At 36.9% G+C, this 72,089-nt stretch overlaps 4 protein-coding genes across 9 annotated transcripts in view; 1 reads left to right on the forward strand and 3 right to left on the reverse strand.

Moving 5' to 3' along the window:
- Positions 1–559: 559 nt before the first annotated feature.
- Positions 560–4,958, reverse strand: LOC133533649 (uncharacterized). The gene is made up of 6 exons (XM_061872678.1): positions 4,434–4,958; positions 3,953–4,078; positions 3,369–3,530; positions 3,062–3,161; positions 2,547–2,795; positions 560–2,140 (listed from the first exon to the last, which is right to left on the reverse strand). Exons 1-6 carry the CDS (start codon positions 4,578–4,580, stop codon positions 1,701–1,703), a joined length of 1,224 nt encoding a protein of 407 aa, XP_061728662.1. The 5' UTR covers positions 4,581–4,958; the 3' UTR covers positions 560–1,700.
- Positions 4,959–5,220: 262 nt separating this feature from the next.
- Positions 5,221–15,472, reverse strand: LOC133533640 (probable methylthioribulose-1-phosphate dehydratase). The gene is made up of 6 exons (XM_061872669.1): positions 15,318–15,472; positions 15,060–15,154; positions 14,299–14,412; positions 13,601–13,751; positions 12,424–12,626; positions 5,221–7,341 (listed from the first exon to the last, which is right to left on the reverse strand). The coding sequence occupies exons 1-6, from the start codon at positions 15,333–15,335 to the stop codon at positions 7,239–7,241; spliced, it is 684 nt and encodes a 227-aa protein (XP_061728653.1). The 5' UTR covers positions 15,336–15,472; the 3' UTR covers positions 5,221–7,238.
- Positions 15,473–16,168: 696 nt separating this feature from the next.
- Positions 16,169–35,725, forward strand: LOC133533639 (uncharacterized). Of its 6 annotated transcripts, XR_009801909.1 has the most exons (15): positions 16,172–16,846; positions 18,943–19,140; positions 19,608–19,702; positions 20,391–20,565; positions 21,126–21,338; positions 22,113–22,349; positions 22,420–22,605; positions 24,098–24,616; positions 24,705–24,800; positions 25,374–25,514; positions 26,343–26,597; positions 27,107–27,155; positions 29,675–29,726; positions 30,191–30,348; positions 35,014–35,110. XR_009801909.1 is itself a non-coding variant. In XM_061872665.1 (14 exons), the coding sequence occupies exons 3-14, from the start codon at positions 18,949–18,951 to the stop codon at positions 31,423–31,425; spliced, it is 3,393 nt and encodes a 1,130-aa protein (XP_061728649.1). In that variant the 5' UTR covers positions 16,169–16,846; positions 16,951–17,013; positions 18,943–18,948; the 3' UTR covers positions 31,426–31,862. The 6 variants fall into 6 exon arrangements, 5 of the variants coding, with proteins under 5 accessions (XP_061728649.1, XP_061728648.1, XP_061728650.1 ...); XM_061872665.1 differs by lacking the exons at positions 29,675–29,726; positions 35,014–35,110 and adding an exon at positions 16,951–17,013 and having other exon boundaries at positions 16,169–16,846; positions 30,191–31,862; XM_061872666.1 differs by lacking the exon at positions 29,675–29,726 and having other exon boundaries at positions 16,171–16,846; positions 35,014–35,725.
- A 22,515-nt stretch (positions 35,726–58,240) lies between these two features.
- LOC133533652 (spondin-1-like) overlaps positions 58,241–72,089 on the reverse strand; it is an 18,025-nt gene continuing 4,176 nt past the window's right edge. Inside the window, exons 2-7 of the mRNA XM_061872680.1 lie at positions 64,763–64,974; positions 61,192–61,296; positions 60,676–60,855; positions 59,934–60,175; positions 59,366–59,517; positions 58,241–58,521 (exon numbers count right to left, since the gene is read on the reverse strand). Of these exons, the coding sequence (XP_061728664.1) occupies positions 58,319–58,521; positions 59,366–59,517; positions 59,934–60,175; positions 60,676–60,855; positions 61,192–61,296; positions 64,763–64,974 (1,094 nt within the window). The 3' untranslated portion in view covers positions 58,241–58,318. The remainder of the gene's footprint in view (positions 58,522–59,365; positions 59,518–59,933; positions 60,176–60,675; positions 60,856–61,191; positions 61,297–64,762; positions 64,975–72,089) is intronic.

Raw genomic sequence — 72,089 nt, forward strand, 5'->3', positions numbered from 1 at the left:
TTCTATGAACCGCATTAAGATTTTTACACAAAAATAGAAAAAAAAAACAATAAATTTTGGGGGTTCCCCATACTTAGAACTGAACTTAGACTCAAAAAATCTTTTTTCATTAAACCCATACGTGTGGGGTATCTATGGATAGGTCTTTAAAAATGATATTGAGGATTCTAATATCATTTTTTTCTAAACTGAATAGTTTGCGCGAGAGACACTTCCAAAGTGGTAAAATGTGTCCCCCCCCCCCACTGTAACTTCTAAAATAACAGAATGAAAAATCTAAAAAAAAATGTATGATATATATTGCCATGCAAACTTCCACCGAAAATTGGTTTGAACGAGATCTAGTAAGTAGTTTTTTTTAATACGTCATAAATGGTACGGAACCCTTCATGGGCGAGTCCGACTCGCACTTGGCCGCTTTTTATGTTATTTTAAATATTTATTTTTTAAGGTGTAGTTATGTCGTGTGGTTTAATCGGAGTTCGAGTCGCTATAATCAATATGTAAATCGGACTTAAGGGCATATTTGTGACTACGGAACGTAATAAAAATGCAAGAATGGTTTTTAGCTTATGTATTTTTAATTTATTAATACGATGTAACTAAACTTCTGACAAATATGTACAACAGGTTATAATTGGTAACGAACAATATTTTTTTATGGAATCTTAGTTTCAGTAGTTGCATTGAGCTAAAGTGGTCAAAATGATCTCTATCGATCAATTTTATTCTTAAGAATAAGAACGTGTGTAGACTGCTGCTGACAAATCATTTTATTACTTACAGAAGTAGGTGGCGCTGTATGGCGTCATATTACGTTTACTGGTAATTCTAATTTGGTTGTCTAGTACTAACACTTAATCATCCAGTTATTTACCTACTTACAGCAAAGGTATGACGCCAAAGAGCGTCATCTACTTTAGCCATTCTTTGTCTATGCAGGAATCGGAACCGGTTTTTTGCAAAAACATCGAAATAACCATATATTTCGGTTTATTTTATACTCTAAATGTAGGACTCAGTTGTGTTTTCAGATAACGACTTTGTATTATTAGATTGCCTAATTAGAAATGAAGTAGGTAATTAACAAAGAACGAAAAAATACCGTTTTCGTTCCCATACAAAAATACCGGTTTCCGATCCCTGGTCTATGTCTATGGTACAATTAACTGAGACATTAATGTATAAGGCCGCAATTAGACTATCATATAAATATTGACATATATATCTAAGGACGGGCCTTACGGACAATAAGAATGGGGCCAGTACAGCGGTGTCACGCACACGAATTCGAGCCAATCGTGCAGTCTAACGCCGCAACGCGATTGGTTGATGAGTTCGCACCACGCGCGCGATTGGTCGCTACTAGTTTCGTTAGACTGCACGATTGGCTCGAATTCGTGAGTGACACCACTGAACTAGCACCAGTCTTAGGGCCCGTAAGGCCCGTTCTTAGATATATATGTCAATGCATATAAATGATCATATATATGGGATCCTATTTACTTATAATCATATACGCCTAATTTGTTAAAATTGTTGTTACTCAATTAACCTATGATGGTGAAATAATAAAAAAATTAACAAATTACGCGTATATCATGCTTTCCAATAGGATCCCATATATGTATATGATAATTCCTATTGTAGTCTAACTGTGGCCTTAGTTGTAGGTGGTAAAACTGAACTTTCATTTATTTTCAAACTTCAGCCTCCCGCATCAACTCGTTTATCAAACTGTTCGACAGCACACACTTAGCATCATTCACTTCATCTCTACATTTCACCGTTCTTCTATTAATCCCGTAAACACTCGACTCGCATTTTTTCAGAATCAAATCTTTAATTTCTTGTAGTTCCGCTTTCGATAAGAGATTGGTGTTCGAATAGTCGTAGTTGACAGGTGGGCTCTCTCGTTTAGCCATCTCGTACAAACACATGAGGTCCAATGTTGGTCGTCTCTTTTTGTTTTCGAGTGCCTGCTTCCGTCTCAGCACTCGCTTGAGGTCCTCGAGTAAGGACCGGTTTTCAGGTATCTCATTGTCTATGATTTCTATTTCTTTCTTGTTCAGTTTCTGAAGGTCTCCGTCGTCTAAGTTGAAGTTGCGTTTTACACCAGATGGGATCGAAGGTATATTTTCTGTAAAAGATAATCACGGTAGGAATCAAACAGAAGTGATCAAGAGACAACACAGAATTCTAGAAAAGTCTCGAGGAAAAACCTGATCAGTAATTTAGTAAGGTTCGCTAAGTTATCTCGTCTCGTCAGAATGTTAGATGTATTTCACTGGTTCCTATCATTTCCCCAAATGTCCCTTTCTGCTAAAAGCACTAGGTTGGCTGTAAGAATTGTAAGATGCCCATGTACGTCATGTTACCCACTATTGTCAACTGAGCAAAGTGAACACACTGCGGATTCTAGGAAACTGAAACTCACTAACCGTCAGAATTTAAGTACTTGTCTTACTTAGATTTGCCAAGATGAAGATTCGTAAAATATACCTATCAATTTTTTTGCACAAATCTTTATAAATAAATAGGTATACCTTTGTTGTTATCGCTTCCAAAATCTTTCATTTTTATGGAGAAAAATGCCCTCATTTTCTGCGTCGGCACCGCAGGGTCGGCCGCGTTCAAGTCGAAAATATCGTACTCCAGGCAAACCACTCTCTCTTCAAGTTTGCGGACCTCAACGTTGTTCTTTTTGAACTTCGCGAACTTCTCCGCGATCCGTTTTACGTGAGGTGTTTCCGATATACGAATATTACTACGAACCGATGGGGTACGCTTTTTATCTGAAAACCGCAAATACCTATAGCGGTTTTGTTTTATAATTTATAGTTATAATCATCATGTACCTAACCGTATGTGACTTGATCTGCGGGATAATATAACGACCAATGAAATATCTATATACTTATTACCTATTCGATTTAAGGCACGATTCACAAAACTGGATACTAATGGTTGAATTTAAACTCTCTCACCAAGTTTTATATTGGTAAGTAACGAAGTAATTGGTCTGTCTCTAGACTATCAATAGTTCAATACACAAACACACCTTTCGGCACCTCCTCGATCTGCTCTGGGCTCGGCACTCTCGACAGAAACAAGTCCGCGTCGCTGACGCTGTCGATGGTTTGCCACTGCACGTCGTCCATCTAATAACAAAGGGTTCAACATTATAGATGCTGCAGACGTATGATGGATAACGTTGTCTACGTGATAAAAAAAATGTTTTACACAACAGTGCAATTGAAAGTGACATAGGTACACTGTCATTATCATTTTGTCGCGTAGGTAGACAACTACGACCATCAGATGAGGCAAATAGTAGGTACCTACTTTTAGACGAAAATTAAACCAACCAGGTCCGCCATCACGTGTTCGTCTAGTTTGAGAACGCTGGCCGGCTCCACGAATGCCGAACAGGTCTGGACCATGGATCCTTCGCAGGCATTCTTCATCTCCGCTTTTATCGTGTCTGGCGTGGACTCGTTGCAGATTTCTTGAAGAAGGTTCTTGTAATACTGATGAATAGTATGTCTTATTTAGTAATGCTACAATGCTACCTACCTTTCATATGAATAGGGAAATGGGAAGGAACATTTTTCCTAGTAAATAAAACAAAATATGTTTGCAGATGGTTTGTCCCATTTAAGACCGATAGAAGGGAAAGTGATTTGCGCGCTTTGGGTAGCCTCAACAGTGCCTGCCAATCCTACCATGTCAAATATTTTACTTTACTGCTTGCTTGCTTAGCCTTAGAAAATATTTTTTATCAAACTAGGTGGAGAATTACTGTTTTTATTAAGGTTCTTTATATGGTTCATTAGGCAAAATGACAATAAATTGAACTATATCCATTCAAACCACTTTGTCAGTAGAAAAAGGCGCGAGATTAATATTTTCTATGGGATGATAACCCTTCACGTCTACATTTTTGACTCACATCATTCGGAGGCAAAGCCATGTCCGTCAGCTGCCCGAAGTCTTCATTGCTGGGTCTGTAGAAAGTGCAACGATGTGATTTGCTTCTTGCAAAGGGATTTTCGCGCCCAATAGCAGCAACTTCCACCTTTGTTAGAACAAACATAAAACCGTATAGCTCATGGCACCGCGATGTAATCTGGTTTCAGGTGCTTTTAATGCACCCATAAACAAGGGCATCGCCAGGCGGCGTTCTGGCACTTCTGGCTGGCAGGGAGCTGCTGCCCTGATTAAAATTTGTAACTAAAAGCGAGATGATGCACTTAGCGGGGACATGTAGTTAGGTACTAAAATATAAAACGGGTGGACGGTTAGTACTGTTAGCTGGGCCGGATTAGGTTTCTAACCATAATAGGGGAATTGTGAGCACGCGGGGCACCTATGTATAGGCCTAGGCCTACTCTGTCCAATGGTTAATCCGGCCCTGACGATTACGTACGTACATCTTCGTCGCATCTTTCCTTAGGAGGTGGAAACACCTCCTCAACCTCGGGCGAGAGAAGTGCTATCTTATTGATGTTTCGATTGATCTCATATTTCTCAAACTTCTTAGGGGGACTGCGACCCGGCCTCCGTTTAACCCTCTTCATCTTTGATATCACCGGAACATTTCAATTACATCGTATTGTGCTTTTTATAAAAATCTACTAGAATTTTGCGCTATTCTTTTAGTTGGGCCAGACACGACTGATTTTTATTCTATTTGACAGTTGACAATTCCATTTTTTTGCAACGCAACGTACGGCCTGTGTTTTGAACTAGCGTTTTATTTAACCGAACTTTATTGCGAACCTGCGAAACAGCGTTGTCTGCTGTCCTGTTCAGCTGCTGTCGTCAAGCGTGCACCAAGCGTGCACTCAGTGCGCGAGCGATTCGCATCTTTGTGCGCTAGCGACACATTTACCAGACGTTGCGAAATTAACTTTTAGAAGAGTTGCTATAAACTCTGTAGAATCTGCCTAAGTTAATTCTGCTGCTAAAGCTGGTGCAATGTTAGCTCGTTCCAACTCTACCCACTTTGGAACGAATATTTCATGTACTCGTGCTACCTAAGCTTGATATGTAATCTCCATTGATACTTCGATACATAGAAAAGATGGTCCTACAATGCTGGTAATACTGTAATACATAAGCAGTCTTTAATACTTGACACCTATATACTTACTTTACTCTTTGCTGACACCTTAATGACACCAAAGAGATCGATTATTTCTTAGAAATAAAAGGCAATTTCGCAAAAAATATATTTATTTCAACTTTATTAGTGGAGTGTTGCGATATGAGTAGTTAGGCCAAGATAAATCTGCAACGATTTTGAAAGTACACGCAGTGCAAGTGTTATTTATACGTCATAATTTCGTAGAAGCACAGATCATATAGGGACCGAGCGCGTTGGAGGGTCTGCCATCTTGTGTCCTGAATCGGAACCATAAACGTGTACATTTACACGTCACGTGTTTTCTTGTGCATAGTAGGTTCTGCCATCTTGTAGGCTACATCAGAACAATAAACATCACATTTACGCCTCGCGCCAAAAATCTGACGGCTCCAGTGCTGCCTCCTATAGTTCATGCACGCTCCCTATAATACTAGTGTAGAAGTTTGACGTTTAAAATAATACTTGCGCTGCGTGTGCTATCAAAATCGTTGCAGGCTTACCTTGGTCTCACTCTATAAACTTTATTCATTATAAGTAATACTAATGACTAAACAAAACTAATTAACTTAACACGTATGGATCCTAAAGAGTTGCCACTCTTGTTGGCAGTATATAAAGAAGAATGACGTAGGTAAACTTGGACTATAACACAATGGTCAATAAAAAACTCTACTGTATAAAATTTCATAGACAATTGTTAGACCTTATTTCGTTGAAACAAGGTTCACTTTGGTTAGTTTGCACTTTACAGTCAATGATGTCTTGATGCTTGAAAATGATTGCCATTTGAACAGTATTGCCATTGAAGCATTCAGCAAAGCATTTAATAGATGGCTTGCGTGCAAAGGATGACAGACACATTTTTATAGAAAATAAGGCTGAAAACAACGTACGGCGTTAACCGGAGACCAAGGCTTAGCCAATAGAACATTTCTTCTATTGCTATGTACAATTAGTATCAATATATTTTTGAGCGTTTAAATAGTCCATCTAAGCTGACTTTTCGCCGATTTCAATACAAAGTGAGGTAGTGTCAATTATACAAGGCATATTTTTTAAAATTAAATTTTCGTGATACATTAATGATGACATCCACACTTTGGGCTTGTGCACAAATCACGCGAGATTCGATGGGGGGGGGGGGGGGGTGTCACGATAGATCACGTTGGGGGGGGGGGGGGGGGTTGTATATGGAGACCTCACGTGCATTTTTCTACAGTGAACGAAACTAAGAAAAAATATTTACCACATACTTTTTCTCGGTTTCGTTAAACATAAATCTTCTCTTGGCACTTCAAAATAGCGAGTATAAACAAGAGTAACTCTATACAATAGTATTTATCTTAAAATTTGATCGAATGAAAAAATAAAATAAAAAGCACGTGAGGAAGGGTGTGGGGAAGGGGGGGGGGGGGGGGGGGGGGTAGCCAATAACCTCACCAAGGGGGAGGCGGGGTCAAAAAAGTAGCCGAAAAAAGCAGTAACGTGATTTGTGCACAAGCCCTTTGTCAGTGCAAATGCCATGCAGAGATATCTTGGTCCGACTCTAGTGCAGATCAGATATTTTTGCTGTTTGTATCACGCTATTGCTTGCGAGCATGATAGTGGCGCCGCCAGCCTAAAAAAGGCAATCATTAATTTTGAACAGTTTTCGGAATACAGGTGACCAGCACCTATGTAATGCTAAGAAGGTCCATCCAGATATGGTGAACCCGCACAATCTTACTAAGAAATACACGCAGGTGATCATACGTCAGACCTGACCTTTAGACCTTTGGATTGATATGAATGATACACTATTTTTCAAACACGATGAGTCATGTCCATACAATTTATAACTTTAAAACGCCAAATCTCGCAAAATTGTAATAAGATGAAGATGATGTGATAAGTTCGCCTTTGTACATAACATTTTTTTTGTCTGTTTTATGTTAACCTGTTTATGTGAAATAAAGTGACATACATACATACATACATGAAGTCTGTTAGCGTACTCTTCCTGTTTGAAAAATACTATAGCCGGATGCTGTTACACAGTTCTTTCACCAACGAACATTTCGCACATACTAGTAACCAATCAATAGTTTCTTTAGTTAGCAGGTTTGTTCTGGGCTTCAGGGTTGAACGCAGGATCCAGGCCGAGTTTCTTCATCTCCACCGCCATCTCGAACAAGTAGTCGTAGCACTCTGTCCTGGAATCCGGAAAAGACTACTTAGCAACGGTCTTGTCCCAAGGCACCCCAGAGGTGCAGAGGGCCTTCACAAGCTCGCGCCACGCCTTCCTGTCTATACTAGCGACGGACTGCTGCAAATTAATTTTTACGTTAAGGTGGTTCGATTTTCATACAAAAAACAATCGCTATTTATTAATTCATTACACAATATTATTACATAAATAGTTGCGCATCTATCTACTTTCGAATATTCATTTGCGCTAAATTAATAGAAAACCTTTGTTTCATACAGAAATCATGCAATAATCAACGTTATATTTTTATAAATTTTACTCATGTGTGTGTGACAAATGGCGTGTGCAAATACATTGCGGCGTTGCCACTCCATGCCTCGGATGGCCATCGGCGCGACGTTGCGATGTTTGACGCGTTTTTAGCAGACTCTGTCGACACTGACACTCAGTGTGACCAGGCGTACGATAATTGTCGTACATGTACGATAATTTGGGCCCCGGTATGACGTAATTTTCCAAAGAGCATTATCGTACACTAAAGTACTATAATTTCAGCCCTTGGATGATGCCACCTTAAAAGTCTAGTAATTTGAAGCAAAATATGACACTTTCTCTCAGAAATAGGCTAAAATTAGTATCTTTGGGTGTTCGGCTCCTTGGTGTAAGTTTAAAGTTTAAAATGTCTCAATTTCCTGTATACCGTTTGAGTCTATCCCAAAAATACACAAACATAAACAGATTTTTTGCGCAATTTAGACGAAAATTGTCTTTTTTTTATTATTAATTGGAAATTTAAGCTTATTTCGCTAGACATTTTTAGGGGCTGCCTTTTTGATTGGCGTACGATATTTTTTCCAACGGTACAATAATATTGACACTCAAATACGATAATTCTCTTCCGCTCACCTGGCAACACTGCTGAAACTTGACAGGACCTGGGGGCCAACCGCGAAAACCGAAATTCGCAAATTGCCGGGATCTTTCTCTTTTACTCTCACTAAGACGTAATTAGAGTGACAGAGAAAAATGCCCGAAATTGACGAATTTCGATTTTCCCGGTAGCCGCCCTGGTGCTTGAGGTACTTGATAGAAAACAACGCTGCCGCATGTTCTGAATTGTGATTTTATGTGTTTTTGGATTGAAAATGATAGCAACGTCTAAATCAAGTTACAAAAATCATCGATATTCTAAAAACCAGGAAAAGTGTAACTGTAATTGGAGTCTACCAAAATGACCAATTCATAGAAAATATGACCTAGAAACTAGTTCACTTTTATAAAACTCAATTTTGCCCGAGATTGTACTTAGGTGAATACCTAAGGGAGCTAAGTGTATTGATCTTGAATAATTAGTTGGCTAATATATGACTCCAACATGATATGGACATTTACATCATAACTATTATACCTAGTTGGTTACTAAGTTCTGTTACTCGATTTCTTTCTTTCTTCCTAGCGTTGTCCCAGCATATTTCCACGGCTCAATGGAGCCTGGGGTCCGCTTTGACAACTAATCCCAAGATTTGGCGTAGGCACTAGTTTTTACGAAAGCCACTGCCATCTGACCTTCCAACCCAGAGGGTAAAACTAAGCCTTGTTGGGATTAGTCCAGTTTCCTCACGATGTTTTCCTTCACCGAAAAGCGACTGGTAAATATCAAATGATATCTGTTCTGAAGTTCTGTTACTCGATTTGCAACCTCTTTATTTCCGTTAAAACAAATGTTACCGAAAAAATAAAAGATGACATAATGTGGTGGATTTGTGAGCTTATCTCGTCGTATCTATAATGAATTGGGGCCTAAAAGAGAATCGTATTCCAATATTTTGAAACGCTTGTATTACTTTCTATATTAACTAAAAGTTGCCTTAAAATTCAGCTTTTATACTAAAAACGGCTATAAATATGTTAAATTAACAAAATATATTTTGACAGATGCTTTCGCGCCCAAAACGCTCTTTGAAAATTGTGTGACGTCACAGTTTATGGTTTGACACATAACTACATACACACGTAGAAGATACGAACTTTCAACTGATATTTGTCATTTGTTGTTAATCGCCTAACTGTCAATAGTGTCAATCCGATAGTTGTGACGTCATCAGAATCTTCAATGACGTTTCGAGTTTGGTCACGTGACGTGTGCCAAAAGATATTTTAAATTCAATATTTACAAAAATATGGTCATTACAGGTCCCCTAAAAGTAGTTTAACATGTTTTTATAATCCAAAAGAATTCATTGTGATACAATTATGCCCTAAGATTTGTAGATGGAAACAACCCTATTGCGTTGCACAAATGTGGGCACCCGCGGAATATGATTTTGGGTGTGTCATACTCAGGGCTAACACAGATTCATTTCTGTGAAAAAGGTGTGAAAACCGGAAACTGGAAACCGTTCTCGAACCAATAGTGAAGCCCTTAAGCCACACCCTATTTCAAAACCAGCCATGGATCTTTGAACAGGACTGCACATAAGGCGAAAACAACTCAAGCCTGGTTTCGAAGGAACAAAATTGACTTTATTGCCCACAAAGACTGGCCGTCCTCCAGCCCGGACCTTAACCCCCTGGATTATGCCATATAGCAGGTTATTGAGGAGAAAGCCTGTGCTAAACCCCACACAAATCTTAACTCCCTCAAGCGGGCCATAGTTAAGACAGTGACGGAATTAGACATGACAATCGTGCGTGCCGCTATTGATGACTGGCCTCGTCGTTTGAGGGCATGTGTCAAAGCCAGAGGAGGCGATTTTGAATGATATTGTCATATGTAATTCCTGATTTTGTGTACTTCATTTTAATATATACTTTATTAAACTTTCGTTGGTATATTTTATGTAGATAAAGATTATTGCAGTAACAGAATTTAATAACCAACTAGGTAGAAAACAATACAATACATAAACACATAAATTGGATATGATGTGATCCGTTGAATGAAATTGACAATAAATAAAATAAATAAATAATTTTCTATCTCTTGGCATTGTGTGAAACTTCTAGTTGTGTCAAAATATCGGGAAATCAATAATATAAACAAACATGGTAAATATCTCATTTCTTTTTATAATGGTTATAAATAGACGGCCATGCAATTTTGTAACTCACTGTAATTTAATTAAATGTATCGTAAAAAATGTTTTAATTCTACTGTAAATTAGTACCTACTTTTTTAAAGGCTGGGCAGTAAGGGATTGCTTTAATTTAAAAAAAAACAGCGTTTTTTTTTTGAAAAAAATACCGGAAAATCTGACTTACAAATTTGGACTTTCTTAGGTTCATTCTACTTAGAATCTTCTCCACCCTAGCATTAAAAAAAAAAACCTAAAATATCCATACCATTACGTCACATTTTAGTGTGAAAGAAATTTCAGCGTAAAACTAAAATTTCAATACAAATTTTCGGGTTTTTTTAGCACGAGGATTGATTATGCTAGTGATTCTGAGTTGGAAGAACCCAAAAATATCATGATGTGTGAGAATCAGATTTTTAATATTTTTATGGAAAAACGCTCATATTTCTCATAAAATAATTTATTAATAATAGGTACTTGATAATACTGATAACAAAAAAAAATTATGAGTCTCGAACCCACATCCTCTTGCATGTATTTCCACGTACATACCGCAACGCTATTGAAGCCTACTCACGCTGTGCCAAATTGTCTACTACAAGGATCCCAGTACGACTGTTTGAATGTGTGAGTGATACTTAGAAATAGAGTCAAGAAACATTCTGTCGACATTAAGGGGTAGTTTTTGTACAATGAAGTGTTCAATGTTTGTTTTAATAGTTCAATATTTATTTAAAGAGTGCGCTAAACATAATTTACAGTATAGAATTACCAAGACTACTCCACAAAAAATTAAAACTCAAAATTTGCAATTGTGGCGTCATCTAGTGAGGTTTAAGCTTTGGGTAACCTAGTCGAACCACCTTAATGTCTAATTTAGATGAAGTTCTGGCTCATACCTCGTCCAGCAAATATTGCTAACAGTTCAGCGCGAAAATGCGGCAAATTCATTTGAATCTTTTGCACCGGGTACGTGTCGCGTCGGGGATGAACGTGAAGGCGTAGGTAGTGTTAGGTTGTTGGACAAAGCTCGTTGCGGATTTTATCTTGTACATTTTCGATGAAACCTGTGGCGGATTATCACTGATGTAAATTGGGGGAAGTTTTGAGGATGCGCCGTTTACGTTTTGTTGCGGATTACACTTTGGCTTGTATTTTAGTTATGTTTATGTTTTCGTTTATTAAAAATAGTTGAGGTTACGTTAAGTTGAAGTGCTTCGACTGGTACTCGTATTTAAGAATGACACTAGTAGCAGAACGGAAAGCCGTGCGGCTTTTAAAGCTTGACCTTTTTTTGACGACCGGTTTGGCCTAGTGGGTATAGTGACCCTGCCTACGAAGCTGATGGTCCCGGGTTCAAATCCTGGTAAGGGCATTTATTTGTGTGATGAGCATGATATGTGTTCCTGAGTCATGGGTGTTTTCTATGTATTTAAGTATTTATAAATATTTATATATTATATATATCGTTGTCTAAGTACCCTTAACACAAGCCTTATTGAGCTTACTTTGGGTAGCGAGTAAAAGAGCATCTGTGTGTGGTAGCCTTGAGAGTAAAGTTCGTCGTTAATGCTGCAAGAGCAATTTGTGAGAGAAAATCTACGAGATACTAAAATATACACTCCAGTCTTGCCAAACGTGCCCCCACAGATAGATTCCATACCTCCGAACTAACACTATTATTTTTACTGGCTCTAGGGCACTGCCTCAGAACCTCGTAATATGTGAATTATAAGAAAGAGACATCTCACCTCACGACTTGATATCCCTACCTACATATACCTATGCGTGCGGTGGTGTGTCACGTGTCCTACTTGACGGTAGTCACATTAAACCAACAGTAGGTAGGACAAGTTAAAAAACGCAGGGAACGAGATAACGATTTTCACGTTTCACGATCTGCGTGATCATACGATCGGCCGCCGACATATGCCAATGCATCCAGTGTAAAGAATGTGATGTTGAATAAATATATTTTCTCCCTAAATCGACCTTGAAATGATACTTACATAGTCTTTGCTTGCTGCCAAGTATCCCCCCACACATAGACTCCATGTCTCCGAACCAGCACAGCACTGGTTCCAGGGTACTGCCTCAGAGCCTCGCCGAGACTGCCGGCCAGGTCTCGCTCGAAAGGCGTGTTCTCAATGATGGGGACGATTAACTTTTCATCGTAGCGCAAAAACCGACCTAGTTTGGAGTCTTTTATTCCCTGAAATAAAGAAATTGTTTCTTAAATATGTGTTTCCATATCTGAATTGCAGCAAAAATATCAGATATACCAAACTTGAAATTTAAGTATGTAGTTAGTTGTTTTTGACCCTTTCAGCAATGGTGTGCTTCGTTTCATCGAATTGACAGGATGAAGCATTTTACAACAGATAATCTAATGAACATACATTGTTTTACGCGGTAAACGCAGCGGTAATAAGCGCAATGTCATTTTTCCTACATCCGTATTCCGTTGATCGCATGCGTTCAACACTACGTTTATCGCATGAAACAACCATGCGCTTAACTGCGCTCGATGGTATATCATTAGCGGATATGTATATCGCAGTAGTTGTTTATAGTCAACAACAGCAAACACGGCAGAAGATAATGCTGACTATAAATCATACTTCTACTTTCTTGGCCAGTCAATCGTGTGAGATGTTTGTACGTATTAGCAAAAACAAGTTATAGGTAGTTAACCTTATTACGTTGGCATAAGGTACACGAGAGGTCATGCTACTGTGTTTTAATGATGGCACGTACTTTCAGCGCAACAGGTGTGTATGTCCCGTCACTATTTAAGAGATTTTGATGGTTGGCTTGTAATTATAATAGTAATTTCGCACATGTATCTCCTCTGGAGTTGTAGGCGTACATAGGCTACGGAGACTGCTTACCATTGATTGTTTGTCACCGACGTAGTCATGTGATTCTGGAATGACAGAAGGTGGCCATGTGATTCTGTGATGAAACAATTCAGCCTTATTGAGCTTTGGTGCCTTAGGATCGTAGTTGGGCTGATTATAGAGAAGTACCATAGACGAAAAAATAACTTTTTCTCCACAGTAAAATGTGAACTGATTCAATTAACTGATCTGATCATCTCCTGGTGGGTGATCGTGAACTCCTTATCATACAGCAGCGTGCAGCGACGGCGTGCAACGAGTGCCTGTGTTTGTATGACTGTCATACCTTAATCATCTCCTGGTGGGTGATGGTGAACTCCTTGTCATAGAGTAGCGTGCAGCGAACGGCATGTGGCGAGTGCGTGTGAATGACGGCGCCTGCGCCGCGCTCCTTATACGCCAGCATGAATAGAGGCGTGCACTGACTCTTCTTCAACCTGTAAAGATTATGTCTTTTATATAACTTTTAAGCCACGGCTAGACTAGGGACAATTGTCCCACGATGCGTGTCGTAGGCCAAATTTCACCCGACGTCGCTGGGTGAAATTTGGCCTACGCTGTAAAAAAATACTGTTTAGAAGTTAATTTGAAAGAAGCTATAAGTTTACTTTTAGTGTAGGTATGCGAGTACATTTATTGCGTTGAAGACGTTTTTGACTGTGGGTTTTCTCTTATTTTGGATATTGGATATACATGGTACAGTTGCCATCAGATATATCAGAGAGGCCAAGAGTGTGTACTTCAGATATTTGTGAACACCTAGGCTGCTCCAATATATCTGTTGGATGGTGACTGTAGCATTTATTGCAATAACTTTTATTATATGAAAACTTAAGTATTATGAACTTTATTGCACTCCCATAACTATCTTCTTCTAGCAAGACACTGCACAGAAGCGGGATCAGTGGCCAGCAGTCGAGTTGGAGGCCAAGACACACTTTGGGTCGCTGTGCCAGAGGAGTAAGTAAGTATAGGTTCACTTACTGTTTCTCTGGAGGGGGGAGTTCCAGATCTTCATCATTGATTGTCTGCACAAACAGGTCATCTGACTTCATCCGTTCCTTTTGTACCCCTGATGGTGCTATGTAGATCTTTTCCCTGAAACCGATTAAACATAAAGTTAAATTGTGGGCATGAAAATAATTTTAACTTTTTGACTTATCCTCTTAAGGCTACCGGTCCTATATATAGGACTACTTCTGTTCAATTTTAAAAGAAAACAAAATCAACTTTTTTTCTTAGACTGTAGATTCAAATTTCCCTGTCAAATGTTTGGTTTTTCCTTGTATGGCTGGGTCTTAGGAGGTTAACAACTTCTGTGTAAGTAATGAAGACAAGACTTTATCTTTGAGCTTACAAGTATTATGCAGTATTATGTTATTAAATTAAATATGTATATTAATTTATATGCAATCGGTTTTCATGGGCTAATGGCCAACAACAGACAAAGTGAACCATAGATCATACAAAATCAAGACAAATGGGGGGACTCATTTGAAAACACTTATAACTACATAATCATATACGGAAACAGCTACTAAATATAAAAATGAAATCACTATTTTAATCTGTTGTTAAATTTGTAATTGCTTTTCATTTGATACTTGTCCACTCTCAACAGCCTTAAGTTGTTTGGACTTGGAATGTTTGGTTTAAAGTAGTTATTATTCTTTAAACAAGAATTTCACTGTTTTAACATGAAAATCTTATTTAATAATTTCATATCTAGTAATAAGTTAACTTACCCATCTTTAATGGAGATGCCACCGCCAGTTCCCGTCACCCATCCTAAATGATAGAACTGATTGCACAGCTCTGGGATAAGGTTACGAGGATGCTCCTGGAACATATTATATTAAAACGTTAAGTTTATTAGAACCGCAGGCTCCAAAACCTATATGCCATTTAGCTGAGATGTTCTTAGATTATCAGAGAAAATCTGTGTCTTATCAGTTAGGTATCTCCAAAGTAACAATTTGCATTCTAATAAGGAATAAACTTACTGGTCCGTACGCTGACATTGTTACCGAGGTACTGAACTAAACGTTATCTTATCTCTTATTTTATTTAACAATGTAGACTAAACATTACGAACGGTCAGATACAGCAAATAAAACAAATAGATACAGTGAAATATACAATGCGATGAGGTTATATCAATCAAAACGTCAACGTCAGTGTCAAAATTATCAAAATTCAAACGTCAGAAAAGGCACGTTCGAAATCCACGTAATTTGCAACAGTGTGTTCTAAATGTTATTATTCCTATATACTTACTTTACTCTTTGTTTGCACCCCACGCCACTTCGACCAAAGAATATAATACTCACTAGGATAATAATAATATAATATAATACTTCGACTCAACACGACTGTAAATATAATTACTTGGTGAAGTTGTTCTTTGTACTGGCCACTAAGATCTGCTTGGAACCTGACTATGGAAGGTAGAGGCAAGGAATAGAAACTCCATAGGCAGAACTGTTGCAAAGGTGTCCAGCTGTCAGCTATAAATAATAGTTCCAAATCTCTCTAGAGTAGCGCTAGAGTAGCTAAGAACCTAGGCGTTATTGACGGAGTGAAGTGCGCTGTCTATGATTAGAATTTTTCATCACACTTGCTCGAAAAAGATCTTATTTCATGCAGGTGTGCTGAAGGACAAAGGCCTATTTTGTTCCCGCGGGAGTTATGGATTGTGAAAAAAAGTTATAACCCCCTGGGGAGTTATGGCTTTTTTTTTAATTATGTCACTTATGCATACAAACCAAGTGGTATAAATGAGTTTTACGTTTAAAATACTGACGTTTATAATTGAATATTTTTGTTTTTGTTTAAAATCATTGAATTTGATTAATTTAACAGCCGATTAAAATATTTTTACACAATTTTCAATCTTGGCTGAATGCCGAGTAGGTCTGTGCTTTCGATGCCTCACCTGCTAAGAAATTACAAAATGGCGGACAAATATTTGATATGCCACCATATTTAAGAATTATTTCGCTTAAAATTTTGTTTTTTTCATTGTGTGTAACTCCGGCGGTAAGAATATTGCAAACTCGGGTCTTTAATTCCCTCGTATCCAAAATTTCACTTACCCCCCTTGTTGCATAATGTACTATTTCTCAAGTAGGTATTCTAAGTGTTGTATCGCCACCTATTTATGGTTTTTTGTCGGACACTTTTTGGTATATGGAGATTCTATTCCTTAACTCTACCTTCCATAAACCTGACGATGGGGAGACAAATGGTGTCACTCTTGTGTCACCTTTTATTAAGCAATTTTGGCAACCAAAGTAAAAATTATTTCAAGTGTTTAAAGAGCATGACAACAAATTAAAAACTTTAAGTATTTTTTGCACTCTAGACTTCGCTATATTTTTTAAGTTGCACATAAGTTTTAAATGCAAAGACGTGTTCAAACCTAAAATACCTACACAATTAAAAGTTTTGTATGTAATCATAAAATTTCGCATTATATTTCATCGTCTCTTCTCTTTATCAGTATTTCAAGCCTTGAAAAAATAATTTGAAAGTAAGAAAACTTTAGATAACATAACTTCTGTATCTTATTAAATATGGTGTACCTACCTACTTGACCGCTCGTCAATAAGACCCTTGTCCGCTTGATTGTTGTAGGTACGGAGCAACGGAGCTGTTAAGCTGATTTGTTTCTTAGGCTATAATAAGTATAATATATAGGTAACCTATATTTTCATAATTATATATAATATTTTCATTTCTAAATTACAGCGTAAATTCGAACCAATACAATTAGGGTTCGGGACAAGAGGGGGGTGCGAAGCAGCAGTTCATGCGCTTCGTACCTTCCTTAGCAATAACGATTGCCAAGTTCTTATAAAAATCGATGTAAAAAACGCTTTAAATTCCGTAAACAGAGATACCCTGCTGGCTGAAATTCGAAATAATACTCCGGAGCTTTACAATTACCTACTACATTGCTACGCAGACCCCTCCAAATTTGGTTGCCAGCAGGGTGATCCCCTCGGGCCGGCTATTTTCAGCCTAGCAATAAACCCTATCATACAAAATTTACGATCAAAATTTAACGTTTGGTATTTGGACGACGGCACCCTAGGAGGAAACATAGACACTGTACTTTAAAACAAAATTTAGACCCTGAAAACAAAATTTGAATCCATTGGCCTAGATCTAAATTATAACAAATGTGAACTTTATATTCACGATACATCCATTAACCATTTAGATATTACCAATAAATTTAATCTCTTAGCACCAAATATAAAACATGTTACAAAAGAGATTCTTAGCCTCCTAGGGACACCAATTTTTGATGATTCTTTTCCTGACTTTATTAACAATATCATAGCTAAATTCGAAAATTGCGCCGATCGTCTACTAGAAATTAGCCCCCATTCGGCCTTTTTTTATCCTTAAGTTCTGTCTTTTCGTGCCAAAATTAACATACAAGCTTCGGTGCAGCCCCTTCTGGAAACATCCAAATTTACTGACGCCTATCGACTCCTTAGTTCAAACCCACTTGGAAATTATATTAAATTTAAAGCTCACCGAACAATCTTGGCTCCAAGCATCCCTGCCCGTCCGATACGGCGGGCTCGGAGTGCGCAAAATTTCGAGTGTTTCGCTGCCCGCATTTCTATCGTCTGTCCACACCTCTACTGGTCTCGTAGGAAGAATCATAAGGGCTCCGCCCACAAACTACGAGATCTCAGGCTTGGCTGACGCTAGAAATGTCTGGCTGTCTGCCTGCCCGGGGCAAAACATTCCACACAACCCATGTTCATAAAGGGGGTGGGACGATGTTGTAAACAAATTAACATATACCTCCCTCCTAAATAGCAGTGCAGGAGCTGAACGAGCCCGGTTGTTGGCTGTCGGCTGCAGAGAGGCAGGCCACTGGCTGAATGCCTACCCATCGCCCAATATTGGTACCCACCTAGACTCCGAAACACTCCGATTGGCAATGGGGCTACGCTTAGGGGCCCCAATCTGCGCACCGCACAAATGCTCCTGTGGCTTTGAGGTGGACCCACTGGGACGCCACGGACTTGCTTGCCAACGTAGCGCGGGTCACTTGCCACCGTCAACGTTCCGGCTATACTGGAGCCTGCCGGTATTGCCAGAGACGATGGCAAGAAACCAGACGGGATGTCTTTGATTCCGTGGAGGATGGGACGTGTGCTCGTGTGGGACGCAACTTGTGTTGACACGCTGGCACCTTCCCACCTCCACGGTACTACACACAAAGCCGGCGGGGTGGCGGAAGCGGCAGAGACCCTCAAAAAGCGCAAATACGGGAGTCTCGACACCAACTACAACTTTGTTGCATTTGGAGTCGAGACTCTTGGTCCGTGGGGCCCCGCAGCACAGGGCCTATACCGGCAATTGGCGAAACGGCTGGTGGATGGGACCGGGGATAAGAGCAGCATAAGCATAGCGATCCAGCGAGGAAATGCTGCCAGCATCCTCGGTACCTTGCCACGGGGGCCCATTTTAGATTTAGATTTTTAGTTTTATATAGTAGTTTAGTTAATTGTATTACTTATATAATTTTTTTTATTAACTTGTCTATAAAATTGTATATGTTATTCCAATAAAAAATCTCATATATAATATTGAACGTATCAGGTAATCATGCGGCAAGTCCCAGAGTGTTTCGAGCGTCGCTACCAAGCCATGGATGCGCTGGTTAAAGACCTGAGTTCGGTGACAAACCAGTCCAACGAGACAAACGAGGGCGACCCTGACGCCAAAGACGACTACGGTTTCAAACTCATGTGCAAGTTTTGGAATATTCTGAAAGAAGATCCCGTCTGTGATTTGCAGGTAAACTTTATAAGAGGTCCAATTGCTATTTCTTTTTAAGTTGTAGTAGGTTCAGAAAACGACAAATGATGAATGAGACTAAAGAAGACTATGACGTCTATGACGAAAAAATAGTAAGATATATTATGAGAAAGATTACTTAAAGAATATTAATAAAGAATATGGTGACAAAGAGCGAACAAGACGATTAAAGAACGAGTGACGATTACAGAATGATACGAAATAATAAAATCAACGAGAATCGAATGAGACAAGTGATGCTGATACCATTTATTTTATATTAATACTTATTTTGGTTGAATTTAAAACAGTTGATAATTTTATACGAGAATATTTAAAATTACCTGTAAACGTTAACCATTTCAGAAAAAATACAGAGAAAAAGTCCAACAGTTAACCACCTTTTTATGCATATCTTTCTTTTTTACACCCTCAAATTTCTGATAACCAATCAACTTTCTTTTTAGAATATAATTCAGCAAAGGACGTATCTATCAACAAGAAATAGTGGCATATTTGGGTCACAGAAGATCTCGTGCTACCAAATGGGTAATGACCCAAGGTAAGGTTTGTGATTTTGCGTTACATTCCAATTATGTCAATGTAAGATCGCAAGCATATGTATACGTTTCCATGCGTTGGCCACATAGGTACATTGTCATCTTATAGAGGCAGCATCAAATATATAGTAATGTTAATCTATTTGATGCTTACTGAACAACCGATCGCATTTTGTTGAAGGCCAAAATTGTAGAAAACCGGAGAAGTCTCAATATGGTAATAGTCCCCTAGTTTCTCCTCAGGGTAGAAGGTCAGATGGCAGTCGCTTTCGTAAAAATTAGTGTTTATGTCTATTCTTGGGATAAGGTCACTGAGCGCACTCCAGGTTCCTTAACCTTTTGAACAACAAGAACACCTAAAGGCGTCGTAACTAGTCGTGCCCACAGCGCCAAGGACAACTATAGGTGTTATAGCGGACGCTGTCAAAGTAACTTTCACAGTTTCGAGTAAGGTTTACATTAGCTCCCTTGCGCTTGAAATATTGGCGTTTGAATGATGTTTATGTTTATGACATAAAGCGTTCAAAGGGTTAAGTGAACCGTGGCAAAATTCCGGGACATCGCTACCAATAATACCTATCTGCTACAAAAAAATTAAAGGTTTTATTTCGAACTTTTGCTCGCACAGAGATGAGATTTTGGTCCCGTTTTATAAAACTAAAATTTGCAATTTCGCTGACATACTTACAGACAATGTGGTAAAGGTTCCTGTGCAAAAACCATCGATCTTGAATCTAAAGCATCAGGCAGTTCGTGTTGTGATAGACAACCTAAGCCGCAGAGATCGCCTCAAGGGACGTGTTGTTCCAAACATGGCACTGAGCCAGTGACGCCTCTTTCGCAGGCGCTTGAGAACATGAAGCGGGTAAACGATGTATTCAATATATGTATATCTTTTATGTTGCTAGAAGCTTCTCTATACCGTGTTAACGAAACCAATGGCATTGCTAGCTAGGGCAAATGGTTTCTATTTCACCTACTTGACAATTATCATTGCTAACAAGTAAAGAAAGATGCCCGGTGGCAAACATCAGTCGATAACAGGGAACACAACACACAACAGGGAACAGGGGAAACGGAGCCGGAGAACGGCCGCCCTGTAATGATATGTACGTTGGACAGCTGATAGAACGTCTAGTTAGAAGCGCCTGAATGCCACTGGATTGCTTAATCCTTAAAAAACGTCACCGTCCGTGGAATACATATCTAATAGGGAAAGCTAGCCTGGCTGGTCGACAAATTGAACGAAATATCTTATCCTAGATGCTTTTTCTCGTGGAAGTTTTCCCCTTGCATATGTTTTTCATTGGAAAAAGTATAAAGGTTATCGAAAAATGGAATCATAGTTTTAGCATGGCAGACTAAAATCAACCCGTATATTGGCGTAATTATTTAAATTTATATGATGTTATTAATTTAAATTAGGCTGCTTCAACTGAGAAAAAGTGTTACGAGAAAGCAACAGAGCTTTTGACAGTTCAAGAACAATTGAAGGAGCAAATCGCTCAGTTAGAACAAAGAGAACAGGATGAAATTAAACTATTGAAAGAGGCCGATTCCATTTGGAAGGCGATGGAGAACGAATACAAGCAAAAGCTGGAAGAGTCAAAGAGAAGACAAGAGGAACTTCTAAGAGAGGTAGGTAATCTATTAATGTAATATGAAAAAAATTAAACATGCATTGTAAGTATTAATTTAGTTATTTAGTTATAGGACTTATAGGTTAGTTATAATTATATTGTACGTCCATGGATAAACTGTTGGTTCTTAATTGTATTATTGTCAACATTTTTGTACACAGTTAAACAATAAATCTTAAAAAAAATTGCAACAGAATGGTAAAATAAAAACTAATTTTTTTTCACCCTACCTCCCGTCGAAAAAGAAATTATTTTTTAAGTTTTATTCATTGCTTTGACCCAATAGTGTGGGATATCGTTAGGTCTTCAAAAACAAAAAAAATAATGTTTTCGGAAATAATCGCTCCGAGAGAAAAAAAATGTGTCCTCCCCTCTAACACTTTTGAACGACGGATTCGAAAAATATGAAAAAAATCGTGAAACAAAAGCTTGATAAATATTTTCACTGAAAACTATAGCGAACATGATGGGTCTAGTCGTTTTTGAGTTATTGCAAAAAATCTTCTCTTTTTAGTAAAAAGACGTAAAAAGCGCTGCAAAGCTAATAGCCCCCGTTTGGCCTATTTTGACAGAATAGTAAATACGAATACCATACACATGGCTCGACATGCTCTTGGCCGATTTTTATAATTTTGATACTAGTGAAGTCCACAAGCTTAGTTAGGCTCAGTTTTTGAGTTATGTATTTGATTCTTTTAAATCATATTTTAATGGAAACATCAGCCTTAAAATAGTATTTTATTTCAAACAAATTTATTGTCTAACGTCCCAGCTAACCGAAGTCGAATTGAGTGCAAGTAAGTGGAAGAAAAATAAAAAAAATCTTGAAGAGCAGATGTCAACAGTCGATAAATGTATACTAGAAATGAGAGAAATATGCAGAAAGAAAACAAATGACCTTAAAACCATACAAGCCGAGACGGCTGATTTAGAAAAAAAACTTGCGTGCAATACGAATGACATAATGAACACATCGGAAACTCTTGAAGCCAAAAGAAAGTGTCATGATGTAAGTTGTTGTATAATTTTTGTTATTAAGTACCTAGAAAAACGAATAAACGAGTATTGTTTGCTTTTAGGATTGCATGAAGAAATTGTCAGAAGAGTCAAAAAAGTTGCAACTTTGCAAAAAACATGAAGAGCAACTAAAAAAAGAAAAAATTGAGAAAGGTGGCGAATGTGTTAAAGAAGCGAGAGAAGAATTGGCTCTAATTTGCAGAGTTTTATTGAAAAAGAAGCTGGAGAATGAAGATATTCGAGCAGAGGTTTGTAGAGTGTACCTTTAGTTGTAGTTTTAGATATAATATTATGTAAAAGCTATGTCAGCATTTAGGGATCCTGCTATTTTACCGAAATATTTTGAACGAAATTTCATTTTCCAACGTATATTTTCCAACTGTACATTTGTCAATCAGAGATTTCCTATATCATTATTTGCCAGATTTGAATTTAGCCTTTGCCACTATGATATTTATGTATTGTGATACTTATGATATTTACTTATTTTTTAAGATACTTTTATCATTTCCCAAACAATAATTCACACAAACTTCATTAGACCAACTGTTTTTTGCCAATGTCAAGCATATTACTTTACAAACGATTTTTTATCCATACCACAGATCATATAATACTAGTCCATACTAAGTAATGTTTTTCTTGCTAGAAACGTTGGTTAGATTAGAACCGTGATCCCCAGAAAGTAAAACCGCTAGAAAAGTAGGTTAGGTTAGATTAGATATGGTTAAAACTAGCAACCCCCCACAACAACAGATTGATACTAGAAAAGCAGGTTAGATTAGGTAAGAACTGCGACCCTCACAATAACGAACTCTTGCTAGAAAAGCAGGTTAGGTTAGAACTGAGACCTCCTGAAAGTCGGATCGCTAGAAAAATATATATATAGTCCTCCTCCTCATCGATTTCGATGACGGCGACCTCAGCAATTACGGATTACGCCGATTATGGGCCCTAATGTGGCTGGCCAGGCCGAACTTGGTCTTAAAGACTCTTTTACAGGTGTTACAATATAGTTGACCAGACGCGTTGTATGTATACGTGTAAGAGGGCTTCGGTCTCTCTTTATGTTGTTGGCGTTTGGTATCTAAGGCATTGAGGCGGTTTTCCTCAAACGATTTGATGTGGTTAAAAATGGTGGACCGCCAAGATGCTCTGTCTGCAGCAAGCTCCTCCCAGCGCTCAGGGTTGATGTTGCTAGCATTCAGGTGTCGTTTGAGTACGTCCTTGTAACGCAGATGCTGACCGCCGTGCTTGCGTTTGCCTTCCACCAATTCAGAGTAGAATACGGTTTTGGGCAACCGGCGGTCATCCATACGGAGGACATGTCCACACCACCTTAGCTGTCGCTGCATTAGTAGAGCCTTCATACCATAGAGGCATAGAGGCTAGAAAAATAGATTAGGTTCTAACTGTGATCCCACAAAAACGGATTGATGCTAGAGAAGCAGGTTAGGTTAGATTAGAACTGCGATGCCCACAAAGACAAACTGTTGCCAGAAATGCCGGTTAGGTTATGTTAGAACGGCGACCCCTATAAAATAATTACTTGGCATTTATGTTTTTGGTATAAATTGTTTGGAAAATCGAAGTGCCAAAAAATCTTTCGGTAATCCATTAGTAATACAAATACATATGCTATTAATTGCCATTAGATTCACTTAGACAGGTCTCTAAGACACTAACTAGGTCAGGATTTAATCAGGATTCTATACTGTATTTTTCGCTTAATATTTGCAGGCAAAAGCCCTTGCGGAAGAAATAGATTTACTTCAAACATCATGCGACACCTGTGGCGAAAAATGCAAAAACAAGGAGCAGTCTTTGAAATCGGAACTCGAAGAGTGTGAATGTGAAATAAAAAAATTTAAATTGAAGTGTACCAAGTGTAACGTATCATGTGATACAGATAATTTAAGAAAACACTGTACTGATTGCCCTAGGTGTAAAGAAGAAATGGAATCTTGTGTATACAGTGCTGACACATGTGAAGGACCTGCAAAACCATGTGTCTGCGTGAAGATTAAGACCCAGTTTATGAACAATGTGTTTGACAATATGCAGACAGTATTAGAAAGGCAAATTAATACGAGACCTGGTAAAGTTGTGGCAGCACAAGTCTTGCAATGTTTGAAAAATAGCACTAATGGAAAGTTGGATTGCGTAACTAGGAAAAAATTGCAGGAATTCATTTTAGCAACAGTGAAAACTAATTTGAATCTCACTATTATTGGCGGTGCTGTCAAAACGCGATGCGAAGTGAGTACAGTATATTTGGATTTTCATAAATATCATAATACATTATTCTAATTTACACCATAACCTATGAATGGATATACTTTTATAGATGGATCCTGCCACATACAAAGAGCTGTTGAAGTGTTTAACCACAGTCAAGGCTAAAAAACCAGAAAAAGCTGATAAAGGAACTGATTCAAGAAAGGTATTTTTTGACAAATATTACTTTTATCAAAATATGAGTTATACAGCGTGCAGCGCGTCTCCCACCAATCCTACTGGCTACGGGGCTTTTTAAATACATAGTTCATTTCTATTCACTAAACTGAGCTCCTTTTAATATGGAACGATGTTTTCTATGGAAAAGCACTCCAGAAAACATCGCTATTTCGGGGTTGGTCCCATCGTAGAAGTATCTTGGTTTAGAGAGTAGAATCGGAGCCTGCATGATAGGAGACACACTGTTTGGATAGGGTTAAGCCCATTCCCATAGGCATGGGGAAAAGTTTTTTAGCTTCATATCAAATTGGTATAAACAATCGTTCTTTATAAATTCTTGAAGCAGGCTTAAAGTATGTGACACCAAGGAAAATTTGCTATTTAGAGTAATTGCATTTAAAGATATAGTTGCCATACAAATAATTGTCCATTCATATGTAATAAATTGATTGGTACATATTTTTCCACTTTGGGAGTAATAAAACTTATCTCGTGTGTTTTTTCATTATTTCACCCCTTTGTCAGCTTGTCCATTAGCTTCTTTTCTTTAATTTTGTAGGAGCCCTGTGCCCGGTGGGGTGGTCCTAACGAATGCAATTGCCCGAAAGGACCTAAGAACTGTATATGTCTGAAAAAGGCTCCAAAGCCTGCTTCTGATCCAGAGCCTTGTGGGCAACTTGAAGAAGATAAAAAAGATATTGTAAGTTCATATTATTTATAAGAAATGAACCTCCTCCTTGAAATTGGAGTCGGTTAAAAATGGCTTTAGTGACTGAACGCAGCATATTATTATGTTCCGAGTAAACTTTATTCATAAGAAGGCAGTAGTTACATTTAATATAAGTAGTAAATTTTATGCTAGAAGCGCTGGTAGCCCAGTGGTGAGCACGTGCAACTTTCAATAGAGGTCGACGGTTCAAAATGTTCAAATACCGACTTGTACCAATGAGTTTTTCGGAACTTATGTCCGAAATACCATTTAATATTTACCAGTCGCTTTTTGGTGAAAGAAAACATCGTGAGGAAACCAGACTAATCCCAATAAGGCCTAGTTTATTTCCTGGGTTGGAAGGTCAGATGGCAGTCGCTTTCGTAAAAACTAGAGCATACGCTAATTCTAGGGATTATTTGCCAATCGGACCCCAGGCTCCCATGAGCCGTGGCAAAATTGCCGGGACAACGCGAGGAAGTACATTTTATTCTAGTATGCTTTAAATTAGCAAAAAATATTTAAAATCTAAATTTGTAATCATAATTAATGCTGAACAGCAGCAGCAGTAGAATATAACTTTATCTTCTATGTATAGGTAATTTTTGTTGTTATGTTTAATTGTAATTTTCGTTCGTTGTACTGCCAAAAGTGGACAAGACATATACACACTGGAGCTTTTTTCATGTAACCATTGCTTTGCCTCACAAATGATGGATTTAATGTCTTTGGTAAGAGGACACAGCTTAAACCACACGAGTCATGACCTTTTGTGGCTTGAAATTTATTCATCTTGACGACATAACCTGTTTTTCCCAGGGCCAGCTGTCAATTTGTCCTCACAAGGATAATACCCCGTGCGGTCCCTTGTGTGGCAACTCTCCGGACATAGCCAAAACGCTGGCGAAGTCTTACAAACCCAAACCTTGCTGCGGCGAAAAATGCACGTTTAATAGTAATATGAGAGCAGCTCAGTGTACGCTGGGTAGCGATTGTATCGACAACAAAGTAATTGGTACCAAAGGATGCAAGACTAATACTCCTATAATTCAAGTTCCTTTTGAACAAGATCAGGTTGGTTGAAGCTTGATTGAGTAAGATTTTATAATATTATGTTTAGGGCCTATTTTGATTTTGCTAGATTTTGTTAAACATTTCACGATAATGTCCTAAAAAATCTTACTCTGAGTCAAAACAACGTATGTTTTATTTGTAGCTCAACCTTAGAGCATTTAACAACTGGAGACGCCTTATCTGTAATTTTCTGTACAAAACAGTCTGATAATTTTTGCAGCGGAGGGGCACGTCAAATGTATGGCTATTAACATTATTATAAATATGACCATTGGACGAGGTTTTCGACAGAAGGGTAAGCTCTTAAAGGCAACTCCGGTTGTTAAATACTCTAAGAGCTCAACTTAAAATTACATAATTATTTATTCGGGATAAGTTTTGATTTCATGTACTAGAATACTCCTTTTAGACCTCCTAGTACTTCAAACTAGCTAAATTTCATCCACATGTAACCAAATAAATCGGACAAAAATTGCATCGTTATTTATAATAATATCGTTAATTTACAGATGCAGTGCGATTGCAGTACTGTATATAAAACCTGCCATTGTTGCGAAAGTAAGTAGTACCTAATACACGTAAGATCGAGCGCAGACATTCATATCATAATTCGCGCCAAAACATGTACTTAAAGTGAAGTTCAATATAAATTGCGAATAATGTTTTCCTACATTTACCAAGAATTAATAAAATAGTGGATATGAAATGACAGTTTTTTTAGTATGTAATGTAAACCAGTGTCGCCAAACTAAAGGGGCACTCTGATTAACAGTCCGCTGGACGGTATTATCTACTTGTCAGTTAGAACATGAAGTTGACAGTTCCGAACTATTACTGTCAGGCCGATAGCGTCCGGCGGACACACATTCATAGTTAAGTTACTTACACGACATACATTAGTGGTAACTTTCCATTTACGGAAGGTAAAGGCAAGGAATAGAATCTCCATATACCAAAAAGTGTCCGACAAAAAAACATAAATAGGTGGCGCTACAATACCTAGAATACTTGAGAAAAAAATCTAATCATAGACAGCGTACTTCACTTCGTCAATAACGCCTCGGTTGTTAGCTACTCTAGCGCTACTCTGGAACTATTATTTATAGCTGACAGCTGGACTCTTTTGCAACAATTCTGACTAAGGAGTTTCTGTTCCTTGCCTCTACCTTCCGTATTTCCATTCCAATAGGGTACATACCAGTTGACATTTCTAGAATAAATATCAACTGTATGTACGGTCACGTCTGAAAATATCTTTAAGAAAAAAAGTGCCAAAAATATCTATACACGACTTTATTGCCCATATATTAAGGCAAATGTATACATCTTTTTTACAACACATTAACATGTACCACGATCTGAAATATAATGTCAAATTTATGAGAATATTCTAGATAAACTTATCCCTTCAAGTGGTATACGTCACTTTTCAGTAGTATTTATTTTATATTAATTATAATTAGTCAAATTTCAAATTTAAATAACGTAAACTACGAGCCGGCGTCCTGCCACTTGAACGGATAAAGGATGCTAACAAAAGACAATGAACTCTAAGTACTAAGAAATAAAATTGAATTCTACTAACGTACATACGTAAATAATGCCAAATAAATTGGTTTTCTTTGTATATTGCAGATTAAATTAAAAAATATTATTTTCTGGTTATTGGAATTACCTCCACGTGAAAGATTTTGTATAGGTAAGTACAAATATTATTTTTGTAGCTTAAGGCGAAGGGTAGGGTAAGCTCTTTCCATACAAACTTTGTGTGCGTTTTTCTTCGTTTGTGTTTGCGCTACAGTTATTACTTTTGGTAAATATGCTTATTTTTCTGTTAGCTAGGGCTTGATGTATTTTTTTTTTGTATTTTAGTATTTTTATTTTTTTAAATAAAGAAAAATTTCTACATCAAGTTCTGCGTATATCCAAAATATACAAGCAAAAATTAAATTAAATGCTATAGTGCCAAAACGAACGAATAAAACTTATGTATGGAGAATGCCTTGCCCTACCCTGCGCCTTAAAAGTGCACAATACAGCAATTTTAATTTAATAAACAATATTTGTTACACGAGCATTCGAGCCACATAAACGTTATTACTAGGTATATGTAGTTTATAAAACAACTGTTCATAGTGTGTGCATAAAGTGAGTCGGCCGCTACTGAACTTCCACTTGCCATCTCCATCCTACTCCGTGATAAAATATTTACCAACACATTTTTACCTCCATTTATAATTATACATACTAACTATACTTATACATACTTTTTTATTTACAATAACAATATGCATAAATTGATATATATAGAGTATTACTATAACTAGCTTAAATCTAAAATAGGCCCTTGAGGCATTGTTCCAAGGATGCTGGTGGCATTTCCTCGTGGTATCGCAATGCTGATACTTTGTGCGAGGAAACCGCCAGCTCTTTGGTCACTGTTGGTCTAGCTACTGGAGAGAAATAAGCGGACTGTATAACTTATGTAAAAATATATTAAAACTATAAATCGACCGTTACAATAAAACAGAGCGCGGCGCGTACAGCATAATCGCGAGCGGGACGGACGCGAGCCGTCGTGTTTCGTGTGTCGCGGTTGGTGGGAGAATGTCGCGCGCGGTGCGCGGGGCGCGGGCGCGGGCGCGGGCGCGGCGGCCGGTGGACGACCGGTTCTGCAGGTTCTGCTCCGTGTGTCCAGCAGGGCCTAAGATGATGCGTTGGTGCTATCACCACCAGTCACCAGTTACGTCAACCAGACGTTACGTGATTACTGCAGAAAACTTGTGTGCGCTGGGACCCCATGGACCTAGAGTTTCAATTTCATACTTAATTCCTACTTAAATTATTTCAGTGAAAACAAAAGTTTGTCAAATTTTAACAAAACCTTACATAGTTGTTTACATTTATTGCATTTTCTATTGAACTCCACTTTAAACAATAATAATAAGACAGTTTAAGTTCATATATTTTTGACCCCATTTTTGCTTAGAAAATTGTAACGTTGTAGACAAAAAATACGTGGGAGTACAAGTAAATTTTAGTTGTTACGTGTTGTGAACGATCTTTGGTTATTTTAGGTGTCCATCCTCTTCGTAATGAATTGATCGAAGCAGTGTATCGACCCATGAGGTAAAAGCATGAGGTAATTGTAATTTCTTCACGCCTTGCAGCTCCTTAATTCGTCAATAAGAAACATATAATTATACCTATAGTAAAAAATAACAACGTGTGTAGTAAAAAATAACGTCTATAATTTTAAACTTGTTAAAAATCCATATTAAGGTTATACGAATTGGCATATTTTTTAAATATGGCGCCTTGATCTTAATTTGCCATAATATATTATTTTATTAAATGATATTTCGCCAAAATTATGCGCAGCGAGATATTCAAAATAATAAAGTATCATTATCAAAAGTATGTTGATATAATTTTTTACTTCATATTGCACGTGTAAAATCTAGATAATTAAAGGATTAACTAATTTGATGTTAGTAAGTTTTACGATTATATTGAATTCTTCTTCTGTACTCCCACGTTTAACTACATTTTTTTATATTAGGCCCAGTAATTTACTAAAAGTGTACCTACAGTTACAGACAGAAAAATGAACAGAAAACGGGGATTCCAACAAGAAGTCACATTGCCATCCGAAGCAGAATTTAAGGAAATGTTCTATCATAACAATACGACTCTTCCGGTAACAATTTTGGGTCAAAATGGAACATCAGCAGATTTTAACGCAGAACTGGTAAGAACATATTCTGGACACATGACTTTGGATGTTAGAAGATTGTCCGATTATGGTGAAATTGCAAGCCCATTTACAGAATATCCCGTATCATTATACAAAACTAGTTCAAGTTTCAAGTTGTTGATTAATCAAAATAATAAACATTCGAATGCAGTATTAAAGAGAGGTTCTGCAGGGGAAATGAACGTGGTATTCAAAGACGTTCATGTGTGTTCAAATAATAATTTTAGAACATTAAAACAACAAGAAAAACTGTTCCATGTAACAGTAAAAAATAAGGAAGCAATATATTCTAAAAATACTTTTTTAAGAGTAACTCCTTCTGGAAACTATGAATTTGTTTTAGAAAAGGAATTTGAAAAATTGCAAAAAGAAATAGTAAATGATTTTCTGGGTGACATAAACGAATGCCCCGCTAACTTGTCTAGAACCATGTCTGGAACCTTCGTTATATATTTTGATGAAGATAGTAACTGTAACCCAAATGATTATAAAGCATTATTAAAGAAGTCGGATTCAGGAAGTGTGAAGTTATTAGTCAACGTTCCTGACACAAAAAGTAGTAAAAAACATAAATTATTAACTAACATAAATCGTACACTATTTGAAAGTTTATATGAAAAATTATTATCTTTCTCGACAGACCTTGTTAAGGAATCTCCTGAACAAAAAGATTTGGGTAGAAATCTAGAATGTGGTTTAAAATTAGATACAACTATAAGAATTAACATCCAAGATGAGAGCCATTTTGTAGCTAAGCTTTTTGTCTGCCTAAATAAAATGTCTCCAGGACAGTACTTTGTTATTTTCGAGAATAAAACTGAAGAATTGTTTATTGGTAATTTGTTGACCACATGGCTCGGTCGCTTGCCTATTCAGAAGTCGACGGCGAAAGAACTCACCGTATACTTAAATCACTCCGGTGAAGTTAAAAATCAATATGGTTGGTTAAAGATGTCTTCGAACGGTAAAATACTTGTGGTGGTTGACAAACCTTCAGAAAGTGTCCAAACTGATTCCGCAGGGTGTGAAAAAGGGATGACCACTACTTGCTATCTCAATAACGATTGTTGAGACTGTATACGTCTACCTATATATGTATCGCTTAACTTCAAACTCAGATAAATCCATTCGACCCTCTCAGCAAATATCTACCTTATTACCTTTTCATAATACCAAAATCGCATAATCTGACAAATGGATTTACCTGAGTTTGAAGCTAAGCGACTCATATTATTGTGATACAATGAAGTAAATGAAGACTTGATCTATAAGATAAAGAACACAAGAAATTAGGTCATAAAATGTGAATTTCGTTTACGACATTATTATGTACTTAGATTAAATTGTCTTTGTAGTTAAACTTAATAATATATTTCGCGACTGTGTCTTTGTTGATGTTGTTTATTGGAAGAGGTCATTTAAATAAACTAAAATAAACTGTTTTGAATGTAATAGAAATAAATAGTCTGTTCTTGATATTGCAATTTAATATAGCGATAACGGCTTGATTTTATTCATAAACTTACTTCTTTCCAAGGAAAATTTTAGTGCCTAACAAGTTTATCATAAAATATAAGAATCATGTTCCCAAGTTCAAAACTAGTAGGGTGCACATTCAGTTCAAACTTGTCTTGATGAATGCTCCTACATATCTCCACAATTTTTGACAGTTGCTATATTTTGCACAAGTAACAAACTAGAAGTTGAAGCTGGATAAATGGGCAAAGTTGTCACAATAACAATCGTATCTGAAACATTTATTATAATAAATTGGCTCAGTAGTCGTGGTGGTTCTATTGTCTTAGATTATTTACATCGAGATAAAAAAAATATATTAAAAAAAAGGAAGATGATAAAACGGTGTAACTTCGCATACAGGTATTGCAATATGATATAGAATTCACCCACACACGGTGTTTTTTTTAAAACTCCGTTAACTTAGTTGTATGGCATTTAAGGAAACTGAATGGAATAGATTTTTTTATCGTAAAAAGTAATTAATAGCCTTGTTGTAACACGGACATTATATCCATCAAACAACTAAAAACTGACATTTCGAATATCGATCGTCTGCGATAGTACTTGCGTTTAGTAGCAAATGTATAAACTCATACTAAAAACTAATAAATATGTAAACAACCCCTAAGGCAAGTGTACATCCTCGTAGGGGCCTCATCCGATAAAAATAATAATGGATTATCTCCAAAATCGAGTTAATTAGAATACCGGTTTCTTTGAGAAAGTTACTTAAATTAAGCTCAGGAATACATCCTTGAAATTAACGAACTTTAAAGGCTACTCGTGAGATCCAGAAGCATTGTTTCGTTTTTAGGGTTCCGTAGCCAAATGGCAAAAAACGGAACCCTTATAGATTCGTCATGTCCGTCTGTCTATCCGATTATGTCACAGCCACTTTTTTCCGAAACTATAAGAGCTATACTGTTCAAACTTGGTAAGTAGATGTAATCTATGAATCGCATTAAGATTTTCACACAAAAATATAAAAAAAAAACAACTAATTTTGGGGGTTCCCCATACTTAGAAGTGAAACTAAAAAAAATTTTTTCATCAAACCCATACGTGTGGGGTATCTCCCCCCCCGTAACTTCTAAAATAACAGAATGAAAAATCTAAAAAATATATATGATGTACATTATTTAGTAAGTAGTTTTTTTTAATACGTCATCAAATTAAAAAAAAAATTGTCATCAGACCCATACGTGTGGGGTATCTATGGATAGGTCTTCAAAAATGATATTTAGGTTCCTAATATCATTTTTTTCTAAACTGAATAGTTTGCGCGACAGACACTTCCAAAGTGAAAAAATGTGTCCCCCCCCCGTAACTTCTAAAATAACAGAATGAAAAGTCTAAAAAAATATATGATATACATTACTATGCAAACTTCGACCGAAAATTGGTTTGAACGAGATCTAGTGAGTAGTTTTTTTTAATACGTCATAAATGGTACGGAACCCTTCATGGGCGAGTCCGACTCGCACTTGGCCGCTTTTTTTTTGGTTGGTTGACTAATAAAGTTTGTGATACTTATCTGAAAATGTAAAAAAGAAAAAAAAACATTTTTACATTTGTTTAACTGCCTAATGAAATACACTATAGATACGTCACGTGTTATACGCGTGTGTTCTTTTTACTTATCAAGAGATTTATTTCTCGAGTTCTCGAGGCATTGAGGTTTTTTCTCGCCTCGACGAAAGACAAATTTCTCAAGCTTTCTCGCCTCAAAAATTCTCGAGCAGAAACCCTAGCAATATCTCGTTAAGCTTTGTGAATAATGGCGCAGTAGTGCACGTAAGCGAGTGCAGGATGAATGCGTAATGCCTGTCGCATTAGTTCAAACAACTCATTTTTATTCACCAAGGCAGCCGATTGCACACGGTGTGCCAAACTTAAATGTCTTTTTAATGTTTCCTAAATTGCAGTTCGGGCTGGGTCATGAGTAACTAATACTTGGTACCTACTGTAAGTTTTCTAACTGCAGGGCCCCAGTTCTCGAACCATATAGTCTAATATTATAAGTGTGTTGTCATGGAAACCCATACGATTTCATCGACAGTCTCTGGACTAATAATATTAGTCTAATACCGTTCGAGAAATGGGCTCCAACTAGATGACTGGGGCCCTTGCTAAGGCATTGTTTTGAAACCGTTGCATTTTATATTATGGACATATATTTTCCTTTAGTGGACTACAAATATATTCATTCAGACGTATCCATTTGGATATAATTATGCCTGTAAATAGACATATGTCTACAATACATATATATTACATCTGGGGGAATCTTATGAAGTTATGACCTTATGACATACCTATATATTTATTCGTTCAATTTTGTAAGTTACCCAATTAGGTGATCTTAGTGGATGTTGTGAAATAATTGAATGAAATTTTATATCGAAGATGGTAAAATAACGATATTTAATTAAACTTTTAAAAACCGGTCAAGACCATGTTAGACCATGCTCGGTGTAGGGTTCGGTAGTTACCCGTCCGTCAAAATAGACTCAAAACCGGCAGCACCGATCAGGTTCGCTATAGTTTTCTTTGAAAGTCTTTACTAAGCTTTACTTGCATTATTTTTTTCATAAAATTCAAAATTCAAAAATTTATTCTGCAAGTAGGCCTCAAGGGCTCTTTTACAAGTCAATACAACATTTATAGTAAAATCATATAGTGACATGAAAAATACATAACAACATTTATAATTACAACAGTCAATACCTGGGTAAACATTACATTATAATAATCTTAAAATAAATAATTACTACAATACAATAGAGATGTATTGTCTCTATGGTTAAAAACACATTAAATCAGGAGATGTAAAAGGTCCCCAATGTCAGAGTACTAATACTAATAAAATTTGGATGTGTAAAGTCTCCAAGTGTCAAAATAAAATGTATACTAAATAAATAAACCGCGTCTGGACATATTTTTTGGACCCATGGTTCAAAAGTAAAAGGAATTTATTTCTGACCCATATTCATTCGTCGACCTATCCAACGACATCCCACACTATAGGGTTGAAGCGAAAATCATCCCCTCTGTCGGTGTATCTTAAAAAAACAGTTTTCTAGTTTTTTTTTATACGACTTTGTTGGCGTAACTAATTTATATATTCGTGCCATATTTCAGCGGGTTAGCACTAACAATCACGGAGCAAAGCCGCGGACGGACAGATAGACGGGCAGACAGACATGGACATGGCGAAACTATAAGGGTGCCTAGTTAATAGCGATAAAAATTACACAAAAAATACATGTATCTTTCAAACGCCCTTGTATTTGCGGATCTTCGGTTGAATGTTGCGCATATTTAAATTTTTTACGTGTAAAATACAATGTATTTTTCGCATTTTATTAAAGTTACATGTAATTTATAGGAATGATACAAAGTTTCGAAAGAAACAACATGAATCTTTCGCCATTTTCATCGCTACTAGTTGACTACGGAACCCTAAAAAAGTACCAGAAACATTTTTGTTTTTTAAACAACGACCTATGTTTTCTTTTTATTCAAAAGCCGCCTACAAATTGCTAGTTTCTTTGCAACGGAACACTGACAAGGGCTCTCATCTGTAGTCGGGCTGTAGTCCGTGTCCGATTACTCGTTTGATACACCTTCATAATCGGCATCGCGTTCGATTCGCAGCCAACAAAGCCCTTTGGAAGAGTCGGGTTTCTTTGATATTCCTTTTGCTAAGGCTAGAAATTGGGTGGATCGGGTTCGAGATTGCTTGGAAAATCCTGTCTCTCTTTATTTAAGTTAAAGGCAATATTATTTCATAAGAAAAGCCTACATAACTTTGTTGCAGGTCATTGAGTTATTTGGAGTATTACTGTAGAGAAGCCATACCAAACAATGAAATTGTCATAATATGTCTACCACGCGAACAAAACGTCGTAAGTGCAGTGGATGGCGCTTACACGTTTAGGTCGCGTGATTCACGCTCCGCTCCTATCGTTTGTTGTCAAAACAACAACTCATGGCGAAAAATACTGGTTCTCTGTGCCGGTTCTATACGTAGTAATAAGTGTTTAATATTGCAGCTAGGAAACACTCAATACGGATGTAATGGAGTAAGGAGGATGGCATTTTGTGTTGGTTATTTTTGGTTCTTAACCTAAGTCCCAGAACCATTCTTGCAGTTTTGAATTGCAAATTTAGAAACTTTTATTGCATATTAATTAATTTTAGTTGACACCGCCTGCGCTGGCAGCTGGAACCATTCTTGTTGCCCGTAAGTCCCTTCTTTAAAGTCAATATGTCTAGATGTTTGTTTCTCAACATGCGAAAAAACAGCTCAATTTACACGAAAGTAGCGAGAGGGTAGATAAATGGAGAAATTTGTTAAGGCTATTAAATGATTCTACGCAGTCGAAGACGCGGGTCGAGGCTAGAGTCAAATACTTAAATTATTTATTAAGCGCGCGCACGGCGCGCAGTTGTTTTATATGATAAACGCAGCGTTAGGTGCGATGCGTTCGCGGCACACCCATTTTATATCAGACGGCCTACCGCGAAAATTCGCAAATTGCGGGGATCTTTCTCTTTTACTCCAGTGAAAGCGACATAATTAAACTTCGATTGTCGCTGTTAATATAGCCCACATAATCTAATGATACTTCCTACGAGTACATTGTTTTACGCGGTAAACGCAGCGGTAAGCGCATTGCCTTTTTAGGGTTCCGTAGCCAAATGGCATAAAACGGAACCCTTATAGTTTCGCCATGTCCGTCTGTCTGTCTGTCTGTCTGTCTGTCTGTCTGTCTGTCCGAGGCTTTGCTCCGTGGTCGTTAGTGCTAGAAAGCTGAAATTTGGCATGGATATATAAATAAATAAAGCCGACAAAGTCGTACAATAAAATCTAATAATTAAATTTTTTTAGGGTACCTCCCCTACACGTAAAGTGGGGGTGAAATTTTTTTTTCACTTCAACCCTAGAGTGTGGGATATCGTTGGAAAGGTCTTTCAAAATTAATAGGGGTTTTCAAGAAACATTTTTTGATAAAGTGAATATATTCGGAGATAATCGCTCCAAAAGAAAAAAAAAATGTGTCCCCCCCCCTCTAACTTTTGAACCATAGGTCCAAAAAATATGAAAAAAATCTTGGAAGTAGATCTTAAGAAAGACATTAAATGAAAACTATAGCAGACATGATCAGTTTAGCTGTTTTTGAGTTATCGCAAAAAGTTTCCCCTTCATAGTAAAAAGACTTACTTTAATTAGGTTCTGATTATGCAAATTTGCCTATTTGTTTAACTCGCGTGAAAGGTACCGTTTCATCCCTTGGTTAACAATTTACTATACTTTAAGCTCCAGTTTAGCTTATTGTGACGGAAGAGTAACTACGGAACCCTACACTGAGCGTGGCCCGACATGCTCTTGGCCGGTTTTTATACACTCCGGTGACCCATGCGTTCAACGCGGCGTTTATGGCATAAAACGACCGCGTGGTTTAGTCATTAGTCATTACATTAAGTATGGTACAAATTTTTTGCAGTACAACCTAATTGCAAAATAAATTCAAAGCGAACTTTTTATTCTACTGTCGTTATAATATCGACTTATTTAGACACTTAATCCATATAACTATAAACCGGTAGGTAAAGCTCCAGTAAAGGTGGATGGGTTCATTCCCGTCTCTCAATACGTTGTACATAAAATTGGCAACGCAGCAATATCTCCCGCCTTCGCCCGCGAGTTTGCGGGTCGTGGGTTGCGAATGTTAGCTAAAAACGAGTGCTTCTACCATAGTCGCGATAGACACGTATCAAAACTATAAATCCTGCTAAAATATACATAATCATTAATTATGATGTATGCGATCATCGCACTCGAGAAGCATTTTGCGGGCACGTCAGTTAGTACTCGTAATGTTTGCAAATAAGTCAATACATTTCCGAGATATCATAATGATGCATGTTGTAGACAGTCGCAGACTCACGCAGTCGGGTAAAAATATATCTTTGGAACTTTTGCTCACGTTACGTTGTAAACGAACGTTATATCCATGTGAAAATCTGGTTTTGTATAATTTCAATTGGGTTAATATAGATCAAATTGCGTAAAAATTACTTTCTATAATGTTAATATCCAGAGAGGAAAATGGGGAGTACGTTTGTATGGAGACGCGGACACGTGACGTCGTCTCTTTTCATCTTAAAAAGAAAATTGCAATAAAAGCTATAAATACCAACAAATATTTTATTATTCCCTATTCTCCTTAATCCGAGCTTAGAAAACATCGCCAAGAAATCCGCCATCCAAACAATCGGACTGAGGTCCTCTCGGCCGCAATTTTTCGGCCTAGTATCGGGGGATGTTTTTATAACCCCCCCGATGCCTTGTCTGATTGATTTATGAGCAACGGCTATCTCTCAGATGTTTTCTGACCCGGAATGTACGTGATCATAATGTGTTTAAAGTTGTTCCTGATTTGTTCACCATGTTCATACTACACATCAGTTCAGTATGATCATGTGCGATAGCTGAATAAAGTCAGACCAAGCTAACTCTACAGCGATTTTGATAGCACAAACAGTGCAAGAGTTCAGTAGGTATTTTTAACGTCAAACTTACGTTTACGTCAAACTTAAATTATGACGTATAAATAACACTTGCACAATCTGTGCTATCAAAATTTGACTCTAAGTAATTATACAATAGGGTGGATTTTTTTAATGGGGCACTGATGCCACTGATGAAAGCAACCAGATCCGATCAGGATTGAGTTCAATACTATAATATGGAGACATTACAATTAGAACATTAGAAATGTCAAAAAACGGAAAAGATAGAATTGGAAGAAGAAAAGTGTGGAAAATAAATAATTGTTTGATTTTTGATATTATGCTATCACTAGATAGCGTTATTGACGTGAGAAAGAACATGTGTTTTTTTTGTTTCACACTAGGTAAATGTATGAAAAACAATTTTCTTCTTTTGTGGCCTTCCTAGTGCTCTAAACAAGGTTGGTCTCTAGGAAGTTCATGATCATAATTTTTTTTTTCCACAATTTGTAAATGCCAATTATTTTTGATGAAAAGGTTAGAGAAGGTCTTCTTAGACCATTTTGGCGTAGCAGCACGAAATCTGGTATCTGCCTTAAGATCCCATTTAATAAATTCACCTGTATTAATATATTCAGCAATCTAAGCGCGTGTGGTGGGGGAACTAGAAGCGACAATGATGGCACGACATGATAATAATGCAAAATTGGTAAGGCAGAGTAATGAATGATCTTGCAAAATAACAACAAGGTGCCTACGAGGATTTAAACAACGAATTTCTAACCCCAACAGAAGGAAAAAATATTATATGACTATAGGTAAATTTTTACAAAAACGGTTATTTATAGGACATTTTTAAACATGATCAGGAATAATACACTGAGCACGTTGTATATGTATAATTATACATGCAGTGTCTTAAAGTGTAGGTAAACTTTCGAGACTCAAGAAAAAGTTATCGTCTATAAAACCGGTACGGTCCACTGCCCTTAGAGCACCAGGACTTGGTTCTTCGATTGCAAAAACTGAGTCAATTTGTCAATCCATCCTCCCGAACTCTTAAAATGGGCTGTAAAACTTTTAACATCCGACCTTAGACGGTTCCCAGCAGTAAAATGGAATGGCTGAATATAAAAGGAAAGGTTGGGACAGTAAAACTAGCCTGTACGGAAAAAAAGCGTTTCCTGGCGCGTCCGGTCCGCATGTCGACTAGTTTCGATACATGTTCCGGGAAAGTAAGGGTGATGTAATACAAGGACTGGTCCGGACAAATTGTGGATTTGAAAATTGTTTTATACCCCTGATACGTTTGTGAATGTGTCATTATAGTATTTTATACAATCGTGATAGAATAATAAAGCGCTTTTCAGTCGAGTATTGTGGAATGGTATTTTTTTCATATTTTTCTTCATAAATATTTTTTTTCACTATGATAAAGAAATAAAAAAAAATGTTGGAATGAATGAACAATTTAAGCTCAAAATTCAAATTCATAATTAATAGAAAAAATAAATAACTTTCAAATTTAATTAATAGAAAAAAAATAACAACAACTAACGTGTCCGGGTTAGCGTTGTTCTTAACTATTCCAAATTTCAAATCGATAGCTTAAGTGGTTCTCGAGATATTCAGAGATGTGACAGACAGACAGACAGACAGGCGGACAGATTCGTACCATAAGGGTTCCTTTATACCTTTTAAATACGGAACCCTAAAAAGAAATGGCCAACTGTAGGGTGAGCAGGTAGCACTCTAACCCAATATCAACAATACTTTTTATTGACTAAGATACTTAATTAGGTGCATACCAAAGAGCATAAATATAATCACTACGTTGTGCATACATTTATCGAGTTCATACGAAACTGGTTACTTCCTAGCTAAATTTATAACGAGAAGTAGACGGTAAGGTTGGGCACGCCTACTCCCGTCGGAGCAATGAGCCAAGGGAATCGAGAACCTATCGCCAAGGCACTAGCTAATACGGGACGTTAGGGAGAAGACAAATGTCAATGTGCTGGCAAAATGGGCATTTTGACAGAGAAGTCCTAAAAAAAAACACGTCATCCGCTTAGCTATTTCTGCTGCTGACTGTACACATAATGTCAACTTCATGAGAATTCGAACAAGTAAATAATAATTGGAAAAGCATAATTTCCATTTCGACTAAATAAGTATCGCAGACACAAAAGGACAAAGTTATCGATCCATCACTTAAGCATAAATTTCGTTACCGCAGCAAGTCTATTGGACGGATTTGTATTCAATCGCAGTACATTCAAATCAGTCATTGTTATTTGGTAAAGGGCCCGTGACTGAATATTTTCGTGAGGGATGGAGATCGTGCTGTACCTAACTCGTCATGCTACTACTACTTTGGTAAAAGTAAAATTTCGTCGCGTTTATGCAACGAGGATAAACATGTAGATTTGAAAAAAAAAACAGGATGCCTAGTTGATACTTCTCATTTAAGCGGTTCACCGGTTCCAATTTAATGGACCCTGCGTGATTTTCTTTCCTTTACAGTATAATATAAAACGTTTAATATACATATATGAAAGCCGTTTAGTTTCAGCCATAGACCTACCTATATAAGACTGGCTTTACGAGCACTACGAATGGGGCCAATACATGGGTGTCAAAATCGCATTTAGTTACACCGCTGCGCTCAGTCGTCTGGCGAATTGCGCAGTGGAAGCGCGTCAGGTAATGCCATTGCCAATTTTTTTAAATGCCTAATTGTGTTGTGAAATTGTGTAAAAACTATTACAGAAAAATCAAATACACTTATGAGATTTCATATCATCGGTAAATTATTTCTAATTACATTAATTTCTTGCTTAAAACACATTTTAAACGATAATTTTGTTTCATATTGACCTTGCACGGCGCGAGACGCGGTGAGGCAGTACACAGACACATATTAAAGTAGACTTCACTCTCGCCTCCAAAAATCGTGCCGAGCGAGATAGTTCGAGGGAGATCTCTGCTATTACCATATTTATTAAAATAAATGTCATTTTTATTGGTTAGGGAGGTTAGGCTACTTTATTGACTCGCTTAAGAATAGTCCTTGTAAATGTTAACATTTAGTGAAAATCAAGCTTCTTTGGTTATGAACTTATGAAGTATCTTGTATGTAATTAAAAAATAATGTATTTATCTAACACATTTTAATATGTTTTAACTCCCACTTATTCCTACTAAATATTTTAAGTGAAGTTAATAAATAAATAAATTATTTATTTCAGACCAAGTTGATCTATAGCTTGTTAGTTACAGAGTATCTTAATAAGTACCTATGGTAAGTTGAACAATGCAAAAACTAAAAATAAAATAATAGAAAAAATTGAAACTAAATATATTACACGATATATTAATATGATATCTATTGACAGGGGCAAGCAAGGCAAACAATCTGCTTTACTTGGCCCTGCCAATCACCACTTCAATTCAACCCAGTAGCGAGTGAGAGGAGAGTCGAGGCGCTCCGCCAACGCTCACAAAAGGTGGTAGTGAACTAGTACGGCAAAATTTATAATAATGATATTTATATTAATAAAAATAGTAGCATGGCTTGTTTAGCTGTGGCAACAATGATAACATGTATTCAATTGTCACTTCATCGTCACGCTAAAGTAAAGGGACTAAAGCGCCAAGTACATCTACACTACCCGATAACGGGCCCGAAATCAGTCCCGATTTCGGACCTGATAATTGTTTTCTGTTTTACGGAATATCAGTACGATATTTGAAATGTAAACAATACCTACTTTGTCTCTAATTGCGAAAAATGTTCAATGTTTGATATTTTTGGATACGAACCATTTTTTGACATTTCAAATATTGTAAACGATGTGTTGATATTTGGTGAAACGGAAAAATATTCTTTCTCGGCCCCGAAATCGGGTCGGTTATCAGGCCTCATAGTGTGGATGTAATTGGCACTTAAAGTCTACCTTGAGCCATTATTCTGGACAAGTTTTTTGGAGGCGAGAGTGCAGTCTACTTTCGCGTATATCTCTGGCCAAAGAGACTTGATTGTATCTTTGCTCTGAAAATCGGCCACGTAGTTTACGTAGTATACAACAGATGGCGCTGTGTTTTGATTAACGAGACTTTTCGGTCGGAATTGTTTTCATGGGCTTATCCTTACTTTTTTAGATCTATGGTTTCAGCATTAAAGAAGAAACTATGTAGATAGATTTTGGAAATACCAATTTTTCGGAAATTATATATCAAATTAATTCATTGGTACAAACTAAAATTGTTCTATGTTATTGATGTTGTTATATAAATTACGTCTAAATTAAAAATGCTACCGTGCTATATAGAAGTGTATTTTGTACTGATCTGATGTAGGTATTTCCAAATCATAGAAGAGTTACGTATCAAATGGTGCGTGAAATGAACATAAAATTTAATGAGATGCGTTTATCAATCGGATATTGACGGATCAATGAGCAGGATTAATCGAATATGGAATTCCATCGAATTATATGGAATATAAATTAAGGTACTTATGGAAAATTATATTGTAGAAAATTTTATTGCAAAATGTTCATATCGTACCAAAAATCGTAAGTATATCCAGAAACTTCTAACTTTGTATAATTTTAAAGGAAAGCTTAGGTATTAAAAAAAACAATATTTATGTTACATCCCTTCCAATCGCAAGCACGCAAGCCTATCAAAAGACCGGGATTTATAGGCCCGTGAAATCCAAGGAGATACAATAATAATTATAAAAAAATGCTAAAAATGTACAACACAACAGCCGTAAGGGAATGTTAACTTTTTGACCGTCATTTGTCACATACAAAAATATCACGCACATGCCAACATGATTGGTACGAAGCAGCAAAATTTCTTTCTGTACGCACATGACTGCAGTTTTATCGTCTATCACGTCAAGCTGTCTGGGCGCTATGTAATAAACAAAGCAAGAAAACTTATCTATCATCGTAACGTATCGTACGTTCTTAGCGTTTAACAAATGAATAGAGTCAGGCATTACCTACTTTGCGAAAATCGATACAAATTAAAGCGTTACATTACTAATCCGCGAAAAGATGATGTGCTGTCAATCAGTGCTAACCCGTTAAACCCGTTATAGGTACTTACTTGCGTATTTTTTGTATGTAAAAATACGGAAGTATAACGGGTTAGCACTGATTGACTAGCACGTTATCTTTTCGCGGTTTAGCAAAATAATATTTTTTTAAACTCAAATAAATGTCATATACTAAGAAAAAGTGACCAAGGCCTCTAGTGCCCCAGGCTGGAACGAACCAACTTCCTCTGCTATCGCGGCAGGTGCCTGAGTCACTCGGCCACCGGGGTCACAGCGGCATTGGTCGAATTTAATATTTTTTTCTATTCGTCAACTGTAATGGTTGAATTAAGATTTCTTATACCAAACTATAATTGCGTACTTTTCATGTATGGGTTCCCACTCAACCATAAGATTCATTTCGATACGCTGACTGACTGAAAAAAATTGACCAATCACGTGCCGTCGCCACGCTTCCATAGAAAATACTAAACGGGCGCAGGGCGCGGGGCGCGCGGCGGGAGTCTCGCGTTTATGTCTACATTTTTGTCTAATGGGATACTTACCAATATTCATTAATTATTTAGGTTTTATAGTAATAAAACCGGCCAATTGCGAGTCGGACTCGCGCACCGAGGGTTCCGTACAAACCTGTATGTATATAAGTTTTAGTTCACCCATCACGACAATCGAGTCATATAAATTATTAAAAATATTTTTATTATATGATGTAACTAAAATTTTACGGTTTTCGTAATTTTCAAGATTCTGAGTTCACGGGAAGTACCCTGTAGGTTTTGAATCCCTTGCGAGTGTCGAAAATTTGCGGCATAAACGGCTGTATTTTTTGATTGCGTTCGCTTAGAAGTTTGATTTTTTCACAGCTCCAAGGGACAGTAGACCTGAGTATTTGATATATATATATATATAAATTACGGCTTGATACCTCCACGCATTCATGAGAAAAAGGGCCTTGACAGAAAGACAGATGGACGGACGGACATCAAAGTGATTCCGTTTTTTCCTTTCGAGGTACAGAACCCTAAAAAACATTATTTTAGATGACTCGTAGAAAAAGTAGTGTATGAATAGTGATATAATTAAGGTTTTCAATTTCGTACCTTACTTAGGCAACTCAGCAAGCTTTGTTGCCTAAACAAGGACGACTGAAAAGCTCTATTATATCACGATTGTATAAGATACTATTGCTTTACTTTCATCTTTTAACTGAAATCCTTCCTGCAATAGGAACATTCCTACACGACATTACGAGTACAGCGCATTTTATAATTCTTGTTACACCGACTGGAAAATTATTTTAATGAACTATTCTCTAAATGGGGCGGTAAATCAACCTAATGACTCGCTGTAATTAGTTTAAGCTCTGATTCATGACTCAAATGAGCAATCGTGTGTAGAAAATAGGGATTTAGATTAGATTCGATTACGCTGACTGGCAAAAATTGTAATGACGGTTTTGCGAATTATGGATTTAATTTCCTATGCAAAAACTGCTTGATGAGTATTTCAATGATTCTCCCAGATTTAAAAAAGGACAAACGTACCTATCGTGTATGAAAAAAAACTTATTTTTAACATTTGTATGATAATGTTTATATATATGCTGCTGAAGTGGTGGAGTATGTACACCAGAAGACCGGCTACACGCTGAGGGTGTTCCAACTTCGATCGCGCCACTACGTGCATTTCAACTCTTTTGTTGTGCGCGTGCCGCGATCGCTGCAGGGGACCATCGAATGCGCCGACTTCTGGCCGAAGGGTGTCGTGTTTCGGAGGTTCCGGGGCAAACTGCCGAATCCGACACAAGAGCAGCCGATTCAAAGGAGCCACGCTGTTTTGTCGCCTAAATAGTGTTTAGTTGTAATTTTATAAAATGTATATGTATGTTAGTCTGTAAGGTATTTGTAATATGGGCCTTGTTGCCTGAATCAAATTTTAAATAAATAAATATACAGTACAGACACAAATAAATGATGTACGTTAGAATAGTTTAAAGGTAAAAGCTTTAATTAATTAAACGTATTACCAAATATGTCCCAAACGGAATATGCAATATGAGTCAAAATCACTATCGTATGGTAGTAGGTAGTAGTAAATAAAAACAAACATTCTTTCGAAAACTTAGTTACAATTACATTTAAAGAAAATTCCCACCACTATTTTATGGCTTCATTCAACCAAACATTTCCCCAATTCCAGGTAATCGAGGCAATCTAAAGCTAGTTACTGTTTATGATCTCAGAATTCTCAGATAGATTTGGTCCAAGTTCTCTCAAAAATATCAATCACTAGATTCGTGGGTCGGATCTGAAATCAATCATGCTCGAATCGGTTGGCAACGGGTAGCCTCTAATGTATTGGAAAATTGGATCCCGTCGCTGTAAGTTGTTTAAGCGTTCCTGTTTATTTGCTAACAGATTTCGGAAAAATTCAAAGTTGCTACGTGTTGGTACCGAACGGGACTGACTTAAGGGTTGTGTAAATTGTGTTAGAGTTGTGTACTAGAACAAGTCTGAACAAACAAATTTTTGATAAGTACACGCCGACCAACTTTTTTTTTAGCTACGCGTCAGAAATGTTTAAACGTGTTTTTAATTTTGTCCCATTGCGTACGTTCTGCCCCTCAAGTATGTGGCCAAAAACCTATTAATACTTTTTCCTACTCCTCTACGGTTATCTGTCATTTATGCATTCATTAACGCGAATATAAGAACTACATAAAAGGTTTCGAGAAGAGTCTATATTGTCTATTCCTCATAACAGCACTTGTGGTTTAAATCGCTATAACGTTACTGCGATTAATGGCTACCAACCTAACAAAATCAAAACTAATACAGTTTTAAACTAAGTGCATTGCTGCCAACTTACAAAATATTCATTTGGTTGCATTGTAAAAACAATTACTTCATAAGTCAGAAACACGCATGTGACACCCGTTATATAGCAACACCCATAGACTACGAAGACCGCTTAGCGTTGCTTGTTAGTTCTCCATACTGTGGCCAAAATCGAGAGAAAACTGTCCAAAAATAGAATTTAGCAAGGAGCAAGTACCAGGGCCTCATGAGTTACGAGAAGGTGTCGCCGACCGGCCGGGCCAGCGCGGGCCGGCCGCGTAACAAGGGATGCTCGCGTATCTTAGCTATATACTTTTGCTTTGTTTACCTAAATGTGACATTATCTATGAAAAGGGACCTTATTGTCGGTGGCGCTTACGCCATTATCAACGATGCTCCCATATTATAAACAACGGCGCGCTACGCAGTGCGGCGTAAGCGCCATCGACAATAAGGTCCCTTTTCATAGATAATGTCACAAATTAAGATTTAATTTTGTTGACTCGTAGGAAAAGTATTGTATGCAACGTTGTATAAATAGGTCAAAAAATGCTCATGGCGTATTCCTTTACCATGTTCGCCTACGCCATCGGCTCCGGCTCACGTTGTAACTCACGCCACTCACCTTTTTTGACCCTTCTTATACAACTGTTGCATAAAATACTATTTCCTACTCCTCTTCTGTTATCTGACATTTATGCATTCATTAACACGAATATAAGAACATACATAAAAGGTTTCAAGAAAAGTCTATATTGTCTATTCCTCATAAAAGCTCTTGTGCTTTTAATCGCTATAATGTTACTGCGATTAATGGCTACCACCCTAACAAAACCAAAACGAATACAGTTTTAATGTTTTAAACTAAGTGCATTACTGCCAACTTACAAAATATTCATTTGGTTGCATAGTAAAAATAATTACTTCATAAGTCAGAAACACGCATGTGACACCCGTAATATAGCAACACCCATAGACTACGAAGACCGCTTAGCATTGCTTGTTAGTCTCCGTAGGCTACGGTGGCCAAAATTGAGAAAAAACTGTCCAAAAATTTAATTTAGTAAGTAGCAAGTACCAGGGCCTCATGAGTTACGAGGTGTCGCTGACCGGCCGGCCGCGGCCCGGGGCGGGCCGGGCGCGTAACAAGGTATGCTCGCTATATACTTTTGCTTTGTTTACCTAAATTAGTCGTCTTGGCTATATACTTTTGCTTTGTTTACCTAAATTAAGATTTATTTTTGTTGACTCGTAGGAAAAATATTGTATGCAACGTTGTATAAGTAGGTCAAAAAATGCTCGTGGCGTATTCCTTTACAATGTTCGCCTACGCCTTCGGCTCCGGCTCATATTGTAACTCACGCCGCTCGCCTTTTTTGACCCTTCTTATACAACTGTTGCATAAAATACTATAATATGACTTGTAACGAAATCATAAGTTGACCAAAAGATATCTCATCAGAAAAAGTAGAACGTTAGTTTATGATAAATAAACATGCTGCCAGTTTAAAATATCCTTACATTCATAATAATCATAATGTACCAACTGAGGGATTCCACTGATGAGTACATCATTGAAATTCGATATTCAAATATCTCCAGAAATAGATACATTACCTAACAATAACCAGGCCTGATTGTTTGCAGGCCTAAGGCTAGGCATGCAGTGTGATTAATTCTTGCGGTGTCAGTCTAATTTCTTGCGGTTTCAGTCTTGCAAGTGCGTGCGCTAATGAAGCATGCCGTAGTTAAACATGTTACACTTTTCATTTGCACTTTGCACGAGGAATTCCTAGTTGCGATTTTTCCATACAAACGCTCTCGACTGATTCCTCCCTGGATTTTTAACCTAGAGCAGTGATTTTTTCAAATAAGATCAATATCATCAATATCTGTGCCGCTATGTTTTGCTTTTTTGGATTATTTTATTTTGAAGAAAGATACAGCGCCTCGAAAATCGCAAAAACGGCTAAATTGAATTGGCTGTAAAAAAAGGCACAGTATACAAATATGACAAAAAATTTCCAAAAAATCAAAACATAGCGGCATAGATTATTTCTTCCTCTTGCAATTTCCAAAATTTCATAATGATTAGTTGCGTTTTGGAGGAGGAAACAGTCGAGAGCGAAACCTCGATTTTTGAGTTTTTTGCGAGTGAATTTCGGTCCGAGCTGCAGTTGTCCTTATCGCACGAATTGGAGGCGGAGACAGTTTCTAAATATACGTACACAGAAGGAATAGTGATGGGCATAACATCCTTATTAGGGATTGCAGAACCGGTACTGTTTTAAAGAACCGGGATTTCCCGGTACTTTCGGAACTGGTCTAATTATTTCATTATTTTAAATAAAACGACAGCATTTTGCGATTTGACCACCTTTCGTATTATAATTTAATAATCACATTTTCTTTTATTACGTAGTAGGCAATTTTTTTTAGAAATATAGTATTTTACATTGCTCACACTTGTGCGTCACAAGTAAAAGACTTTGATGTTTGCCACTAGATAGCAAATTTAATGAAATTACATTGACGAGGGGATTTATATATAAGTATCGCAGTCGTATTGTATAATCCGCCGTATTACATTACGGCTAGCCGATATCAAAATAAGGGCCATTTTGAAATGCGGCGGTTCAACGATTAAGGTATGTTGGGTAAATACCGGATGCGGGTGAAGAACGTAGGACATTCATTTCTCCCTAATTTGGCTTTATTTTTTAATGTTGGCAACATTGTGTAAGACGCCATTTCATTGCGCCTCGACTGTCAGTGTCCCCGCGTCGCTCAGGGAGTCGGGCTTGTGCTATGTGCAATCACAGAGAGCAAGGTAAATTTCGCGAATTCTTCCTTCTATCCGATCTTCGCTCTGTAATTTATTTTGCGTATTGTGATGAAACTGTGTTTGTTTTTGTAATTTGAAAGATCGGACCAGAAACAATCAGATCTTTACCTATTTAAAAAACAGCAGTGATTATCAAACTTTAAATTTTCTTCAATTTACCTACTGACCTTAATTATCACATTTATTGTTTTCTTGATCACACTTTCGTACCATTATTTTTATCCAGTACCACTACCAGCGCGACGGTTACTGACAATGTAATTTTTTTAATTTCCGCAACCCAAAGGTTGCCTTTCAGCGATAAGACCGCATGTTGTTTACCTGTGCTTATGTGTATGTTTTCTTTTGTATTGTTTTCTTTTATTGAGGTGTGCAATAAAGAGTATTTATATTGTATAGGGATGATGATACATGTTGAAATTTATAACAAAATCGAGTAAAATAGATAGCAAATGAGCAATTTTTCGCAATAAAGTACCTACACATACGGATGCATATGTAGATGTGCACGCATACATACATTTACATATATTCGGATAGAAAATAGAGATAGGGCTTCGAAATTAGTTTCCTTAAAATGCTTCAAGAGGGCTCTCTTTTCCGATATATTTACTTTACTCTTTACATACGATCCTTACATTTTATCAAAAAAAAAAGATTGTCAACTATTGTAAAATTAAACCAACAAAATCGCAATTTTAATTATTTTCCATACTTCAAGATGGGCTCTCAGTGACCTTGACCTTTTTAAAGAACTACTTAGTCTTTTTGATTTCTAAGTTTGAATCTTATTTTTTTGGCGACCTTCATTAAAAATGACTGGGCACGATTATTTTTTATTTTGATTTTTGTCCCTCCTACTTAAGTACTTAATATCTTCCAGTACATTCCATTCAATAAACAATACATTTACACTTTCCCTAAACCTGTATAGTTCACGAAATCTTAAATTGTCAAAACTTCGCAACGTATCTATTATTTTAGTGGGTTTTTTTTATTACTTCGGGTAAACCTTACAATAAGAGGTTTCTTAGCACATTGTTTACTTATCAAATTGCCTTATGACATAGGTATCAAAGTTTGAGAGCCACAATTTTACCAATTATTGTATCAGGGTTAAGATCGGATACAAAAGGGTAGACACCGGACCTATTTCTTTGTGATACCTTATTCTCTTTCCATTAGAAGCAACTTTTTTTCACCATCCAATGTTCTCCCTTGATGGCAAAACACTCGTCACCCTAAAAAAAGTATGTCTCATCTTTACACAGGTACAAAACTAAAACCGTTCTATATTGAAGATTACCAAAATTCAGGCCGAATCTACGGTTATTATTTAACGATTCGCTACGTACTTCAAGAATCTGTCACGTGTTGAGATCTCGAAAAAACATTTTTTCACGAGTTCTCTCTATTGGTCCCAAAATTGTCCGGCATTATCCCAACATACTTTACCCAGATTGTCATTGCGATACGTTCTTCAATAAGGCGGCCCAAGTTTAGCCCCATCGTACTATAAGTTAAATAGATTGTAGTTTAACCATAGGTATATTTATACCTACTTACAAAATTTCACAACACACCGTGATCACTCCCAACTTACTGATACGGATAGGTACAGTCAAGTGTAAAAATATGGGTGTACACATCTTACTCAAAAATATGTCCCATAGCATCTTATTCCAGTGTAATAAGAGCGTAGTACCATATTTATGAGACGATTCTTTCGATACATATTTTTGCACTTGACTGTACGACGACAACCGAAGCTGAGACATCATTCTTTTTTGCAGTTTTTACCTATATGGTAATTAATATCAATCAATCATTTATTATTTCGTCATAATAGGTGTAAAATACATTTAGTACAGGTGATAGGGTGTTTAGTATTAGGGTGTAATAGATACAGTATAATATAAAAATGAAAAACAATATTACGTGGTAACAACAGAAACAACTTGCGTCGGGCAGCGCAGAATAAATTCCGTCCGGCTCGCGGGCGATGTCGACGGAATGGCGCGCAATGAGCGAGCGCACGAGTCTCGCGTCTGTGTGCGCGCACTCACACTTAGATAGCTCCGGCTCCCGCCCACCGCAGCGCGACAGAAACATAGCTTCAAAAATTCGAGATTTGAAAAGTTGCTCAGCTAGGAATTGCTCTTAAGATATATCAAAAATTAGAAGAACCTCCGACGTCGCGTTCGCGAATGTAGTCCCATAAAAATATATGAAATGCTCCATGTAACTAACGTATTTAATTTAATAATTTTTAATATTGTATCCGTGTAAATAACTTTTCATTTGTTTTGAAGTTGAATATGGGTATTGTGAGTTGTTCTTAAAATATAGACATATACCATCGCGGATTTTTTTGTACAACAATAAAAATGAATCCACCAAGTATACACTATTATTTATTTATTTATTTAATATTTACACAGAATTACAGTTTAAAACTAATACACTGTGAAATGACAATTCCATACTATACGTATGTACAACTATGATTGTATTAAAACACTTATAAAACACTATATACCCTTTTATACTATGTTGTAATATGTCAAACGGAATGGGAGGCGTTTACTATTAAAGCTCCTCGCTAACGTATTTTTTTCCAGCGTCATTAGTAGAAATTGACAATTAATACACTTTAACCTCTCATAAGAATCACTTTATTTTTATATGACGACCGGTCTGGCCCAGTGGGTTCCGGTCCCGGGTTCAAATCCTGGTAAGGGCATTTATTAGTGTGATGGGCATGGATATTTGTTCCTGAGTCATGGGTGTTTTCTATGTATTTAAGTATTTATAAATATTTATAGATTAATTATATTATATATTACGTTGTCTAAGTACCCTCAACACAAGCCTTATTGAGCTTACTGTGGGACTTATACAATTTGTGTAATAATGTCCTATAATATTTATATATTTATTTATACGCAAAACAGCATGAAAATTCGTTCAGTAGTTTTTGAGTTTAACGCGAACATACAGACAGACATATAGACAGACGCAAGGGGACTTGTTTTATAAGATGTAGGATTGTATTCCCTGAAGTGTGAAGAAATCTTTTCAGACAGCTTTTAAGGGTTATGAAATTTTCTCATGTAGAAATTGTTGTTTAGCAAAAATAATCAGTAAATAAAATAAATATCGTTGTTTTGAAACAAGACATTTTTTAAATTAAACCTTGTTACATTTTGACTTAAATATGTATGTTGTGTAATTTAATAAATAATTCCAAGGTGTTAAACCGTAGTCAATATATTGCCACTATCTACTGATCATTATTCCATCAATAGCATTTAAATTAATATGCCTATAAACTAATAAAATTTATTGTTAACACACACAATAGTTAACGTTCACGACGAAACTTAATTTCCTCGTTTCGACGTTTCCTCTTTGTGCGTCTCTAAGGTCCGAAAATGGATAGGTACGTCAGAAAAGCGGAACACTTTTCTCGCATTGCTGTGCCAAAATCATTCGGTTTACGATATCGGAAAAATATTTCTCTTCCGTTCCCCGGATTAGGCACAGGTTGAAGTGATACCGTTTTGGATACGTTCTCAATAGCTTTCGAATATTTTCGCGAGGTAACTACTACGTTGCGCAATATGTTTTGTTTCGATAGAAATGATATGTTGCCGCGAAAATATTTTCTTTTAGTGCTAGTGAAAAAAGGGACTGACTATATCAATTTATATATTTTTTTGTGAGATAGTTACGTTCTGCACAATTTGGCACAGTGAAACTCATAATATAATTAATTAATTATACATTTACCTATAATTGACCAACAACGCACAGCCTAAGCTTGATGATACGACCTTAAATTTGAAGCATAATTATGTTCCGTTAATGTTGAAAATATAAGGATTTTTGAAAATACCTCTAAGATAGTGAAAATTTAACATTATTGACGATTTCTACGTGGACCATGTCACGTGTCATGATTTATCGCGCGTCGACTGTACCAATCTACTGCCAGTGACCTTCTACCTCCACTCAACCTCAACAATAAACTCGTGGCATTTGGCGGCGCGTCATCTGTGCGCGCGTTCAGTATGAGAGACCATGAGAGACACTCCATTGGTGTTTCCGATCGGGCGCACACGAGAGGAATTTTCTAGAGCTGCATGTGCATGAAAATTTATTTTACGATTCTGATAAAATAAATCACAGTCATAATAGTTAGGGAGGCGAGGTAGCTAAATGGCGTAATTCAACGGCGCCGTCGAGACCTATCAAAATCGAAAGATCAAATAATTTCGAAAAGAAAAGCTCGTATGATAAAAACCATTTTAGCGGTGGGTTTGGCGTGTACGGTTTTTCAAAAATGTTAAAAAAAAACAGTTACTTGGGCATTCTCGAGCGCGTCAGATATTCATACTACGTATGCCCCAAGTGCCTCTGATAACAACGGTATACTAATCTGCCGGTTTGCGTGGTGGGGGTAGGAATATAAAGTAGTCAAAAATTCAAAATAAAAAAAATTACTCGAGCGCGTCAGATTTTCGGAAGGGGTGTTAAGTAGGCCCCAAGGAAGCTCCCTTTAAAAAAAACTGACGATTTCGGCGTGACGATAAGTTACGATGAATTTTTGAAAATGCAAAAAAAAAAAGTTTTTTTGAAATACTCGAGCGCGTCAGATTTTCATAGGGGAGGTTTATCTCGGTATCCTGAAAGCATATTTTCTTAATCTGACAAAAATGTTGGTGGGTTCTCTTAATCTGACCGAAAAAGGTTTTTTGGTTTCTTTTTTCCTTTCTTTCTCCTTGATAAAACGGGGATTTTAAGAATGACAATAAAGCGATAGATGCAACCAACGTAAATGTAGATGAAATGTAGTACGAATTGTATTATTTATTGTATAAAAAAATGAAATGATATAAAAATTGTATTATAATTGTATTGTTATATATGGCCTTCTCCTCGACACCGGGGGCGGCCCTAGACGCACTGCTGGATATTATACCACTCCACTTGCAGGTGCAAAAGGAGGCTAAGCAGTGCGTCTACAGAATATGCATGCTAAACAGGCCAAAATGGCGCTCTCAAGCATTAACCAAACTAAAGGCCTGGGTTTTTGCAAATAGAACCCTTAGCATGCCCACCGATGACACGCACACTGAATGTCATTTCACTAAACTGTACACAGTAGAAATACCTCCTAGAGACAAATGGACCAACGACCAAATGTACGTCTAAGAGGGAAGCCATATTTGGTACCCGGATGGTTCCAAGAAAGGCATTGGTGTAGGATGTGGGATCTATGGTGAGAGACCTAAGCTCAGAGCCAGCGTCAGCATGGGCACACAGGCCTCAATCTTCCAGGCTGAAGTCTACGCCATCAACAAATGTGCGGAGATTAACCTGGATAAAAACCTACGACACCAACATATCTACATCAACTCAGACAGCCAGGCTGCTCTGCTGGCACTAGAATCCCTTGAGTCAAACTCAAAACTAGTCCAGAACTGTAAAACAAACCTCAATGCACTGACAAACTCCAACAAAGTCACACTTAGATGGGTACCAGGGCACTCCGACATTAACGGAAACGAAGAAGCGGACGAACTTGCTAGAAAGGGCGCAGACACACCCCTGGTCGGCCCAGAACCGATCTGTGGAATCACAAAACGGGATGCATATTCACTGCTCAGCAATTTAGAAAAAATAAGGGCAAACGATTGGTGGAAGTTCGTAAAAGGACAAGAACACTCGAAAGCTCTAATCAAAGGGTTCAACAGCAAAACTGCTAGGGAGCTTCTAGGGCTCAAAAGACACAAAGCCTGCGCGGTGACCAGAATTTTGACTGGACACTGTAAATTGAACAAACTCGGCGGCGTCAAGGACTTATCGTCAGATTAGTTAAATTTAGTCTTAAAACACTAAAATCAACCCCCAATATCTTAATCTGACGCGCTCGAGTATTTCAGACTATCGATTTTTTTTTACTAATCTGATCGTCTATCCTAGGCGCGCGTCACTACATATAGAGCTAAATACTTTACTAGGTTGTTCTATTAGGTCTAAGGTATCTCTCATATCTTAAACTGCCACGCTCGAGTATTACCGAAAATTCCCCTATTCGCCTCCCTAACTATAACAGTATAACATATATTTTAATATTCAGTAAAACATTATAGTCAACAATATTGACACAGAATGCACATTTCATAAATTCAAATTCCTGTCAGCCAAAATGTAACATTACATCACATTAGCAACTATGAAGGTTTTAACAGATTCCGGTTATACACTTTCCGTATATGACTGTAAAGTGTTGTAGTTTAGAATGCAATTACACTGGATTGTTTACCTAAAGCGGTTACCGAGTCAAAATATGGGGTAGACCGGCCATTATTTGATGCGGAAAACGACCCAAAATCGACGTAGTGCAATTGGGGCATTATTGTTGGGTTTAAATGCCGTAATAAACCATCAATGTCAGACTTTATTCGATACACTGCTTGTTCTTGAAACCAGGTAAATATGTTCCTTTTATTAATCTTCTAATGAATCTTCTTTTTAGGGTTCCGTAGCCAAATGGCATAAAACGGAACCCTTATAGTTTCGCCATGTCCGTCTGTCTGTCTGTCTGTCTGTCTGTCTGTCTGTCTGTCTGTCTGTCTGTCTGTCTGTCCGAGGCTTTGCTCCGTGGTCGTTAGTGCTAGAAAGCTGAAATTTGGCATGGATATATAAATCAATAAAGCCGACAAAGTCGTACAATAAAATCTAAAAATTTAATTTTTTTTAGGGTACCTCCCCTACACGTAAAGTGGGGGTGAATTTTTTTTTCGCTTCAACCCTAGAGTGTGGGGTATCGTTGGAAAGGTCTTTCAAAACTAATAGGGGTTTTCAAGGAACATTTTTTGATAAAGTGAATATATTCGGAGATAATCGCTCCGAAAGAAAAAAAAAATGTGTCCCCCCCCCTCTAACTTTTGAACCATAGGTCCAAAAAATAAGGAAAAAAATCGTGGAAGTAGAGCTTAAGAAAGACATTAAATGAAAACTATAGCGGATATGATCAGTTTAGCTGTTTTTGAGTTATCGCAAAAAGTTTTCCCTTCATAGTAAAAAGACTTACTTTAATTAGGTACTGATTATGCAAATTTGCCTATTTGTTTAACTCGCGTGAAAGGTACCGTTTCATCCCTTGGTTAACAATTTATTATACTTTAAGCTCCAGTTTAGCTTATTGTGACGGAAGAGTAACTACGGAACCCTACACTGAGCGTGGCCCGACATGCTCTTGGCCGGTTTTATTTTCTTTGGAACAAATATTCAGAAAAAATTATAGTTGGAATATAAGTAGTAAACTTGCCGCAGTTACGTTTCCGCTGTTACTCTTTAAAACTAAAGTTTTATATTATTCAAAATTATAAAACAAGGTTTTATGTTGTAGGTACCTTTCTGTTTTACAACATGTTTACAAAAAGTTAAGTAGCTATTTTCTCCTAGGCGATGAGACAAAATCAAAAGAAATAGTTAAAATCTAATTGATCTATCAAGTTTTACAGCTCTATATAATATACCCGGGAGCATAGAAATCGAATCACATACTCCTTGATTTTGAGAAGATCACATCTCGAATACAAATGAGCTGCGGATCGATGCCATCGCCAGTGAGATTTTACTGCGAGCAGGAGGATAATCGAAAAAATACGCCGACACATGTCTGTTATGGACAAGAGACGAATAAAAAAAGGTGAAAGTTTATGGATCTGAAAATTGTATAATTTTTGTCGTCTCAGTGCTGTTTTTTATCGCTTCTTTAAGTAGTCATCGATTCTTCATCAGGCAGCGGGAACCCAGTGTTTTCATATTTTCGATGTTTGTTTGATTAATAACAAACTATCTATAACAAACTAACTATCTATAGTGGATTGCGCACATATGTAATAACAAGTGTACTACCTACCGTAGTATTTAACAATTACTCTGTCATTTTAGTTTCTTTAATTATTTAGACGCCAAATAATAATCATGCCCATAGAAGAACGAGATAAGTGTATTTCACACGATGTCATTGTATAAGTAATTTTCATGCATTCAACGTGACAAAGCAGTCGGACTACGTGGCCAGAGGGGTATTTTGTACGTTTGTATCAATCATTTTCAGTGCATGTGTGAAGTGTTTAGTTTTGAGAAAATAAAGTGAAAATTTATTACTTATCATTTGACGCCTAATTGCTTAGAATTTTATTCGTGGCGTAGTTTTACTATTATGGTGGTGAATAAAAACGAACATACGATAGCCTGATGCTAAGGGGAACCATCTCACGCTCGTCGGCGCTTATAAGTCCATAGGTTCAAGTTGACGACCCTTTATTAGGTATAAAAGGATTTAAGATTTAAGCACTGTTTTGACATCTCAAAGGACAAAACGTGACCCTATACATAATTACTCTTAACAGCCAAAAAGAAAGGAAAATAAAATAGGTTTTTTCCACACAAAATTGAACCACTTTAATGCACAGACAAGAATTAACGAGCTAATTCGACAACGAATTCGTACTGAATGATTCAAGTGTTTTAATATTTAATTCATAATCTCGCGCACGCCACCGTTTTATCGTCGCGGACCGCTATAAAAGTTCTATCCCTTTACGACTGTCCTTGGTTTACCTTATGTGATTAAATTATTTATTCCTGCGTATCCACTTACTTAGCTACAGGGACTACCCTAGGAGTTCGTTTGGTCTCCCTTTGACCATTGGACACTCTATTCACATGTAGGTACTTACTTATTATATATTTATATGTTTGTTTTCTGGAGGGTTGGGCAGAGATTATGACAATTGATACGATTCTGATACAAATGTGTCCTTTATTTTAGGGTAGGAGAAATTTTAAGTTGCAACTAAATATAAATCAAAATTTTATAACGTTGATATCTGGCACCCACCCACTCGCCAATTCATATTTCTTTAAATATCCTGTATTTAAAATTATATTATCCAATTCAATGATGAAGCATGTTGTTGATATGCATCTGTGGCCACATGGCGAAGCCTGCTTTGCGGATAATTTACATGCTAAGTGGATTCTTTTTAAAGTGGTAATAAATAAAGTTGATTTGTTCCAATTCATATTTAATTGCAATAAGTTTTTAAAATAAGATACGTAAAAGCTATATCAAAATCACATTTTTTTTTATACATGAATCCTACCAAAATATTGCATTTTCGAACAAGAATTAACGCGACCGCAATGTTGTCGCTCCTTCAGAGGGGGACAGTCGCGACCCTCGTTCTGTCTCGCTCGCACAACCGTTCTCGTCCGGAACTTGTCGCCGTAGCCGCAGGTTGTCGAACATGGTGTCCATTCGCTCCAGCTGGATACTAGGCAGTCGTCAGCTGAAACAATACAGTAATTTATTAAAACAAAGGATTATGGAATGGAATAAAGTTTGTGGAATATCGCCCAGCCCAAAAGCATCCGGGCGGACGTGTTTAGTATAGGCAAAGAGTATTTGAAATAGAGATGGATTGTCAAGTTTTAGAACGACATTTGACTTTGATCCTTATTCTTTCACTGATATGTGTTAAATTTGTTAAATATGAAAAACTGGTGTCATCTTACCGGGCATCGGCTTAAGGTTGTGCCGCCATCGGTCGAAACGATGCCGCCATACCGTTGACCTTTGATCTATTAGATGATGCCACTTTTTGGTATCTAACAAATTTAACACATATCAGTGAAAGAATAATGATCAAAGTCAAATGGCGATCTAAAAGTTTTAATCATGTGTCGAAAGATCGCAGTAAATTTACTGTGGCTACAAAGTTTTCTTTTACAATCCACCTGTTTTTCAAATTCTCTTTAGTATAGGGTTTACAGTTGCTCGGAGTAGAGTATGCGCGGAAAGAGAAGAGTCGTGGAATGTATGGGGCTCAACTCAATACTTTCCACGACTCTTCTCTTTCTAAACAGACTCATTCAATCATTGTTTTACCTAACTCCGTAAACATAAAAAAATAAGTACCTACATGTAGTCTACACCTTATTATCTACTTTCCTCTTACTTTCCTCTGACCGTCTTGTCATGCAAATTAAAAAATTTGGTAGGACCAGAGTGCCCATCAGTAATATCAGTATGGAAGCAGATTTAAAGTTCACGTACAAAACTTAGGCACTACTACATCATCCTTGAGATTGCTGCCTTCTGTTGTTGTAAGTTCTTCCAATAAATATACTTACGTTGTATCTTGTTAACTGCGTGGTGCAGACGAGACCTGAAATGACGGGGCAAACGCTTGCCCAGTCCCATCCTGTGGCCTTGAGCTACGGCCAGCACCACATCGTCCATGTTCCTAAGGTCACTACTGAACTCTGCTTCTGTTGTCGTTGTTCTGAAAATATAGGTATGTTTTAGGGCATTTTCATATACGTGTAATCTACTGGCATTGTTTTTATAGCGAGAGTGTTACGCAATAGTGTATTGTGCTATGGATATCCCATGTACTTGGCACATTATTGCTTAACAGTATCCTATTATAGGTGTAAGTAGGTAACCGTATTGAAACGAAATATTACGAAACTCCTTTTAGAATATACCGATTTAGAAAACTACCCAATGGTTTACACGTTACATTCTGTCGAGTTATCGAGCCTTTGATCTAAGAGAACAAGTCAAGATATGTATTTGTCTTGATATAATTGGGTAAAAACAACACGAAAATGCTCTATGCAGTCGTACAGTTCCACTTAAGTTATCCTTACAGTAAAGAGATTGATTAAGAGATAAAAATTATTTCTGATTACTTACGTAGTTGGTGCTTGAGTTACAACGACAACATGATTCTCGGGCGAGTCAGGTGCCGGTGTACCAAACGGCTCTTCTTCTAAATCCATAAGTTCCTCCACTGAGCTCTTTGTCGTCATTTCTTCTGAGTCTGCAATGAATGCCCTGAGTCTTGGGTGCCCTTTACGATCGTTCTTCTTACGTAATTTATTGATTAGTTCCTTTCGTACTAAGTTGTTTATATCGATCGTTGAATATGCTTTAATCTGAAATAATATTAACGAGAAATTAATGATACATTATTCGGTTAAGGAGGCAAACTATTGAAGAACAATGAATGAAGACAGTGTATTTCTCAAGTTACCTAAAGTATTCTGAAAGTCGGGAGTAAATCTGTTGTAACTTACTAGTACATTCTGCAAAATATTCGAATTGACAGGCCCAATTGAGCTAAGTAAATATATTAGATTATGTCGATCTTCATTTCAGATTTACTGTCGAGACTTAAATAAAGTTGTTTTAGTTGTTACTGCTAATGGACCTAAGCCGCACGCCTCAAGAGATAGTTTTAGATTCACCTCGACAGTTTTGATCTCTGATTAGGTGTGTATATTATTAAGACTCTCTTGATGAGTCTCGATAGGACCTTGTCTTATTTTCCATCATCAAGCTGTAATGCGAAACCAACAATTATTGAAATCTCCTTGATAGATGGGTAACGTTGTATCTAAAATGAACGATGTTTTCCTAGAACTGTCCTTTATACCTTATTAAATTCGACTTTAGCGATAGCAGGCAGTTCCCTTAGTGACGGGTAGTAGAAACCAGATGCCGGATGGTTGGGGTAGCGGGGCCTGTGCTTGAATACAGGCTCTGGAGGGTCGTTGTCCCAGCGAGGAGCGGTGAACGTCAGGCCCTGAGCTGCTCCGGCGTCCAATGGATATAGCTGTTATGATACAATATCTACATTAACACTTTCTCGCCAATTTGATTGTATGTAAGAATATTTTTTATTCCATGAACTTTGCATCTAAAAGTCTCTTTGAATTTAAATAGTAAGATCGAAGACGATTTTTGCATTGCTCAAATATGTATCTTCAATGGCAATTTTATCAGCTTGGTGTTGATAGCTACCTATTAACTATTTATCTTCATAGGTGTCTGCATCTGACTTCGACTAATGGTGATTTTCGAGACTCTAATCTAAACGAGACTCTCAAAATTTCGTCTAAACCGGTACAGCGATTTTTTTAAGCGTGCGGTGTATAATGTACCTACTCACATCTAAGGTGATTTGGTCTACCCATGATGAGTCGACACAGAGGTTGAGGCTGTCTACTCCAATGAACCAGTCTGGAGACGGTATAATGCGGGACATCAACGACACCTGAAACAAATGAACGTATCTTTTACTTGGTAGCAACCTACAACGATGCGTTTTTAAATTAATGTAGAGTCTGTGCGGAAAGAGAAGAGTCGTGGCATGTATTTAATTGAGCCCCACACATTCCACGACTCTTTCCGAACAGACTGTAGCCCGAATTTTAATGTTTATGACAACCTTCAATTAAGTGTTTACTTCACAGATAAAGAATATCCATAATGCTTTATATTTTATCTATGGTTTACCCTTTATTAATTGAATTTGCTTGTCCTTCTTCTGAAAACTTAATTGATTGTCATGACAGTGTCATTGTGTTTGAAAATGTTTTTTCTTTTGACTTTATGATTAATACTATAATTCCGTGTTGTTGTGTTTATTTCTTTAACGAGTGTAAACGTTTTTGAATGCTATTTATGAAGCTGCAAGCAACTGCAAGTGTTTTACTTAACGAATCTGATCTAAGTGGACAATTTTTAAATAACACGATGTGCTAAACAGTCGTACAGCCCGTAAACCCTTGCAGCTTCAGTGTACCAAATGTTAAGGAGTTGAGTACTGTTGATTTGCGTAAACATAATTGATGGTTCATAAATTTTGTGAAAAATGCAGTTATTCCAATGTCACTCCATATCGAGTTGCCTGAGGAGTTCAAGGTGAGTAATAAACCTTTTTGTTAAATACCTAGTTACAGTAGCGGCAAATAATTTAACATATTTCAGATATATTTTCGTTATTTTTTTTTGGTAATTTCTCAAAAACGGTTTCGATGTAATTTAAAATATAGGGACGTATGAAAACGATAATTCGATCAACCCAAAAATACCCTAGTTTTTTTAAAATAATTAGTTATCTGAGTTTTCTCAGTAGACCGGTGGGTATAAAATTGTAAATGTAAAAATATAATTTTGCGTATTAAGGTTATAGATTGCATGTAGATTACAGGTATCCAAGCTATGTGAAAATAATTATACCTAGTAACATAGTTCAGAACCACGAGAATATTCGACTGCAAATAATACTTTGCATTAAGCCACTGAAGAGTAATAGAAGTCCCCTTGGGAATAATAAAAATCACAGTATTTTATACTACAGAGACCCAGTAAATTAACGCCACACTATCTCCATATCCCAGTAGGCGAGACCTCAAACTTGTTGGCATAATTATTTATGTAAATTACAAGCGAGTCAAACTATCAGTACTTACGTGAACCCATGTCAGGGTTCGAAGGAAAGGCTAAGTGAGGCCGAAGTCTAATTAACATTGGTGTACACAGATATAGGACTTAAGCGCCATGTATAAAGCTACAAAGATGTTATTCAGAAGACGTATTATGGATGGCGTTATTCACGTTATAAAATAACCATCACTTTCTATCATCACGGGATTGAAAGTGACGCACACCGTTTTATCACGCTGTATTGAATGTCTATCTTTTAACTTATCCTTAAAAGATAGACATTCAACATTGCGGACTTTTTTGTAGACCCATGAAAGAGAGACAACCCCACCATGCGTTGTATTGTTATAGCTCAAAAGGATTAGGCAGCGTTTTCCATTAAAGCTTGCGTTGCGTTTTCGATCAGCGTGATTTTTTCTGACAACATCATCGTATTTCAACCAATTTACACAAAACCTTAACAAATTATACACCTACATTAATTATACATCTTCCTCAAGAATCACTCTATTGATAGGTGAAAGTCGTATGAAAATCTGTTGAGTAGTGTTTAGTTTTGGAGTAGTTTTATAAGATGTAGTGCATTGACGTTTTCCCCTAGACTTGCGGACGCTAGGTTGCGTGGCAGTCGTGCACATAGCGAATAGGACAACATGCTTAAAATAGGGTCACCTCTCTCTGCATCTGACTGTACCTCTTCTTTTGGCCTCCCCTGTTTCCCTGTTTTCTTCACAACTCCCTTATAAAACGCTTTTGATAAATTCGTCGTATACTTATTTATATACTTCCACATAAATATGATAAGGTATCTAAAGCAAATTTTATTATTAGGAGGACTTAGGTAGACGAGGGTGGCTTTCCTTGGCAGAATTAGTTATTGTACACGTTCCTCTGTAATACCTAGCCATTTGAGAAACCCTTTTCATCTGTCTGGCGTTGTATTACAAACGTAATTATACGGGATAGCCCGTCATACGGGTAAAACTAACATGTCTGCTGCTGTTAAGATTGCCTTTTCAATTCTATTCCATATATTAGGTAGATGATACTAAAAATCTTATTTTATCACACCAAATCGCAAAAGCTCAAAAACTGATGAGGAAGTTGCATTTTATCCACAACAGTTTTTTTTTTATATGATACTTCGGTGGCAAACAAGCATACGGCCCGCCTGATGGTAAGCAGTCTCCGTAGCCTATGTACGCCGGCAACTCCAGAGGAGTCACATGCGCGTTGCCGATCCCAAACCCGACCCCCCCTCGTTGAGCTCTGGCAACCTTACTCACCGGCAGCAACACAACCCTATGAGTAGGGTCTAGTGTTATTTGGCTGCTGTTTTCTGTAAGGTGGAGGTACTTCCCCAGTTGGGCTCTGCTCTAGATCTGGAATGACATCCACCGGCTGTGCCCTACCACACAAAGGGAGATGACATTCACAATGCCCATACCTCTCTTTTGGAAAAGTTATAATTTAATCACTATTAAAACTAATTATATTGTTTATTTTTCAATCATGTAACTTTTACTATGTAGGTACAATAAAATACAACACAAAGTCAAGGGAGTTTTCTTAATAGTGTTTATACATCAGTCCGTAAGTCGTATTCCTAAAAATAATGTTTACCTTCTTATATTAAGGTACCTGCGCCAAAGACGGGCCATCGTTGTTTTATATCTTATGTTTAATATGAACTTGCAGTTTTGTCTATGGTACTAACGAACATGGACGCGTGTTATAAAAGTCTGAAATTTTGAAAGTAGGCTAGCTTCAGACCGGGATTCTTTGGCGCAGGTACAGTGAGCTGCGAAATCACATGGAGAAATTATGAATGAATTCATTGATAAAGTCGCCATGCACTTTTACGACTGATGCATGATGGCACCTTACTGCTGTAAATCGGTTTGTTTTTCGATAAATAAACAGTCTAATTTCAGGGTAAATCAATACAGACAGACATAGTCCAGCAGTGTTCAGGATTATTTCAAATTAAGTTTTTTTTACCCCACGTGGGTAACAAACAAGCATACGGCCCGCCCGATGGAAAGTGATGAGGGCCGGTCTACTAACCAGATGGCTTGACGGCCTCCTAGCCTAGTCAGTAGTGACCCTGTCTACGAAGCAGGTTCCGGGTTTGAATCACGGTAAGGGCATTTATATGTGTGATGAACATGGATGTTTGTTCATTAGTCATGGGTGTTTTCTTTGTATTTAAGTACCTATGTATGTACGTGGGACTGGGTCGATCTGTGTAAAATTGTCCTATAATATTTATCTATTTTTTATTTACTAACCATACTGTGTTCAGCGTCCACAAACACCGTGTTCACAGTCTCGCCTACGCCGGCCGCTATTCTCGGAGACGAGAACTGGTCGTACACTCGCGGCTCGTCGTCGCCTTCCTCAACCAGTGCGTCTAGTTTGCCGAACTGGGCGAACTGGCGAACTGAAGGGCGGGCGGTGTCTCCTATACGGAATAGGGCGTAGGGCGCACTGTGGGATTGACCTGGAACACGGAAAATTACAAGGAAATGAAGTCTTGACTTTAATAAAAATATTCGAGAAGAATACAAACGAATAGAAAAGATGTATCAGTATGAAAGATGATACGAAAAGTCACATGACTTAAGTTCATTACTTAAGTTCCGATTGGCGTTTTTTTATCAATAACTTGTCATATTGTCCTGTTGTTAGATTGTCGCGCGCTAGGCTCTCCGAAACATGTCACGCGAGTGACTAAAAAACACGTGAATGAAGTCGTAAAATTATCTTAACTTACAAAATGCATATCTTATGTCCCATTGAATATGTTTTTACTCTTTTTTGTAAGCTATTGTAATGCAGGAAAAGTTAGTAAACTACGCTTATCCAGCTCACCTTAGCTTTTACCGAGCTTGAGACCACTGCGCCGGGAGTTATGCAAATCAGGCCATTTCTTGGCTTTTATGACCGCAGTCCGCTCTATCCTAATTATGGAGCGATGTTCGCGTAAGGCTTAGTGGGTTTAACCTTAATTAAAACAATTTAAAATTAAGAGCATACGAATCATACTAAGCTTAAGTGGGACTGGGCTGGACATGTCTGCCGCATGCACCTTGAAAGGTGGGTCAAAATGGTTACCAAGTGGGACCCACGGAACACCATAGATGGTGCTGGCTGGGGTGCAGGCAGGCCGAAAAGGAGATGGCGGGACGACTTGGACGTATTTTATCCGAATTGGTGGGAAACTACAAAATACAGGGTTGAGTGGAGTGGGACACTAAATTAGGCTAATAAAAAAAATATATACTACCCGTTTTTGATTATTGGGACGATGACTACATGTTGATTTTTATAACAAGTTCTATTTACTATACAATTTACCACAACAAATTGAACATTAAAAATATACAGGGCGCTGCAAGACTATGGGACATCAAGGGAAAGTACCTTAAATATCGTCGATGGGATATTTTGTTGAAAGTAGACTTTATATTATTTTTAAAAGTCAGTAATTCTGCATTTTCTAAGAATTACTTGCTTCGAGCATTTAGTTAATTAATTTACAAAAAAATACTTAATTGACTTAGGCAGTTTCATGTATGTTACTGTACTTTGATTAAAATTATTAATTTCACGTTGCTCCTTTCTTTTAAGATACTATGTTACTTAAGAAGATTTATTATTTTTTGTCCATTCTTCCGATTGGAATCATAAAAGTAGGGGAGATTTTTTTTCACATTTAAGTCGGTTCGATTCCCAGACGAAGCAAGTAATTCTTAGATAATCTTTAAATGCAGAATTACTGGCTTTTAAAAATAACATAAAGTCTTCTTTCAGCAAAATATCCTATCTACGATATTTAAGGTACTTCCCCTTGATGTCCCATAGTCTTGGGACGCCCTGTATAGAAATTATAAAAATATCTCCATATTTCCATATAACATAACTAACTTTTATTACCTTTACTTATACTGACTCAACTGTCAACTATATATGACAATAGCCCTTCGTAAATTGTATTACAACTTTGCATCCATTAAAATTCAATTATAAAATTACGAGTCTTACCACATTTCAAGAATGCCACAGAATATTAATAAAGCTCAGAGGAATTTAATTATTCTGTAATTTTGCTATAAAATAACTGTATAATATTAAAGTTTTCTAGATTAACATTTTTGAGCTAATTCTCTTATATTCACGTAAAATGTGTCTTTTTATTAAGTATTAATTTGGCTGTAGTAATGTAATTTGCCAGTCATATTATAATTTTATTACAAGTTGCTAACTGATAATAAAACTAGTTAGGTAATTTCAAGCTTGTGTTGTACTCGTATTGTACTGTCGTGAAAAAGTTAAACCAATTTGAACCTGATTCGTCAATACCTAAGTCTATTGAATTGCTTCGTCATACAATGCTACATACGAATATTGTGAATATCAAGAACCGTAAAGGAAACCAATTGAAGATAAGCTTTTAGGTAATATTATTGTGTACTATACCTATCGTTGTTATTAATGATATTATATACCAATTAAAGAGAGTTGGTGTATTTTATACAATGCTAATTAGTTGAAATTGATGAAGATTATCAGGCTGATTGATATCATGCTCTCTTTGTAAATAATTAATAAACCCAAAAGAACACGTTCATTTGGGCTTTCAATGACAAATTTAATTTAGTATATTCAGACATACAAAATGAAAAGCTTCTTGGCTGATATTTCTTTTCTAACAGAGCCAAGAGTTAAGTTGACAACCCTAAAAGCAAAAACCCATTAATAATTTCGTAAAAACCCCAAAAGCTCCGTACACCCCTGCAGTCCCCTATGAAATGTAATTTATTTACTTTACAATATACCAGATTCCTTCTAAATCCTTACAAGTCTCTCCACCCCCGAGTGTTTACACAAAAATGACGTCGGCGCACAAAACAAATTATATTTGTGTGTAGCATACAACTATTTCCTATGGCAAATCCATTTGATCTTGTTCTGTCTACACGTTAGGGCTGTCACAAACTTTTTATTGTATTCTACTTGAGTCTCGGGGAAGTCAAAGTGAAAATAAATAGTATTAAATATGTCTTAATATCATAATCTACTTTTATTTTAATGGCGAGTTATTTGATGTTGTGAAAATATTATTTTATAATGAACAGTAATTAAACTATACTGACCTATGTAAACATAATATACGAGTATTTATAATTCAGATTTATTTATTATTATGTATTTGTTATTCATTATGATTGAATTGTTAACATTCTGTAATTTTCAGTAAAATAAGTCACCCCAAAACTTATTTTACAGTATTTATTTGTAAAATAAAACAGTTGCTTTTTTGTAGATAGAAAAACTGTAACCGATATAAGCTGTTTGAATCCAGTATTTTATTTTTCATAAAAGGAATTTAATGCCCTCTAAGTAACGTGCCATCCCTGGCTCCCTCTTTTTGATTGAAAACAGACAAAAGACGTTTTTTGCCTCGAAAAGAACAAAATGCCTTTCAAATGCCCGCGCTGGAGATTTATATCCGGAGATAATTCAATATCGCCTTTCATAAAATAATGGAGACGGCATCGTTTCGGCTTAAAAAGACGTTTCATATTTTTTAGGTGTTTTTTGTGGAGTTTATTAATGAAATATCTTTGTCTTGTGGCGTTTATCTTTGTTTATCCGTAGATAGTACACTGTTGTATTATACAGATTAAACTCACTGAAATTATTGTGCAAAAATATCACGAAAAAAATTGGCTGTTTCATATATTTTGGCTGTATGACCTTGACATTTTCTATGGGAGAGTAAACTTTTTTGCGCGATTTCGTTGTTGGTCCCATAGTAAAAGTTGCATAGTATGACTTACATATACAGGGTGCTCGCGAGGAACCCATATAACTTTACCAGCATATAGCTGAGGTCGTAATAATTAAAAAACATTATATAAACATAGGTCGAAATTAGATTTTTAACTTTTTTAACTTTTCATACAAATTAAATAAATTATTTTTGGTTCACCAGTAACACAATGCCTTAGGACGAGCTGGCAACGTTTGTTATTGTCTCTATCTCTTTTCACTAGAACGGCAAGTAAGTCACATAGACATTTCTTGTCAAACAAATTATTTCAAACCAGAATGTACATAATGTGCAATCGGATCTCTTTACCTATGTATGATTTACTTATTTAAGGCTTGCCACACACTAGTATTTCCGCCCGCAGGATTATGATAATTATGAATATTATGATCAACCACCGGCGATTTAAATCGTAGTTGTACAGTCGACGTCAAAAATATGTTTACAATTTTTCACCTTATTTCTTTGTAATTAGGTTCAAAAGTGTAAACATATTTTCAATCTGTAAGTCAATATCTGGCAGTGTTGTCAGAACACTGTAGAAAGGGAAGAAAGAAGAGAAAGAAAAGAAAAGACTTCACGAAATGTAAACATTGCCTTTTTTCAGCGAGAATCGCCTCTTGTTGTTAGATGTAACTAAAAATAACATTTAAACTACATAAGGAGAACAACATAACTACGATTCTTATCAAAAAACTTAAATACTCTTAAAATGGTTTTAACTTTTACGGTTGCTTTCGCCACTCTTCAAGGTAAAAAATTTTCAAAGTGGGATCCTCCCTTGTCAACACATAAATTTATTCTTGTACGCATTTGTTGGTTTAGTTGAGCTGGCCAGTCTTTCAGGTTCTGAGCGGCTTCCGTGATTTTTAGGATCAATTCTTCCCTTGAATTAATTGGTTTTGAATAGACCATATTCTTCATAGTGCCCCATAGATAAAAATCTAAAGGGGTTAGATCTGGTGATCTCGGAGGCCACTGTATCGTTGGAGATCCTCGACCAATCCATCTATTTGGAAACTGTTGGTTAAGATAATCCCGTACCACGAGACCATAATGGGGGGGAGCTCCGTCGTGTTGAAACCACATTAAACGCCGAGTCTCCAAATCGATGTCTTCGAGGAGAATGATCAAGTTGTTTCGCAAAAAATGTAGGTAGCTTTCTGAATTTAGTCTAGCAGGGAGCTCCACCGGCCCTATCAATTTATCGTCAATAATGCCTGCCCACATATTGACTGAAAATTGATGTTGGTGCGAGGATTCCCTGATTGCGTGCGGGTTTTCCTCCATCCACATATGACAGTTGCGTGAATTGAATACCCCTGATCTCGTGAATTGAGCTTCATCAGTCCATAAAATAGTTTTAAGGAAATTTGGGTTCTGAAGAAGTTTTTGATTAATTCTCTGACAGTAGGCAAGTCTTGAAAAGCCGTCGTTTTCGATCAGTCCCTGAACTTTTCTGAGGTGGTAAGGATAAAGACCATACTTTTTCCAACATCGCCACACGGTGAGGTCGCTGACCCCACACATCATGCCTACGCGTCTAGTTGACAAGGAAGGATCTTCCGTAATTAAATTAAGAAGCCTGTCTTCAGTCGCGTCATTCAATCCCACAGCTCGCTCGGAGTTGTGCGGCCGAATTCCTCTTTCTCGCAATTGTCGAAACATGTCCGTAATCGTAGAATAATGGGGCACACGCCGATTAGGGTATCTTCGCCGGTACTCCTCAACGGCCTGCACGGAGTTACCGTTGCAGAAGCCGTACGTAAAAATAATATCTGCGACATGTTCTGGTGGGAATGTACGTGGCATTGTCGGTATACTTTTTCTTAAATGTACTTTTTGGTCTTCAAGCAATGCAACAAAAATATGACATTTAAAGGAAGTCATAATTAATAAGTCAAAGTAAGAAAAAATAAAATCCTAGGCAGCCATCTAGCTGTAGATACATATCACTAGAACTAAGTACCTATTGCATGGATCCAAAAGTTAAAAATATCGCACTGTGAAAATAAATGTTTTAAGTACGCATTAAAATTATTACCAGTCTATTATTGTCGATACGTAAATAATTTTAGTGATATTTTATCAATCTTCATGGATTATGATACATACTGGCCACTTGGAAATTTCCTTCGAGTGTGTTTTATAAGTACTTTAAATAATGACATCAGTCACATGAACGATGGGTGACATTGTTGGTATTGATTCTAATATCAATATGATGTCTCACGTTTATAACATTTATTTAAACAGTGCGACGAATAATAATTTTCCTAATAATTGGACAAATCGTGCGGTTTAACTTAGACGGCAGACTTTTTAATCAGTGGAAAGGAGAGTAAATTGGTTTTTTAGTGCTGCTCAGTGAAAAATGTATTAAGGATGCTGTAATAGAAAATACTGCGAGTACTAATACTGAAGCAGTATCTAGTTGAGTGGTTACGGATTCACGGATTCTACGAAGTGCACGTAGACGAACAAGCTGGTAGAATGAGAAGGGTACCTATTGCAATTCCTGACAGTGATCATACTTTTTTGTTTGTAGGGTAATAAATAAATAATCTTATTAAAATTTGTGTTACTTTATTTAGCTTTAATACAATCAAACAATAATGGTATGGGTAATAAAAACACTTCGAACTGTTTATTTAGTTTCATGTGTAGTTTTCACGATTTAAACTGAATAGGTGTCCAATTTTTAACCGAAGTAGCAAAAACTTAGCTTCGTTGTTCTGCCATCATAAGAAATCAATCGATCATTAAGAAATATGCATTCTTATGAATAAATACGTGTCACTTCAAAATAAAACTAAGACGGTTAAATTTATCAATTCTTGGGCGTTAAGTAATTTTGTTTATCAATACTTCACTAATACCATTGTTTTAGTCGTGGACTTAACAAAAGCAATGATCATTGATCATACTTTGGATTAAGTGATAGAATTTTAAGATTCTATGTATTTATTTTCAATGACACATGTCGATGATAGTGACAGGAACGAGCTTCTGCAATTTACGTCAGACAGATAATGTGATGCGGTCTTGCAACGTCGCTATCCTAAAGGTGCATTATACTGGATTTTTTCTTAAATAAAAAATATTAATTACTCGCAAACTAAGCCGAATCCAGTTTACTTTATATGACATTTTATTTTCTAAAGATGGTCAAGAACATGGTGGTAAAGTTATATGGGTTCCTCGCGAGCACCCTGTATATTCACCCCGTAAATTATTGCAGGAGACTAAATAAACAGCCTGTATAAACATCTTGTTTTGTGAGATATCATTGCACAATAATTTCAGTGAGTTTAAATTAAAAAAAAAAAAAATCTGATACGCACTGAGTCGGAGTAAGCTAGTTGTCGTGCATTTTCAATAACAAAGTGTACAGATGTCATCATTATTGTCAATTTTCTATGAAAATATGATGTTTTTAATTGATCTATTCAAATCAGTGTAAAGTTAGTTAAGGCGGACTCTAATAAAATAATATAGTAGGCACAAAGTATTCTTAGAATTGTGCTTAAACGTATTTAGACTTCCTAAAAGTCGAAAGGTTTGCTTTTTTTCCGCATTAAGTTTACAATCAGGTCATCAGATAGCGCTCTGTAGAGGTAGGAACAAATAAATACAGTCTTATCTTAACGCCACCAAATGTCTCTTGAGTGCTTCAAGCAAACGTTACAAAGTTACATTTGCGGTTAAGGTCGTCTTTATATCGGATGGGGATTCATACGCTTAAAATTTCATGATGATTGACTTACAACTATCGATCT

This window comes from Cydia pomonella, unplaced genomic scaffold, assembly GCF_033807575.1.
Source record: "Cydia pomonella isolate Wapato2018A unplaced genomic scaffold, ilCydPomo1 PGA_scaffold_188, whole genome shotgun sequence".
Classification (NCBI taxonomy): domain Eukaryota; kingdom Metazoa; phylum Arthropoda; class Insecta; order Lepidoptera; family Tortricidae; genus Cydia; species Cydia pomonella.

What these genes read in the sequence shown, in the direction of transcription:
- LOC133533649 (XM_061872678.1), bottom strand. Translation starts at nt 4,580, where the DNA reads ATGAAGAGGGTTAAACGGAGGCCGGGTCGCAGTCCCCCTAAGAAGTTT. An exon ending in TGGCTTTGCCTCCGAATGAT is followed by an intron (nt 3,531 to 3,952) that starts GTGAGTCAAAAA and finishes ACTATTCATCAG; the next exon opens with TATTACAAGAACCTTCTTCA. An exon ending in GATCGAGGAGGTGCCGAAAG is followed by an intron (nt 2,796 to 3,061) that starts GTGTGTTTGTGT and finishes TGCGGTTTTCAG; the next exon opens with ATAAAAAGCGTACCCCATCG.
- LOC133533640 (XM_061872669.1), bottom strand. An exon ending in GGCATCTCCATTAAAGATGG is followed by an intron (nt 14,413 to 15,059) that starts GTAAGTTAACTT and finishes AATCGGTTTCAG; the next exon opens with GGAAAAGATCTACATAGCAC. An exon ending in CTCCCCCCTCCAGAGAAACA is followed by an intron (nt 13,752 to 14,298) that starts GTAAGTGAACCT and finishes TAATCTTTACAG; the next exon opens with GTTGAAGAAGAGTCAGTGCA.
- LOC133533639 (XM_061872665.1), top strand. Translation starts at nt 18,949, where the DNA reads ATGCGGCAAGTCCCAGAGTGTTTCGAGCGTCGCTACCAAGCCATGGAT. An exon ending in AAGAGGAACTTCTAAGAGAG is followed by an intron (nt 21,339 to 22,112) that starts GTAGGTAATCTA and finishes CTAACGTCCCAG; the next exon opens with CTAACCGAAGTCGAATTGAG. An exon ending in ATGAAGATATTCGAGCAGAG is followed by an intron (nt 22,606 to 24,097) that starts GTTTGTAGAGTG and finishes TAATATTTGCAG; the next exon opens with GCAAAAGCCCTTGCGGAAGA.